The sequence below is a fragment of the Schistocerca gregaria genome, chromosome 5 (genome assembly GCF_023897955.1).
Source record: "Schistocerca gregaria isolate iqSchGreg1 chromosome 5, iqSchGreg1.2, whole genome shotgun sequence".
Lineage (NCBI taxonomy): Eukaryota > Metazoa > Arthropoda > Insecta > Orthoptera > Acrididae > Schistocerca > Schistocerca gregaria.
The window spans coordinates 217,337,346-217,409,434 of NC_064924.1; the positions used below are offsets into that span (position 1 = coordinate 217,337,346).

Consider the following 72,089-nt stretch of genomic DNA (forward strand, 5'->3'; position numbering starts at 1 on the left):
TGGGGGGGGGGGGCAAAAACATTAAACATAATAGTAGAGTGCTTGATGTTTAGTGTAACTCATGAGTTAACACTAAGGTCTCACAATGAGAATGAGGAGTTAGAAAACCCTGGCAATTTCTTAGATTTTTTATTTGTTCTGGGAAATCTTGACATCATGTTACATGACCACTTAAGCAGTTCTATTACTTCCATGTGTAAATAAACATTATACAGGATACAAAATGAACTTTTAGGCTGTATGTATCAAGTTTATACTGAAAAACTGATTAAAGATACTAATGCTGCCACTTTCGTTTCTGTGCAGGCAAATGAAACAACAGACATTATGTGCAACAGTCAATTTATCATTATACTGCAGTATAATAAGAGGAAGAAAGCTGTTGAAATAATCCTTTCCTTTGATAATGTTAATGATAGGATAGCATGTGAGCTTAGTGAGATTCTAAAAAGAAGTCTGGAACCTTTCGGTTGTCAAGGAAAATTCATTGCTCAGATATATGGTGGCGCCCCAATAGCGAGTGGCAGTTATGGTGGTCTACAGACTTTGCTGCAGAGTACTTTCTCATATGCCACGTATTTCCACTGTTATGTGCATCAAACTAATTTGGTCATTCAGTCTGCTTGTAGTAAAAACATAAAGTGTGTTAGGTTGTTCTTCGCAAATATTTCTCGATTTACATTTTTCTTTCCATTGCCTAAGTGAAGTGATTTGTTACAGACATCTGCAACAAGAGAATTCCTTCAGCCTCTTCAACTAGATGGAACTTCCAGTTTCATGTAGTAACTAATTTCCAAGAAAACATATTACACTTATTGGAATATTTTGATAATACTGAGGAAGAAGAGTCTTATGACTCTATTACAGAAAGATAAGCGCTTACTATCTTTTTATCTGGGTCCATCCAAGGAAAGTGAACATGAGCTGCCACTGTTGCTTCCTCCTTTGTGTTTAAAAGTGAAATTCCCATTGCACTCTTAATGTTAATGGCCTTGACTTTAATTTTACTGAAGGATGTTTTGACTTTTCTACATGGTGAATCAGTTCCTTCAGTGATTATTTCTTTTTCGTTTCGTGCATATGTTTCCTCCAGCCATTATGCCTCAGCTTCCCTGTAACTACTACTTATTTCTTTCTTAAGTGACTTATATCGTTGAATTCCTTTATAAAATTATCATATGACTCGAAAAGTAACCTTGAAAATCTTTCCATCATTATGAGTTTTTTAGTAGTTTTTCCCATTTGTGTTCTCTTTCAGGAAGATCACACAGTGGCTATCGTTGATTTGTAATGGGTGGTTGTAATTATAGTGTATCTACTCACTGAGGTTCAGTGTGGGGTGTTATTATAGTATGTCAGCGAAACTTGGTAGATATTCTAATGCATTAATGTGGAACCAATTCACACTGGAAAAAATTCAAATATTGGCCTCCAGGCTCAAATCTGGCTCTGTGATTGCAAGAAGGAGTGTAGAAATGTTTCTATGTGTGATGGATTAGGAACGGGATGTGGGCAGGAAAGGTAAAACAACTGAGAAGAACACAATGTTGATTTTATTATTAGTAGCCAATTACACACTTTGTCCAAAATGAGCACTGTAGACTTCAATGAGATTCTGTAAGTGGTGTATTTGCAGCTGGTGGCCAAATTTGAAACTAATTTTTCCCATTGTAAATCTGTTCCACATTATCACGTTAGCAATCCACTAAGTGTCATATGATAACTACAGCCCACAACGCAGCTCTGTGAGTAGTAGCACTTAAATTAGGACTATCGAGTATTTGTAACAGCTGATTTCGTATTCTTTGTGCCTCAGATGACTAAATGAGTACGTTTACATTAATCATTTTTCACAGCTACTGCGTCCTTGATACTGGCACATAAAAGTGCACACAAAATAACCAGGCCTGTACCTGCACCGATAGTGTAGAGGGGAGGGGACAACAGTGGTGGTAGGACTTCCACTGCAGGCAGCCACCACATGTGCGGCTCAACATCTGCAGGTCAGTAATAAGAAGAACTTGTAAGCTACAGCTATTGTGTCTGTAAATGACGGTATTAGTGCATTACACCAGTACGACCAGTAATCTGAGAAGTCAACCTCTTATTATTAAAATCACAATGGATTACAGGATTAATCTGAAGCTGCAACAGAAGTAGCAATTTATTTTCCTCTGAGTTATAAACCTGCTTCCTTTCTCTTGTTACTGTGTTAAAATTAGCTTGTTCTGCCAAAATGCAACAGGTTTGTACAATTTAACCTCACCATCATGTTAGTGCAGTTCCAGTTGTGAGAGAATCCTGACGAAAATATGTTATCAAACAAGCAATCAAGGACATGCCAGATCAATAAGTCAAAACATTAAAGATGTAAATTTTTCACTTACGTTACAGTACCAATTCTCATTTTACCAGCTATCGAGAGCTCTTAAAAAAATTACATTATTTCGTTGAAAAATCTATAGCTACTCGTATATTGTGGTTGATAAGGAAGTTTCTCATGTTAACCATCTGCCAAAATATTCTCCGCTTTTTGTGCCATCATTTGCCAAAAACTCGTTTCGATATCTCTATCTGTTTATGAGCTATGAGGGATGTTATGAATATTTGACTTTCATTCTATTGTTTGTGCATGTGAGTGGGAATGAGTGCACTACAGACAATACATTTTCTCGAGATTGGAGATAGATATAGATATCGTCTCAAGTTTGAAGAAAAACTGAATATATTAGTTATATGCATTCAAGGATGACTCACAGTGACTCCTATTTTCCATTGCAAACTATTCGTATTTCTTGCAGTTGATTAATTAATGCCAAACTACCACAGTAATGATAACCATTAACGAAACATAGGCAGTTCATCATGGAACTGACTAATGAGTCTATGTAGCACAAGAGAATCAAATTTTTTACCGAAGCGTTTCCTTAAAAGCCTTTGAACAAGATTGCAGAGCAGCTGTCATGCATACACCTCGTTCATGCTCTGTAATGAATGGGTAAACGGCACATCGAAACAGGCTGAGAATGTTTCATTCATAACGAAGGGGTCCCACAACTTATTTTGAATACATCACAGCTAACTGAAGCTGCCACCCCTTCAGAACAGACCCCTCCCCCCCCCCCCCCACCAGCAGCAGTGAGAATGAGGATGAGTTTCTGCATGAGGGCCAAGTTATCTTGCGCAAGGTCTAACAGGATCATGTGTATCATGAATGGCATTTTCAATTCAACTTTTATTATCACATAACATGCCTTATACAATCAAAAATTGTGATGTAGGTGACTTGTCAGTTTTACACTATATATAATAATACTAAAAATAGACAATAAACTAATAATATATATGGTGTAACATCTTCAAAGAGGTATTTTAATTACAATTATTATGCATTTTTGCCATTCATGAAATCTTCTACACTATAGTAACATTTATCTTTCAGATATTTTTCCAGGTCTCTTTTAGTACCTTTTTCATTCGGGTCATCCATATCTTTCCATATTTTATTTACAAATTTAGTGCCCATATAGTATGGGGTTTTTTCATATGATTTTAAAAGATGGGTAGGTAACATGTAGCTCATTCTATATATAGTATCATATCGATGCAAGAAAAAATTGCCCTCAAAAAGTTGTGGGTTTCTTTTCGTGAAAGTGAGAGTTTCATAGATGTATATGCTTGGAATGCTCATTAGATCTAGTTTTACTAATAAAGGTTTACAATGTTGCTTTGGTTTTGCCCCCACCATTGCTCAGATGATTCTTTTTTGTAGTCTAAGGGCTCTAAGTAAATTTGTTTTTTCAGAACCCCCAGAAAATTATACTATACCTAATGACTGAAACAAAATATGCATTATCTACAGTTTTTCTTACAGCTAAATTAGTAATACTATACAAGATATTTATAATATATACAAGGCTATTCAGTCGACCCAGTATGTTATCCACATGGTGACTCCATAACAGGTTTTTATTGACTAATACGCCAAGGAATTTGACACAGTCTACAGTCTCTGATTATTTGTCCATATACCTTATTTCGCTTATAGACTGTGCAGATTGTTTTGTGGTGAAATGAACAATTTCTGTTTTCCTAAAATTTAATGTCAAGTTATTTTTTTTGACCCCTGCCTCCACTTCCCCAAGTGTTTGTTCAATATGACGAATTACGTCTACCTAATTTTCACAACAGACTACAGCTGTTGAGTCATCTGCATAGAGGATAGTATCAGACTGGACCTGACATGGCATATCATTAATACACTCCTGGAAATGGAAAAAAGAACACATTGACACCGGTGTGTCAGACCCACCATACTTGCTCCGGACACTGCGAGAGGGCTGTACAAGCAATGATCACACGCACGGCACAGCGGACACACCAGGAACCGCGGTGTTGGCCGTCGAATGGCGCTTTCTGCGCAGCATTTGTGCACCGCCACCGTCAGTGTCAGCCAGTTTGCCGTGGCATACGGAGCTCCATCGCAGTCTTTAACACTGGTAGCATGCCGCGACAGCGTGGACGTGAACCGTATGTGCAGTTGACGGACTTTGAGCGAGGGCGTATAGTGGGCATGCGGGAGGCCGCGTGGATGTACCGCCGAATTGCTCAACACATGGGGCGTGAGGTCTCCACAGTACATCGATGTTGTCGCCAGTGGTCGGCGGAAGGTGCACGTGCCCGTCGACCTGGGACCGGACCGCAGCGACGAACGGATGCACGCCAAGACCGTAGGATCCTACGCAGTGCCATAGGGGACCGCACCGCCACTTCCCAGCAAATTAGGGACACTGTTGCTCCTGGGGTATCAGCGAGGACCATACGCAACCGTCTCCATGAAGCTTGGCTACGGTCCCGCACACCGTTAGGCAGTCTTCCGCTCACGCCCCAACATCGTGTAGCCCGCCGCCAGTGGTGTCGCGACAGGCGTGAATGGAGGGATGAATGGAGACGTGTCGTCTTCAGCGATGAGAGTCGCTTCTGCCTTGGTGCGAATGATGGTCGTATGCGTGTTTGGCGCCGTGCAGGTGAGCGCCACAATCAGGACTGCATACGACCGAGGCATACAGGGCCAACACCTGGCATCATGGTGTGGGGAGCGATCTCCTACACTGGCCGTACACCTCTGGTGATCGTCGAGGGGACACTGAATAGTGCACGGTACATCCAAACCGTCATCGAACCCATTGTTCTACCATTCCTAGACCGGCAAGGGAACTTGCTGTGCCAACAGGACAATGCACGTCCGCATGTATCCCGTGCCACCCAACGTGCTCTAGAAGGTGTAAGGCAACTAACCTGGCCAACAAGATCTCCGGATCTGTCCCCCATTGAGCATGTTTGGGACTGGATGAAGCGTCGTCTCACGCGGTCTGCACGTCCAGCACGAACGCTGGTCCAACTGAGGCGCCAGGTGGAAATGGCATGACAAGCCGTTCCACAGGACTACATCCAGCATCTCTACGATCGTCTCCATGGGAGAATAGCAGCCTGCATTGCTGTGAAAGGTGGATATACACTTTACTAGTGCCGACATTGTGCATGCTCTGTTGCCTATGTCTATGTGCCTGTGGCTCTGTCAGTGTGATCATGTGATGTATCTGACCCCAGGAATGTGTCAATAAAGTTTCCCCTTCCTGGGACAATGAATTCACGGTGTTCTTATTTCAATTTCCAGGAGTGTATAATACAGAAAAAGCAGTGGCCCTAATATTGAACCTTGTGGAACACCTAATTGAGTGTGTTTCCAGTCAGAGAGAAATTTCTTGTCGTTGATGTTAGTAAGTACCCTTTGTTTTCTGTTTGCCAAGTATGATGACATCCAGTTAAGAGATTTGCCTTGAAAACCATAGCGTGCCAATTTTTGGAGAAGCAGGTCATGATTTACTGTGTCACAAAAGATGCCTGACACACACATTCTATCATCAAGGCATCTGCTGACTTTTGTGACTAATTCATTCGTGTGGCTCAGAAATAATACGCGCACACAGCCGAAATAACGTAATGTACGTTCGTCTTCTGTTATGGTCCCTATTTCTGTCAAAGGTAACAATTTATTTTCACATAAGAGAAAAGCAGTCAGAACAGCTATATGTTTTTAATTTATGGGATTAAAATATTCGAAAACATTCAAGAAGTTCTAAGAGTGACACCTGTCTTGTTGTTTGAGGTCTGCTTTTAGTAAGGCAGATATAAATTTCTCCCCATAAATACTTCGAGAAGGTATAATCATCGTCTAACAACATTTATTTCTCGATACCCGCCGAATCTTACGACTTTCTGGATCCCCGGATAGCCACAAACATTTGATGCATTCCTCTCCCTCTTACAGCTATTGGTAGTAAGGGCAGAAATTGAATCACCTGTCTTTAACTAGGCAGTTACAAAACAATAGTCCGCCGTCATTGACTCAATATGCAACTCAGGGGTAGCGAAAAAGCAGAAAATATCTTAACAATTTTTGAAGTATTAACGATTTACAAGATTATCATTTGGATATTAACATAGCGTATACTTATGACAGAAATAATCGTGACTTTGGCCTAAGGAGATTTTCATTATGCTCTTCGTCTTGACTCAGGAAAGTTTGAGGTGAAGCAGTTCTTTGCACTATTGCGCATGTTAAACGAATTTGGATATTTTTATTAATCATGACTTAAAAAGCACTGAATTTTATTGATACATAATAACTACGTAAAGAGGCATTTAATACCACTGGAAAGTCGTCGCTAGTGTCCACACCATAGATAATTTATGGCGAGTTACAAGCAGATGACGGTGATGTCGCTGTAGTGGCGTTGTCGCAGGAGTTGGGAGATAGTAGTATTCTGTCAGTTACTAGTTATTAGGAAGAATGGCGGAAGAAAGGGAACCACCCCCACTTTTTGATACTGTAGACATAACGAAGAAAGAGGAAGACAATGATGACTTATTCACTTCCGCTATTGAAGTAAACTATAATTTTTATTCCAGAACTGGACTTTGACGTGTATTTGTTTGTTTGACATGTATCTTGTTTGTGTTGAAGTGTGTTATGCTAACTGAATCTATTTAGTTTGATTGTTAGTTTTATTGAATTCAATAAAAAAAAATCTGTTTTCATTTTATCCCAGGATGTAAGTCTCGAAGATGAGAAGCGTGTGCCTTTTAGGGACGTCGATGCACCAACGTTACAGTTATCAGAGGTGTGTGCTGTTAAATTTATCCGATAAGCAGGCGTTCAATGTATGTTGTTAGTATTTAATGGAAATTAGTAATATTATTTGCAATACAGATTAAGCAGAGAATAGTATTACGATGATTCATTTTTCTTCTGATATTGAAATGTTTTTTCTACATGGAAATGTAATGTGGTCTCGTTATTAATGTGGCTTAAATCAGAACAGGTCAGCATGTTTGCCCAGTCTACATAGAGTTAATTGTCAGGTGTTCAGTGTGAGTTCGTATTAAAACACGCGAATTCATGCATTGATGTCATATTGTATTCGTTGTTTATTGACAATAAAACCCATGGGGCAGCAGCGTTATCAGAACGTAATTAGGCTTGCTGTTTTACACGCCCCATGAAGGCTTTAACAGTTTCTGTTACGAGCAGGCCGTAATGCATGCCTGCAGTGCTAATATTTTGTATAATCTCGTGCAAAATCATTAACTAGAGACAACATAATTGTCTTTTTAAACCTTTTATGAAAAAATGCGCATTACTCAGGAAAAAAATCCAAGAAAATGTAAAATTAACATAAGAAATCCTGAAAAAATAAGAGCACAATAAATTTGGGAAGCCATCATTTAGGAGCCTAATTGTGGTAGCAAAAAAACAAGAACTAATTAAATTATATTCTGCACTAGTGTAAGTTTGTAAAAACATAATTAAAATGTTGATTTTATTTGAAGGATAATCCCACCTATGAGGCTCCACCAGTTGAGAGACCATCTGTGCTGAAGTCAAACTCCCTAGAAGAGGTAAGACAGTGGATATTGTTTGTTGTTCATTTGTCGTTATAAATATAATGGTAAAAAATGTTTTGTTACAGGTGGAGAAGGAAAATGACCAATTTCTTGAAGTGTCTGTAACTGATCCTCAGAAAGTGGGTGACGGAATGGGAGCATATGTAGCTTACAAAGTTGTAACGAGGACAAATATACGGCTATTCAAGAAGACTCATTTTGATGTAATGAGACGTTTCAGTGATTTCCTGGGCCTGCATGACAAACTAGTAGAAAAGTATCTCAGATTAGGCCGCATCATACCACCAGCTCCAGAGAAGAGTGTTATAGGTTTGTTATGGAAATATTTTACAGTTAGTATAAATTCCTAGGTTGCTGGATTTGTCTTTGTTTTTAAACAGCAATTGCTACTTTTGTTGAACAAAAATTTTAATGCAGAATGTTAATATCAGTAGAATGAGTGCTATTAAATACATCAAAATTAGCATGTTTCTAAGACTTCTAAATTGAACAATGTTTGCTAGGCAGTTAGACTAACATTTTTATTCCAGTAAACAGTAAATGTGTGGCTCAGTAGTTTACCAGCTGTCAGATTACATATTCAAAAGTCCAGTGTACAGTTTGGGCTGAGATTTTTTGTCATGCAGCTTTGAGAGATAATTATTCATTGATTTGAAATGCCAGTTTGAAATATGGTTCATGTTAAACCATAGGTTCCATAAAACTGGATAAATGAGTTTGAAAATTGGAAGAAGGCAAGGGCATGCCACTGCAGATTTGATCATGCTTAGTAAAGCCTTATTGGTGTTCATACCAACCTTTGGGTTGATGATAACTTCACCTTTTATAGATAAGTTGCAGATGTTTGTTTTGTCTAAGCAACTCGGGGTCCAGTTGCAGCAGGCTGTTAAAAATATAGGATAACAAATGGGCAATACTATATTCTTACTGGGTTTGCTTTCAGAATACAATAAGATAAAAAAAGAGTTCCTTCTGTCATATTTGTTCTGCGCGTTTCATAACCAATTATTTTATTTGAAATTGTCAAATTTGTCATGTAGTTAGAGTGGCGATTTCAAAGTTCTATTTGTGAGTCAATGAAATTCATGCAGTCAGGAGTTAAATCATCTGTATTTTCAGTTACTCCTAAACTCTTGCATTAAATCCAGTTGTTATATGAAGATACTTTTGCCGCAGGATTGTAAATAATATTAAATGTTGATACACGTACATGTACATAATTAGCAAAGTTTCTTTTCTTCCCGAAAGCTGGTAGTGTGCTTGTTGCAAGTGTTCTTATATTTATTGTTAATGTTTATGGAAATAGGGCTCTGCTCTTGTGATATTGATTAGTTGTACATGGAAGTTCACACAAACAGAAGCATCAGATTCCACCCGTTGCTTTGACCCATGGCGGAAATGACCATTCACTACAACTGCAATGTGGCGCCTACGTCATTACATAAACATGACAGCAAAGACAAAAATAGATCGAAAGACCAACACATGCATCTTCCTCCAAAAATAGAATCAAACTAATGGGACAAGCATAGAAAATTGGGGGTTTTTGGGTGGGGACAAACTAAACATAAACACACACCACTACACACGACACAAAATGACGAAATAAATTGACAACACAAAATGATGAAGTAAATTGACAACACAAAATGACGAAGTAAATTGACAACACAAAATTCCCAAATTCCACTGCACACAGTATCCTCTGTAATCGGTCACTTCCCTTTACCTATATAGCTCAACCACAATTATAGATACTACATTATAAAGCTCCAAAAATTACACCACCACTACAACTATGGGTACCATACAACCAACACCTTGACAAACAAAATTGTAATCGAACACTTACCTTAACCTATATAGCACAACAGCAGTTCACAATACAAAAACACCCATAGCTACAACCACACATTGGAACTGGACATTTCGCTTCACCTCTGTAAGTCAACAAAAACTCAAGATACCGATACCACCAACCAAACACAGAAGTACCCCTTCAACCACCAAACATGCAAAAAATACACTGAAAAGAATGACTACTTACCACAAAAAAGTTCTGGTGCTGCACTTAGGTCAGCCACCACAATATCCCCCCCCCCCTCTCTCTCTCTCTCTCTCTCTCTCTCTCTCTCTCTCTCTCTCTCTCTCTCTCTCTCTCCCCCCCCTCCCCCCCCCCCCCAATAACTGACCAGCAAAATCCCTCTATCATATTTGTACATGCCCCAGTCTCATAATTTTTGAATTCCAAACTATGGTTAACTACTAAATGATGATACCCCCTCTTACCCAACCCCCTATAAGATGAAAAAGCATTGGAAACTGTTGTGCTGCCCTCTTCAATAAACTCCTCAATTAATCCCACCCATTCCCTTTTTGTCCGCCCCTATGAAGCCCTCAACACACTCTGAAAAACCATCCCCAGATACAATGCCCCCTCTCCCCCACCCATAAGCCAATCAGAGACTTACCCCTTCCATACTACTTCTTCCCAAACTGCAACTCGTCAACCTCCACCACCACGCCAGGCCTACCCAACTTACCCCTGTACACTTCCCTACAAAACGAAAACCAGTCTAGAACAGTCATCTCACTCACACCAGCCTCATGCGCACAAAAATTGCGAGACGATCTATAACAAAATTAATACGTCATCAACACAATCTCTCGCATGCCCGACCTAGACCTCTCGAGCCAGGTACAGTACCTTATGGAGCGCCATAGGTTGTCCCTATGGCACTGCCAGATGTAGCTGACCCTGGTCTGAAATGCTGTAACTTGCCAACTGCAATTCCTGCCAACACACACTGCACCTAACCACTTATACCAGCAGCCCATACAGTTGCAAAAATTTTATAAGGGACAACACATTGACCCCATTTCCACACGCAAATGAGCGCTGTTAAATTTATCCATCATATCCATACCTAACAAAAGCAGCCACAAATTCACACACGACATACAGCAGACAGCACTATAGTGACTTGGACACAACAAAAACTAAATTGTTAACTCACTGAAACCAATTCCTGTCACAGCACAGTCGAAACCAATACTTTGCAGGACAAGCAGCAACACCACAATGAACCCAATACACCACTTAATATGCAAACCATAAACACACCACCTGAGGGCACCACCGACCGCAACAAAACGACATCTATAAACACAACACACTCGTAAACTAAACACCGTGCCATTGTGACGTCACACACACCACCATTACATATTGGGTCAAAGCCGACAGGTGGGATTGGACGCCTCTGTTGACCCCAAATTTATTATGTATGATATCCCTAAAATTTATTTACATTAATATGCAGTAACTTAATTTCTGAAACATTTGGTGTTTTCAATGTGGAGAAATTGTTATAAGTAATGCATTGGATTTGTGTTGCTGTACCATTGTGAGAGTGCCTTAATAACTTTCAGAACTGTCATCTGACAAAAAATCTTATTTGTGATATTTCCCCAGCTTGACTTATGCACTGTAACCATCCCATTCTCTTCTAGGTATGACAAAAATAAAGATGTCAAATCAAGCAGAACAGGGCTCTTCTGCAGAGTTCATCGAGAAACGAAGAGCTTCTCTGGAAAGATACTTGAACCGTACAGCAGCTCATCCAGTTCTGTGTGTTGATCCTGACTTCAGAGAATTCTTGGAAGCAGGTATAAACTGTGCAAATAGTGTAATGGCATTTTAAAGTAAGAGTAAGATTTTTATAAATAGTGCTTGTACAAGGGAAATGTTGTAAAATAATACATTGACAATAGTTCTTTGTGCGCAAGTACGTGATAAATTTTGAAAAGCTCAGTGCTGAGTTATACCACAATTGCTGCTCGTTTGTGAAAAGTGACCGCTGAAGATATCTTCGTAACATTGCAGTTGTGCTAAAGTGCCTTGCATGTTTTTCAGTGAAATGTACCTTTCTTTTGGTTTAGGTGTCTACCCTCTTTCGTATTATCAAATTCTATTGACCACCTCAGTGACAGGATGTTAAACTCTGAGTTCCCTCCTTCAGTATTTCACCAGTGCCCTAAACGTTATGCAGAGTTTGCTTGGAAGTAAAGTTGTGGAGGAGGGTACAATTGAATTATATATTTGTGGCATACAATATGTATCATATGAGTCAAAATTAAATTGTATCGGAAGGAAAATTCACTTGAAGAAACTTTAAAATTCTGTGACAGAGTTGCTGGCAAGTACTTACCAACACAACCAGCCTTTCAGACTATTATTTCCTTCCTTACGCATGATGGAGTAGGTTGTGGAATGTTAGAGAGAGGTTAATCAGACCTTCAGATGAGGGAGCCTCCTAAATTATTTCCTTTTCCTCCCCTTACTGTACCATGGAGATGCACCAAGCAATGATAAATTACCTAAGAAAGTCCTCTAGAATGGACCTGCTGCCAATAAGAATCCCAGAAGCTGACATGGCTACATCTTGATACAGCATCCCATGAATTTAGGAGAAAGTGGATGACCATCAGACCCAGCACTCTGAATAAGTGTGTACCAATATATAGGAATGTCACTTCTCCCCTCTTCAAGAGAAGGTATAATACTTAACTCGCACACACATACTTGATACAGCAAGATAACCCGCTGCAGAGTGACCCTAACAGACCACAACATCTTTCCTGAAGTACGTCAAGACTCGTGTGACCTAAAACATAGGTTGTCATGATAGATTGTTGCCACAGATTTTAGCTGATGATGCAACAAAAGCAGCTTGCATTTCAACCTTACTACTATTTTCCACATCATGTATCATTACTGTCTGTTAGTCATTTCTTGGGATAGCATCACAGTTCTTAACCCAACTCCACCCCTATTATTCAAAAAGCTATTCTCTTGGCTTATTGATCATGAAGATAAGGGGACTAACTTTGACACTGTGGAGCCCATCTGAAATACACCCTCTCTTTCCTCCTCAAGGAAGACGCTAATAGTAAAAAAGCTACAAAAGTTTCATGTAAATCTATGTATATTGGCAGAACTAAACATTTCATCTACTGAAAGCAAATATTGCCCAGAAATTATGTCTCATAATCATATAGAAACTCGTAACTATATTGAATGAATGCAGGAATGCTTTCTTTATAGAGACAAGACTCTAGAAGATTTTCTGCATCTCCTAATTAATTCGATGCTTTAGTCAAACTTTTGGAGGACTTTTCTGTCATTGTCCTTACCTACCAGTTGAATTGTTTGATCTTTAAACAACATAATTTAGTTTGGACATAAATTTACACATTTGAAATTTTTATGAGAATAGTACCTCTGACTGTAGTAGTTTGACGAAAAGACAGCATTGGTTATTTTAAATGCATTATTGAATACCACTGCTTAACAGAAAATTGACTGTTAAACAATGTAAGTAATAAAATTTAACTGTCAGTGTTGTAAAATGTATGCATATTTGATACCTGTTTTTTTTTATTATTTCAGATATGGACCTACCAAAAGCTACAAACACTTCAGCACTCAGTGGTGCTGGAGTAATGCGGTTGTTTAACAAAGTTGGTGAAACAGTCAATAAAATCACCTACAAAATGGATGAAAATGACCCTGTAAGAGTTCACTGAATTACGTAATTTTTCATTCTGTTGTATACTTTGTGTTACAATAGAGGGAATGTTGGCTGTATAGATTTTGTCGTCGCCCCCCCCCCCCCCCCCCCCATTAACCACGGGCTTTGAAGTTGGTGGGGAGGCTTGCGTGCCTCATTGATGCAGGTAGCGATACCATAGGTGCAACCACAAGAGAGGGGTATCTGTTCAAAGGCCAGACAAATGTGTAGTTCCTGGAAGGGGCAGCAGCCATTTCAGTAGTTGCAGGGGCAGCAGTCTGGATGATGGACTGATATGGCCTTGTAACACTAACCAAAATGGCCTTGCTGTGCAGGTACTGCGAACAGCTGAAAGCAAGGCAAAACTACAACCATAATTTTCCTGATGGCATGCAGTTTTACTGTGTGGTTAAATGATGATGGAGTCCTCATGGGTAAAATATTGTGGAGTTAAAATAGTCCCCCATTCGGATCTCTCGGTGGGGAGTACTCAGGAAGACGTCGTTACCAAGAGAAAGAAAACTGGTGTTCTGTGCATCGGAGCGGGGAATGTCAGATCCCTTAATCGGGCAGGTAGGTTAGGAAACTTAAAAAGGGAATTGGATAGGTTAAAGTTGGAGATAGTAGGAATTAGTGAAGTTTGGTGGCAAGAGGAACAAGAATTTTGGTCAGATGAATACAGGATTATAAATACAAAATCAAATAGGGGTAACACAGGAGCAGGCCTAATAATTAAGAGAAAAAAATAGGAGTGCAGGTAAGCTACTACAAACAGCATCCTGAACACATTATTGTGGCCAAGATACACGAAGCCAATGCCTACCACAGTAGTAAAAGTTTAAATGCCAACTAGCTCCACAGATAACGAAGAGATTGATGACATGTTTATGAGATAAATAAAATAATTCAGGTAGTGAAGGGAGGCGAAAATTTAATAGTGTTGGGTGACTGGAATTTGATAGTAGGGAAAGGAAGAGAAGGAATACTACATAAATATGGAATGGGGGTAAGGAGTGAAAGAGGAAGCCGCCTAGTAGAATTTTGCTCAGAGCATAACTAAATCATAGCTAACACATGGCCCGAGAATCATGAAAAAAGTTTGTATACGTGGAATAGGCCTGGAGATAATGGAAGGTTTGATAGATTATATAATGGTAAGACAGAGATTTAGGAACCAGCTTTTAAATCGTAAGACATCTCCAGGGGCAGACGTGGACTCGGACCACTATCTCTTGGTTATGAATTTTAGATTAAAACTGAACAAACTGCAAAAAGGTACGAATTTAAGGAGACGGGACCTGGATAACCTGACAGAACCAGAGCTTGTAAGGTGTTCCAGAGAGAGCATAAGGGAACAATTGACAGGTATGGGGGAAAGAAATGCAGTAGAAGAAGAATGGGTAGCTTTGAGGGATGAAATCGTGAAGGCAGCAGAGGATCAAGTAGGTAAAAAGAGGGCTAGTAGAAATCCTTGGGTAATAGAAGAGATATTGAATATACTTGATGAAAGGAGAAAATATAAAAATGCAGTAAATGAAGCAGGCAAAAAGGAATACTGATGTCTCAAAACTGAGAACGACAGTGCAAAATAGCTAAGCAGGGATGGCTAGAGGACAAATGTAAGGATGTAGAGCCATATCTCACTAGGGGTAAGGTATATACTGGCTACAGGAAAATTAGAGACCTTTGGGGAAAAGAGAACCACTTGTATAAATATCAAGAGCTCAGCTGGAAACTGTTATAAGAAAAGAAGGGAAAGCAGAAAGGTGGCAGGAGTATGTAGAGGGTCTATACAAGGGCGATGTACTTGAGGACGGTATTATGGAAATGGAAGAGGGTGTAGATGAAGATGAAATGGAAGATATGATACTGCATGAAGAGTTTGACAGCACTGAAAGACCTAAGTCGAAATAAGGCCCCTGGGGTAGACAACATTACATTAGAAGTTCTGACAGCCTTGGGAGAGCCAGCCCTGACAAAACTCTACCACCTGGTGACCAAGATGAATGAGACAGACAAAATACTCAGACCTCAAGAAGAATATAATAATTCCAATCCCAAAGAAAGCAGGTGTTGACAGGTGTGAAAATTACCTAACAATCAGTTTAATAAGCCACAGCTGCAAAATACTAACACATATTCTTTACAGACGAATGGAAAAACTAGTAGAAGCCGACCTCGGGGAAGATAAGTTTGGATTCCGTAGAAATACTGGAACACGTGAGGCAATACTGACCTTACAACTTATCTTAGAAGAAAGATTAAGGAAAGGCAAATCTACGTTTCTAGCATTTGTAGACTTAGAGAAAGCTTTTGACAATGTTGACTGGAATACTCTCTTTCAAATTCTAAAGGTAGCAGGGGTAAAATACAGGGAGCGAAAGGCTGTTTACAGTTTTTACAGAAACCAGATGGCAGTTATAAGAGTCGAGGGACATGAAAGGGAAGCAGTGGTTGGGAAGGGAGTAAGACAGGGTTGCAGCCTCTCCCTGATGTTATTCAATCTGTATATTGAGCAAGCAGTAAAGGAAACAAAAGAAATTCGGAGTAGTTGTTAAAATCCATGGAGAAGAAATAAAAACTTTGAGGTTCGCCGATGACGTTGTAATTCTGTCAGAGACAGCAAAGGACTTGGAAGAGCAGTTGAACGGAATGGACAGTGTCTTGAAAGGAGGATATAAGATTAACATCAACAAAAACAAAATTAAGATAATGGAATGTAGTCTAATTAAATCAGATGAAGCTGAGGGAATTAGATTAGGAAATGAGACACTGAAAGTAGATGAGTTTAACTATTTGGGGAGCAAAATATCTGAGAGGATATAAAATGTACACTGGCAGTGGCAAGAAAAGCGTTTCTGAAGAAGAGAAACTTGTTAACATTGATTGTAGATTTCAGTGTCAGGAAGCATTTTGTAAAAGTATTTGTATGGAGTGTAGCCATGTATGGAAGTGAAACATGGACGATAAATAGTTTGGACAAGAAGAGAATAGAAGCTTTCGAAATGTGGTGCTACAGAAGAATGCTAAAGATTACATAATGAGAAGGTATTGAATAGAATTGAGGAGAAGAGAATTTTGTGTCACAGCTTTACTAGAAGAAGGGGTAGATTGGTAGGACATGTTCTGAGGCATCAAGAGATCACCAATTTAGTATTGGAGGGCAGTGTGGAGGGTAAAAATCGTAGAGGGAGACAAAGAGATGAATACACTAAGCAGATTCGGAAGGATGTCGGTTGCAGTAGGTACTGGGAGATGAAGCAGCTTGCACAGGATAGAATAGCATGGAAAGCTGCATCAAACCAGTTTCTGGACTGAAGACAATAATAATAACAACAGATTTTCTGAGTGTCTGTCGTTTAAAAGCCCTAAAACTGTAAAAGAGTTGTTTAAGTGGATTGGAGTTTTGTGGAGACTGGTTTACCTGCTCCTCTAAACTGTTAGATGGCTGCAGAAGGGATATATGCAGGTGTTGGTCATTGTAACGTTAGTTACATCCTGCTCTTTCACTACTAGCAGATGTAAAGTTCCTGTGTTTCCTGAGTTGACTTCATTTTCTGGGAATACAGCACCCCGGTATATTCAATCATTGTAGCTGAAGTGAGAAAATAGATCTAGCCCACGATGATGATCATCGTATGGCATTGTGGTAAACATAAACAACCTGAAGCTGTTGATTCTCATAAACCTGTTTATAGTGTGAACTGTCTTGTTTGTCTAAGACATATCCTACGGATGGAATTTATTTTGTCATTATAATCAGTTGCCATCCATTAATCAAATGGAAATAGATTCAGGGTGAGTGGAGAAGTACTGATCAGTGGTGAATGCTGCTATAGATTAAAACTCTTCAGTGCTTTTGTACAGGGTGATCCACAAAGATATGCTAACATATTAATATATGTTATTCTACAAGTAAAACTAAAAGATAAATTGATATAATCATAGGTCCTCAAATGTTTAGTTATGGAGTTACGGCTAATAAAAGATTTTGCCCGAAGTTCGGCAACTTTGCTAATATGAAACCATCACAAAACTGTAAGAGGTTAAAATAAAGCACAATTTCCATTTATTTTGTTATTGCTTTGGTGAATGTAATAAAAGGTGTTACAGGTGTGTATCTGCAATAGTTTTCCAGAACATCCAGAGCAGCAAAGAAGCAATTTTTTAAAGTTTTTAACTTGTTAACTACTTGCTCCAATTTGTTTTTAAAGTTCCAGACAACTGCACAAAGTTTTCAACAGAAGTTGTAGAGAATTTAATTTCGGAAAAATGATGTTGTTGTTGTTCTTGTCTTCAGTCCTGAGACTGGTTTGATGCAGCTCTCCATGCTACTCTATCCTGTGCAAGCTGCTTCATCTCCCAGTACCTACTGCAACCTACATCCTTCTGAATCTGCTTAGTGTACTCATCTCTCGGTCTCCCTCTACGATTTTTACCCTCCACGCTGCCCTCCAATGCTAAATTTGTGATCCCTTGATGCCTCAAAACATGTCCTACTAACCGATCCCTTCTTCTAGTCAAGTTGTGCCACAAACTTCTCTTCTCCCCAATCCTATTCAATACCTCCTCATTAGTTACGTGCTCTATCCACCTTATCTTCAGTATTCTTCTGTAGCACCACATTTCGAAAGCTTCTATTCTCTTCTTGTCCAAACTAGTTATCGTCCATGTTTCACTTCCATACATGGCTACACTCCAAACAAATACTTTCAGAAACGACTTCCTGATACGTAAATCTATATTGGATGTTAACAAATTTCTCTTCTTCAGAAACGCTTTCCTTGCCATTGCCAGTCTACATTTTATATCCTCTCTACTTAGACCATCATCAGTTATTTTACTTCCTAAATAGCAAAACTCCTTTACTACTTTAAGTGTCTCATTTCCTAATCTAATTCCCTCAGTACCAACCGACTTAATTCGACTACATTCCATTATTCTCGTTTTGCTTTTGTTGAAGTTCATCTTATATCCTCCTTTCAAGACACTGTCCATTCCGTTCAACTGCTCTTCCAAGTCCTTTGCCATCTCTGACAGAATTACAGTGTCATCGGCGAACCTCAGTTTTTACTTCGTCTCCATGAATTTTAATACCTACTCCGAATGTTTCTTTTGTTTCCTGTACTGCTTGCTCAATATACAGGTTGAATAACATCGGGGAGAGGCTACAACCCTGTCTCACTCCTTTCCCAACCACTGCTTCCCTTTCATGCCCCTCGACTCTTATGACTGCCATCTGGTTTCTGTACAAATTATAAATAGCCTTTCGCTCCCTGTATTTTACCGCTGCCACCTTTAGAATTTGAAAAAGAGTATTCCAGTCAACATTGTCAAAAGCTTTCTCTAAGTCTACAAATGCTAGAAACGTAGGTTTGCCTTTTCTTAATCTTTCTTCTAAGATATGTCGTAAGGTCAGTATTGCCTCACGTGTTCAAACATTTCGACGGAATCCAAACTGATCCTCCCCGAGGTCTGCATCTACCAGTTTTTCCATTCGTCTGTAAAGAATTCGCGTTAGTATTTTGCAGCCGTGGCTTATTAAACTGATAGTTCGGTAATTTTCACATCTGTCAGCACCTGCTTTCTTTGGGATTGGAATTATTATATTCTTCTTGAAGTCTGAGGGTATTTCGCCTGTCTCATACATCTTGCTCACCAGCTGGTAGAGTTTTGTTGGGACTGGTTGTCCCAAGGCCGTCAGTAGTTCTAATGGAATGTTGTTTACTCCGGGGGCCTTGTTTCGACTCAGGTCTTTCAGTGCTCTGTCAAACTCTTCACGCAGTATCATATCTCCCATTTCATCTTCATCTACATCCTCTTCCATTTCCATAATATTGTCCTCAAGCACATCACCCTTGTATAAACCTTCTATATACTCCTTCCACCTTTCTGCCTTCCCTTCTTTGCTTAGAACTGGGCTGCCATCTGAGCTCTTGATATTCATACACGTGGTTCTCTTCTCTCCAAAGGTCTCTTTAATTTTCCTGTAGGCAGTATCTATCTTACCTCTAGTGAGATAAGCCTCTACATCCTTACATTTGTCCTCTAGCCATCCCTGTTTAGCCATTTTGCACTTCCTGTTGATCTCATTTTTGAGACGTTTGTATTCCTTTTTGCCTGCTTCATTTACTGCATTTTTATATTTTCTCCTTTCATCAATTAAATTCAATATTTCTTCTGTTACCCAAGGATTTCTAGCAGCCCTCGTCTTTTTACCTACTTTATACTCTGCTGCCTTCACTACTACATCCCTCAGAGCTACCCATTCTTCTTCTACTGTATTTTTTCCCCTATTCCTGTCAATTGTTCCCTTATGCTCTCCCTGAAACTCTGTACAACCTCTGGTTCTTTCAGTTTATCCAGGTCCCATCTCCTTAATTTCCCACATTTTTGCAGTTTCTTCAGTTTTAATCTACAGGTCATAACCAATAGGTTGTGGTCAGAGTCCACATCTGCCCCTGGAAATGTCTTACAACTTAAAACCTGGTTCCTAAATCTGTCTTACCATTATATAATCTATCTGATACCTTTTAGTATCTCCAGGGTTCTTCCACGTATACAACCTTCTTTCATGATTCTTAAACCAAGTGTTAGCTATGATTAAGTTGTGCTCTGTGCAAAATTCTACTAGGCGGCTTCCTCTTTCATTTCTTAGCCCCAATCCATATTCACCTACTATGTTTCCTTCTCTCCCTTTTCCTACACTCGAATTCCAGTCACCCATTACTATTAAATTTTCGTCTCCCTTCACTATCTGAATAATTTCTTTTATTTCATCGTACTTTTCTTCAACTTCTTCATCATCTGCAGAGCTAGTTGGCATATAAACTTGTACTACTGTAGTAGGTGTGGGCTTCGTATCTATCTTGGCCACAATAATGCGTTCACTATGTTGTTTGTAGTAGCTTACCCGCATTCCTATTTTCCTATTCATTATTAAACCTACTCCTGCATTACCCCTACTTGATTTTGTGTTTATAACCCTGTAGTCACCTGACCAGAAGTCTTGTTCCTCCTGCCACCGAACTTCACTAATTCCCACTATATCTAACTTTAACCTATCCATTTCCCTTTTTAAATTTTCTAACCTACCTGCCCGATTAAGGGATCTGACATTCCACGCCAGTTTTCTTTCTCCTGATAACGACATCCTCCTGAGTAGTCCCCGCCCGGAGATCCGAATGGGGGACTATTTTACCTGCGGAATATTTTACCCAAGAGGATGCCATCATCATTTAATCATACAGTAAAGCTGCATGTCCTCGGGAAAAATTACGGCTGTAGTTTCCCCTTGCTTTCAGCCGTTCGCAGTACCAGCACAGCAAGGCCCTTTTGGTTAATGTTGCAAGGCCAGATCAGTCAATCATCCAGACTGTTGCCCCTGCAACTACTGAAAAGGCTGCTGCCCCTCTTCAGGAACCACAAGTTGGAAAAATGATGGTAGTAACATTAACTGAAACTGCATGTATTTGTCAGATAATAGCTTTCATTAATACCATAGCACACATGAACTCATGTTAAAACAGAAAATATGGTTTCAGTTAAATACATTATGTTTCTTACTGAACAATACAGAAAACTAACTCATTTCAAGGTTAGGAAATGTCTGAAACAACTCTAATGCTTGCCAACAATGACATAAACGTTACTACATTCTTAATGGAAAGTAAACAGACTTACTTGTATAATAATCTTTGCTTCTCTGGGTGTTTTGGAAAACTACTGCAGATACACGTCTGGGACATGTTTTATTAGATTCACCAGACCAATAGCAACAAAATAAATGTAAATAGTGCTTTACATTAATCTCGCACAGCTGTGTGATGGCTTCATATTATGAAAGTTGCTAGATTTCAGCCAAATCTTTTATTAGCCATTGCTCAGTAACTAAACATTTGTGGACCTTTGATTATATCAACTTTTTTCTTTAGTTTTACTTGTAGAATAACATATTAAAATATTTGCATAACTTCATGAATCACTCTGTAGACTACAGAAACACTTACAGACTAGGCATGCAAAGCTGAAGAGCAGCGGCAGACTGTATGTAGAACTCAACTTGGCAGCTGCTCTAAGAAATAAGACATGAATGCTCAGGTTGTGTCCAGTAGGTTTTTGTCTTGTTGCTGCTTTATTGGTTTGCTTGTCATGAAGACACACTGCTGTTATGTTGTAATGATTGAAAGATTGAGATCTAGACCAAATGGCCTGCCTTTCAATTTGTAAATGGTTAGTGTTATAGTATTCACAAAGAAAGTGGGGAACAGAAAGATATTAGAAAATTATTTATGGCTTTGAATGCATTATGATTGTATTTTAAAGGTGGAAAGCTTATTTCAATAAGAATTTGCATGATGGGTATCTTTGCTGTCGAACTGCTCGATTCTGTACATTACTAGGTTGTTGAACAGTTCGTTGATGCCTACACAAATGTAGAGACAGTTGACAAAAGGTTATTTGTTTCTCTTCCTTGATTGTTACACAATAAGAACTTAGGCAAAATATGCAAAGAACATAAGTAGTTCCATCTGCATTGCATTTCTTATGAAAAACTACAATTGCTGCTGTTATGGACCATTGTTCATTAAGCAATAGAATATATTGTTAAAATAAAGGTGCAATATCATTATTCCCCTTGTCATGTCCGGTTTGACATTTTTTATGTATACCAGGCCAAAAAATTAATTAGTTTAGTTTATAATGTAGCAATGCATATGGATTTTGGAAGCTATTTTATCTATTGCAGTGGTTTGAAGAGAAAACACAGCAAGTGGAGAATCTGGATCTACAATTACGCAAGCTGCATACAAGTGTAGAGCTGCTCGTCTTGCACCGCAAAGATCTTGCGACCCTCACATCGTCATTTGCAAAGAGTGCAGCTATGCTTGGCAACTGTGAGGAACACACCTCCCTGTCAAGAGCACTTGCACAACTTGCAGATGTCGAAGAAAAGGTATAAAGCTTACCCTATCTTCTTGTGTGGTTGTAATCTTCATTTATAACAATTTATTGTGGAAATCTAATTGACTTTAGTTCATACAGTGGAAATTCCGGGTTGGAATGTCAAGTGTATGGAAAAGATAGATTGCTACTTACTACAAAGACAGGTTGTAGATGTTCACAAGTAAAAGATTAGCTTTCAACCACAGCCTTAGTCAGCAAGAGAACACTCACACTCACACTCACACTCACACTCACACTCACACTCACACTCACACTCACACTCACACTCACACTCACACTCACACTCACACTCACACTCACACTCACACTCACACTCACACTCACACTCACACTCACACTCACACTCACTCTCTCTCTCTCTCTCTCTCTCTCTCTCTCTCTCTCTCTCTCTCTCTCTCTCTCTCTCTCTCTCTCTTGTTCAAGCACACACACCTGACTGCCACATCCGTCAGATTGGGCCGGAATTCAGCTGTTGGGTAGAATGAAAGCAGCAGTCTAGAGGGGATTGGGGAAAATGAAGGGATAATAGTATATGGTTAAGTGGGGGAGGGGGGGGGGTTCGGGGGAGAAAAGTGCTTTCTGGTAGAGTGGGCAGGGGCTGGACTGCCAACAGGTGCAGTGTCGGGAGGCTCACCAGACTGCAGGATTTTACAGTGAGAAAGGAAAGTCATGGAATACAACACCCTGGACCGACTGACCTACACGGGGGCCAAGAGGAAATTTGAGCACCTACAGTCTGTGGCTATGACCTACTTTTATGCCACCATCATGAGAACAGTTGTAGCCCCATCAGTTCCGTGACTTCCAGTCTGCTCTGAGCTGGAAGGCTACACCTGCCCTCTTGATGGTTGGGGGCACTTCCCTCCAGCACCACCTACCTCGGGAGTACCGTCTCCCCAACCATTGGGATCACCAGTCCCCACTTATCAGCTAGAGATGCGTAAGTCTTACTCAGCTCCTCTCACTAGGAAGGGGTCCCTTGGGTCACTCCCTTCCCAGGTTTCTGCTAGTGGGGAAGTGCCCAAAAGCAGCTGGTCGTAGTGCTTCATGACCATCCTCAGTCCCGGATACTGAAGCAGAGAAGCCCTCCCAGCCAGAGAAACCCAAGGATCAGTTAGAGAAATCCAGAAAGAAGACCCCCCCCAAGACCAAGCAAATTGCAGTGACACCCACACCACTCTTGCCTAAAAGCTCTGTGTCTGAGGATGAGGTGAAGATTCTGGCGTCTGCTGAGTACCTAGATCTCGCCAGACCCTCAGACACAATTGATATAGCCTGTTCAGGAAATAAGCAGGTGACCCGGAGGTGTAGACTACCTTATTGAGTGTTCCATGCCTTCCCAGTCTCACGATCACATCATCCTCCAGCGAAACTGCGGTGATTTGTTTCCACCACTTGGCTGAGCTATGGCAAATGTTAAGCTTTACACCTGCTTTCTGCATTGCCCCCCAGGAAACCTGGTTCCCAGCAATGCGCACCCCTGCCCTTCACGACTACAATGATATTAAAAGAACCGTAGTGAATATAAGTGTCAGGTTGAGTTTGCGTTTGTCCTGAACTCAGTATGTAGTGGACCTGTGCCCGTTCAAACTCCTCTTGAAGCTGTGGCTGTCAGGATACGGACGACACGGGAAATAACTGTCTGCAACGTATATCTCCCTCCAGCTGGTGCGGTATCCCTGAATGTATTGGCTGCACTGATTGATCGACTCCCTAAACCTTGCTTACTTTTGGGAGATTTTAATGCCCATAACCCCTTGTTGGGTAGCACCATGCTTAGTGGCCATGGCAGAGGTGTCGAAAGTTTACTGCCTCAACTCGACCGCTGCCACTTGAGTACTAGGGTCGCCACACATTTCAGTGTGGCTCATGGTAGTTACTCTGCCATTGATGTATCAATTTGCAGCCTAGGACAACTCCTATTTATCCACAGGATAGTACATGATGGCCTGTGTGGTACTGACCACTTTCCCGTCTTTGTCACTCCCCCGGTGTCATGCCCACAGACACCTACGGGCTTTAAACAAGGCAGACTGGGTAGCCTTCACCTTTCCTGTCACCAATGAATCTCCCCCATGTGGTGTCATCGATGTTGTGATTGAGCAGGTCACTAAGAGGATAATTTTTGCAATGGAAAATGTGATCCCTCGTTCTCTAGGGTGTGCCCGTCGAAAGACAGTCCAGTGGTAGTTGCCGGAAGTCGCTGTGGCAATTAAAGAGTGTCGGCGAGCTCTACAGTGACATAAGGGGCTCTCTTCCCTAGAGCACCTAATAGCCTTTAAGCCGCTTCGTGCCTGCGTTTGCCTGCTTGTAAAACAGTGGAAACAGGAGTGTTGGGAGAGGTACATGTTGACCATTGGGTGCCATATGTTACCTTCCCAAGTCTGGATGAATATCAGACGTCTTTTTCGGTACCAGACCCCAACAGGTGTACTTGGCATTAACATCAATGGCATGCTCTCTGACACACTATTGCCAAGCGCACTCTGCCCAGGCGCCTGCATCGGAGAACTACCCCCGAGCCTTTTGCACCTTCAAACGGCGGATGGAAAGAAAAGTCCTTTCGTTCACTGCACGCCCCAGTGAACCCTACAATGCCCCATTTATAGAGTGGGAGCTCCTCAGCACCTTTGCACATTGCCCCAATGCAGCTCCTGGGCTGGATTGGATCCACAGTCAAATGAGTAACCATCTCTCGTCTGACTAAAAGCTATCTGTTTGTCATCTTCAACCGGACCTGGTGCGATGGTATCTTTTCATAGCAATGGCGGGAGAGCACCTTCATTCCGGTGCTTGATGTGGATAGCTATCAGCCTCACCAACATTCTCTGTAAGCTGCTGGAATGTATGGTGTGTCAGCAGTTTGTCCTGGAGTCACGTGGCCTACTGGCTCCATGTAAGGGCAGCTTCCGCCAAGGTCACTCTACCACTGATAACCTTGTCCCTCGAGTGTGTCATCTGAACAGCCTTTCCCAGATGCAAACACCTGGTTGCCGTCTTTTTTTTTATTTACATAAAGCTTACAACATGACCTGGCGATATCGCATCCTTGTCACATTGTATGAGTGGGGTCTCTGGGTTCCACTACTGATTTTTATCCAAAACTTCATGATGCTCTGTACTTTCCATGTCCAAGTTGGTGCCTCCTATAGTTCCCCCCGTATTTAGGAGAATGGTGTTCTGCAGGGTTCTGTATTGAGTGTATATGTATTTTTGGTGGCCATCAATAGCCTAGCAGCAGCTATAGTGGCGTTGGTTTCCCCTTCTTTGCATGCAGATGACTTTGGCATTTCGTATTGCTCCTTTAGTACTGGTGTTGCTGAGCAGCACCTACAGGGTGTCATGGGCTCTAGCCCAGGGCTTCCAGTTTTCAGTCGTAAAGTCGTGTGTCGTGCACTTCTGTCAGTGTTGTACTGTTAATCTGAACCTGAATTTTATGTTAATGACAATACACTCACTGTAGTGGAGGTGTATAGATTCTTGGGACTGGTTTTCGATGCCCGATTGACTTGGCTACCTCACCTTCGTCACCTTAAGTGGGAGTGCTGGCAACACCACAGTGCTCTCCTTTGCCTGAGCAACACCAACTGTGATGCAGATCACTCTATGCTGCTGCAGCTCTACAGAGCTCGTGTTCAATCCCACCTTGACTATGGAAGTCTGGTTTACAGTTGGGTGGCACCCTCAGCGTTTGGTTTCTTCGGCCCAGAGCACCATTGTGGCATTCGCCTAGCGACAGGAGCTTTAACGAGTCTGATGACCAGTGTCCCATTGGAAGCCGGAGTCCCTCCATTGCAGATCCGACGTGCACAACTGCTCACAAGTTATGTTGCACACATTTGTAGTTCTCCTGAGCATCCGACTTACTGTCTCCTTTTCCCACTCGTGGCAGTTCATCTCCTGCATCGGTGGCCCAGGTCAGGGCTCAAGATTGTGGTTCGTGTGCGATCCCTTCTATCCGAACTGGAGTCCTTCCCTTTACCACTTCTACTTGAGGTCCATTCACATACACCGCCATGGTGTACACCTTAGCCAAAGCTTCGTCTGGACCTTTTGCATGGTACTAAGGACTCTGTTAAATCCGCTGCTCTCCGCTGTCACTTCCTCTTGATTCTTGACGTGTTATGTGGCTCTGAACTTGTTTACAATGATGGCTCAATGGCTGATGGTAGTGTTGGCTTCACCTTTGTCCACAGAGGCCATATTGAACAGCACTCCTTGGCCACTAGTTGGTGTATTCACTGCAGAGCTTGTAGCCATATCTTGTGCACTTCAGTACATCTGTTCCTGTTGTGGTGAGTCGTTTCTTCTCTGTTCTGACTCCCAGAGCAGCTTCCAAGCTTTCGGCCAGTGCTACCCTCGCAATCTTTTGGTAGCGAACATCGAGGAGTCCATCTCTGCCCTGGAACGGTCCAGTTGTTCAGTGGTATTTGTGTGGACCCCAGGACACGTCGGAATCCCAGGCAACTAACTTGCTGACACGCTGGCTAAATGGGCTACACTGAAACCACTCTTGGAGATGGGCATCTCTGAAACTGACCTGCATTCTGTCTCACGCCACAAGATTTTTTGGCTTTGGGAGACAGATTGGCATAACGGTATGCACAACAAACTGCGTGTCATTAAGGAGACTGCGAAAGTGTGTAAGTCTTCCCTGTGGGCTTTTCGTAGGAAATCGATTGTCCTTTATTGACTCTGGATTGACCATAAGTGGCTCATACGTGGTTACCTTTTTCATTGTGAGGACCCACCTCAGTGTCGCTGTGGCTCCCAAATGACAGTCGTTCACCTCTTGCTGGACTGCCCACTTTTAGCTGCTCTGCGGCGGACTTTCAACTTTCCCAACACCTTACCTTCAGTGATGGGCGTCAATGCCTCAACAGCAGCTTTAGTTTCACGTTTTATTCGTGAGGATGGGTTCATCATTTGATCTGAGTTTTAGCACATGTCCTTTGTCACTCTGTGTCCTCCACCCTAGGGATTTTAGGATGGAGGTTTTAATGTGTTGCAGTATGGCTGGCTTTTATTCTTATGGTCAGCCAGCCATGGCAATCTGCTTTCTTGTTTTCAATCTCCTGTCCCTGTTTCTTGCATCTCTCTGTGGGTTTCCTGTCCTGTTTTGTTTATTGTAGTGTTTGGTGTCCTCCTTCATTTCTCCTGTTATTGTGCCGTACTTCGTCTTTTTCTTCTTTCCTGTGGGTAATTGTTCTACTGGGAACATGAGACTGATGACCTCGCAGTTTGGTCCCTTTCCCCCATCCAACCACCCCCTCCATCCACTCTCTCAATGTTCTGATTTGTCGACCTGGCTATCTGCATGGTTCCATGTGTTCCCTGCAGTTTTGTTCCTCTTACCTATTCTTCAATCTTTTCCCCTCTTGCATCTTGATCTCCCCTTCTAAATTCTGTCTTGAGTGTGAGAAGTTTGGGGAAGAACTCTCTCCCTAGCATCTACAGCAGGAATTCCTCTTCCCCCTTCCTCCCCTCCGTCCTGCTAGAAATGTCCGTCTTGAGTGATGGTGGGTTATTGAATGCTGTTTCGTATGACCCTGCAGCCTTGCCTCCCCTGGCTACACCCAGGGAAGAGGGCCAGGCTCGTTTTCTTGGGATGAAGCAATTGCCCCTCTACCTGGTCTGTACTAGGATGGACAGGAACACGATTGCCACCACAAAGCCTCTGTTTTTTGTGGAGAATATTGCAGAAAGTTTGGCGAAGTGGAGTCTCTCAGTAAAATGCAGTTGGGCTCCCTGTTGATAAAGCTTCTTCTGCAGCCCTTCATGCTTGTTTCGACTGCCTTGGTGACATTCTGGTCTCTGTTACCTCTCACTAGTCTCTTAATATGGTCCAGGGAGTGATTTTCCCCAAGGACCTCCTCCTGCAAACTGAAGAAGAAATCCAGGCTAATCCGGAGTGATGCGACATTAATTTTGTTTGTGTGCAGAAGGTTAGTAAATAAAACCGCACCGATACAGGTGCCTTTATTCCAGATTTCAAGGAGATGGTCAAGGTTGTGTTACCAATGCCATGTGAAGCCTTACGTCCCACCACCCATCAGGTGCTTTTGGTGTTTGTGTTTTGGGCATATGTCTTCCCACTGTACGATGGACCCTCTGTGTGGTGACTGTGGCCCCACCCACTGCACGAGGAAAATCCCTGCGTTCTGCCATCTGCATCACCTGATCTTTTGGTTCCAGATCTTGCAGGAGGAGGTCATCCCAGGACAAGCCACCCTGGTGCCCCCAGAGGTGCTATTCTCCCCTTTTGCAACCTGAATCTGACATTTATGATTGTCACCGCATCCTTATTGGTGATGACCACTGACCCTGTGACATGACCTTCCCTTTGCTTCTTTATATCTAATCTGGAGTCTCCCAACATAATAATCCAGTGGAGTTTCAACGGATGTTACCATCACCTTCTAGATATACAACAACTTTTTTCCTCTTACTGTGCATTGTGTGTTGCTCTTCAAGAAATGCACTTTCATGATGACCAGTCTCTAATCTTGTGTGTTTATCAGGTAGTCTTTCAGTACTGGGCCCAGCCTGGGATAGCGTCTGGAGGGGCCTGTACTTCGGTTTGCGGTGACTGGATTTCCCTTTGTACCAATCTGGAAGCAATAGCAGTAAGAGTGCGAATGACCCAAGGAATCACCATATGCAGTGTCTATCTCCCTCCAGGTAGACCACTTCCTTATGTTGACTCTACCGCCCCCCTTAGCTCATTCTTGGGGACTTTAATGCATGCCATACACTGTGGGAGAGTGCCACATCAACAAGTAGTGGTCTTATAATTGACCAACTAACTGCAGACTTCGATTTGTCTCCTCAGAGACAGTTTCCATACCCATTTCAGTGCCACTAATGGCACATTTTCTGCTGTAGTTCTCATGATCTCCTCCCTTGCTACCTCAGGAAGATCGTTGCGACAGTGACCACTTCCCAATGACTCTATCATTCCTCTGCTGTTGCCAAGCAGACACGCCCCCACGTTGTGCATTCCGCAGAGCCAGTTGGCATTTATATGCATCTGCTGCGCACTTAAACACCTGTCTCTCTCGGATTGCATGTGTCCGGCCATCCACAGTTAGGTTTCCCGTGATTTCCCTAGATCACTTCAGGCAAATGCCGGGATGGTTCCTTCGAAAGGGCACAGCTGATTTCCTGCCCCATCCTTCATTATCCGAGCTTGTGCTCAGTCTCTAATGACCTCATTGTCGACGGGACATTAAACACTAATCTCCTCCTCCTCCTCCTCCTCCTCCTCCTCCTCCTCCTCCTCCTTGGACTGCATTGATGCGCTCATGCAAGAAGTCTCTGCCACTGTTAAAGCTGCTGGCACTGCTCTCCCTCTATCCAAAGGTCCTCCTCGTCGACCAGTCCCATGGTGGACCAAGAATGTAACAGTCACTATCCAGGACTGCTGACAGGCACTGCAGCGATTAAAGGACACCCTTCCCAGACCAACCTTATCAGTTTTAAGCATTTCTGTGCTATGGCTCACTACCTTATGAAGCAGAGTAAAAAGGAATGCTGAGGGTGACTTTTTCCTCCCTGAGGATATATGCCTCTTCAGTGCACGTTTGGTACAAGCTCCGTAGCCTTCTGGGCCACCAGTGGCAATAAATTGTCCAGGGTCTTATCCTACAGGGTGCTCTCTTCAATGCTCCATCAGTCCTTGCAGGCCACTTTGTGACAGCATCAGCAAACTCTTCGTATCCTGCTACCTTTCTCCAGCAGAAACGTCAAGTTGAGCCTCCCTCTGTTTCAACCCCAATCAAGCTGAATCCTTCACTGAATGGGAATTCTTGCAGGATCCTATCTTTTCACATGACATGACCCCAGGCCCGGATTCCTAATCCAGAGGCAACATCTACTCAGGGTCTTCAAACGCATTTGGTTCACAAGTGCATTCCCCTCGCAGTGGTGAGACAGCATAGTTATACCCGTCCTTAAGCCTGGAAAGAACCAAATGTCTCTAGACCACTATCGCCCGATTAGCCTGAACAACATACTTTGTAAATTGCTCAAGGGGATGGTTAACTTCAGATTATAGTGGGTACTCGAATCTCTGGACATTTTGTCACCGTATCAGTGTGGATTCCGGTAAGTACGATCTCCAACTGACCATTTACTCAGATTGGAAACAGCAATCCTTTCACTAACTGCTGGCGCCATTACATGTTCTTCTTTGACCTACATAATGCATTTAACTTGGGTTGGCGATGTCACATTTAGCTTTCACAGCCCCCCCCCCCCCACCCCCTTCAGGTTTTTATCCATAAGTTTTTATCTCACTGGCTCTTCCGGATTTGAGCTGTTACTTCTCACCACTCCTCAGATTCAGAAGGACGGGGTTCTGTGTTAAGTGTACCCCTATTGTTCATTGCCATCAGTGGGGTTGTATCCTCTGTTGGCCCTCTGGTTACCCCAGCATTGCATGTTCACAATTTTTTTATCTGGTGCAGCTTCCACTCGGTAGCACCTGCTTTAAAGCAGCTCAGACACCATCTGACGAGTCTCTTCATGTGCTGTATCAAGGCTTCCAGTTTTCTCCCTCCAAAACACAAGTTACGCATTTTTGTCGTCAACCCACAATACACCCCAATCCAGAACTTCATTTAGGTGACTGATGCCTAGATGTTGTAGCACAGTCCCATTTCTTGGGCCTTATTTTTGATAAAAAGCTGTCCCATATTCGCCACCTGAAGACTATCTGTATGCGGAAGCTTAATGCTCTGCACCTCCTGCCCCACAGTCTTGGGGGTGCTGCTCTTCATCTTCACCTCATTCTGGTTTTGTCCAGACTAGATAATGGTTGTCAGATTGATGGCTCGGTAGCTCCTTCCACATCTTTGCTCAATATGTTTTGTGTGTTCAATATTTACCCTGGTATTATTGATTTTGATTTGCCATGTACACATTATGGGGTGTGACTAAAATCACTGCCTTTCACACTAGCTGTGTTGACAATCTCTTCACAGACGTGGGGATTCCCCTGCTTTCTTACCCAATTGCTGTTTGACGATTCTCTGACCATCCCATGCAGCCTGTCCTCTTTGAATGTCTCTCCTCTGATATCTGCCATTGGGTGGGATTGCTGGTTAGAATGTATCTGTTTTACTTTTACGCTGATGGTTCTAAAATAGTAGGTATGTATCGACTCAATGAGCAGCTTGGAGGCTATTGATCCATGCTACTCTAGTCACCATTTGTTCACTGCTGTCCATGACCTTCTCTCTACCATTGACCGTTCCGCCTGCTCTGTTGACTTTGTGGACCTCCCAGGGAATGAACTGGCTGTCTGGCTAGAGGAGCAGATACATACCCCCCGTTCTCTTTCATGATTCCAGGTGGAGATATGCGGATCCAAATCTCTTTGGCCCAAACTTGATATAAGAACCAGAAAAATATGCCCCCAGAAGCAACTTTCAATGCTTGTGCAGGCCACCTCACACCTCACCTCACCTCACCTTACCAAATACAGGACAATTTGTCAGTGCAGTGTCTTAATTAGGTTGTATTACAAAATGTTGTTAATGAGGTTAAGAATGTGATAACATTTCTGCCTATCATAAAGATAGTGGTACTAATTTAATGAATCTGTTGTATGGCGTCCTACTCCAGTCAGTGTTAACTGGTTGTAGTGCTTGTTTCAAATAATGTCTGTATTCGATGTTTTTAATTGATTATATTTTACACCGTAATAGAACAGAAAAAATTTGTCTGCCCTCATTTTAGCTTATGATGTTACGATGACTGTTATGCTTAATTTTATGTAATTGATGCTTTGTTAAGGTGGCTAAATCATGAGTTGTCAGCAATTGGCTGTCCAGAGTGCACTGAAGTGTTGTTTTAACAGTTGTTTTCTGTAAAATGCTGAGATTATTTAGTGTTAAGAATAATTTTCTAGTTACTTGATTACATAATTTTGAATTCCTCAGTCATTCTGATCCGTATCACGGTCTTTAGTTTAGCCTATTTTCATGGTATCTTTGCTCAATATGTTTTGTGTGTTCGATATTTACCCTGGTATTATTGATTTTGGTTTGCCATTTCCACATTAAATTTACACATTATACTCAAACAAGATTTTTCTTCAATTTTTTTCCTATTGCTATTCCTCCCAGAAATTTCTATTTCATTTCAATTCTTGCTGGGTGATACTGTGTTTCTGAATTACATTTGTTATTGGTCATATATCTTAGAACTACATAGACTGTCACTCTGTGTTGCAGGTGGAAGCCCTCTACAACGAACAAGCTAATTCTGACTTCTCTATATTTTGTGAGCTTTTGAAGGACTATGTCGCATTGTTTGGTGCAATAAAGGTAAATTGCTCAGTCTCATGTTTGTTGGCACTTACCTAATGGAAGAAAAATATGCTGTAGTCTGACAAGTTGTAAAGGTAATGAGTGGCTAACTTGTGTATGCATGCTCTTAACACTCGAAATAAATCTCCTATAATTGTCACTGCGTTACCAAAAAGATCTCACTTTTAAATATATGGTTTTGTGTGGTGTTATTAATGAAATGGGTGTTCCATGGTAAGATTTTTCGAGCTGTTATGCACAATACTCCGTAAAATAGTGCTCCACAGCTGCAATAGATTTCTTGAAAGACCTGTTCATATAGTTACACCAACAGCTGCTGTCAAAATCTTAAGTGTATATTATGAATTTTTTGGCCAGTGTCAGGAAATATAGACTGAAACTGGTAGGTGCTTAATAGTTTTTGACAGCAGCTGATGGTATAGGTGTATAAGAATGTCTTTCATGAAATATAAAGTCTTTGTTAGAGGGCAGACTTTTCACTTAAATGTTTGATGTTTTAATTGCCAGTTTCAGAAAAATTGTTGAAAAGTCAGTCTCTCCTGACTTGGTCCTTAATAAAGAATTAGCTGAAGTAAAGTATAGGCACTACATGAAAGTTTATAAATACTTCAGGAAATGGGACAAACAGTAATTTTAATTCTTCATATTTCTGGAGACTAAATACTATTGAATATGTAGATTTGGGTGAAATATTGATTTAACCATAGCTTTTAAAGTACAATATACAATACAATAAGTATTGTTCACTATGTGGAAATAGTTGCACCGTACACTCCCAGTTCAGGAGATGTGGTGATTCAGATTATTCACTTCTAATTTTCATTATTTTATTTGCTGCTCTACACAATTACATTTAACGCTTTTACTTATACTGGTTATCACTGCACCTGAAAATTTCTAGAATCTTTCTTTGGTAACTTACCTATATCTAACTTCCTACTGTGTTTATCTTCCTTCTTTCTCTCTGTTGTTAAATACCTGAGTTCAAAACAGGATCTAAGGACATGCCAGTCAATTGATTCCTGAATCTTCTGTAAACATGTTTGTGGCTGCTTTTGTTTAGTGTGTCTTGTGCTTCCCCAATTACTTATTTGTTTTGGAAGAGGTTGTGAACTAAATGCAGTTTAAATCCATCTCAGACCTCTCTTCAATGATATTAAAAATTCTGTTTCCATGCATTTTAGGAATTTTGAAACTTCCATGTTCTGTTATCTCATTACCTGGTGACATGATCATACCAATACTGTAGATTGTAAATGGATAAATAAGAAATCTCCTCATGAAGTGGCAGCAGTGGAACACACACACACACACACACACACAGATTGTTTGCCTTTAATGTTAGCAGATGATTCACAGGTGGTTAAACTGGTACTTAGTTTCCTACGTAAAAGTGGTTTTTATTTTCAGACATAAGGTTTTGCTTTACTGCTGGAGCAAGCTTTCAGAACCAGTGGCCCGGAGGGGAAGGAAAAGGACTGGAAAGATTTAGGGAAAGGGATACAGTTCAGAAAAGCCACAAAGAACGCTGGGTCAGGGGGAGAATTGCCGAATGGGATGAGAACCTAACCTCTCCAGTCCTTTCTGTACAGCCCTCTTTCTTCCCCTTCAACTTTTCTGCCAGTAGAAGGAACCACTGGCTCCAAAAGAGCATAAAACGAGTTCTTATTTTACCATTTTACCAATGCTGTTGGCAACATAGAGGCTCCTCACACTGTAAGCCTTCAGTCAACATTTTAGTCTAATCCTAGCTTTTAGGCTTTGATACACAATTAATGGATATTTATTTGATATAGTGAAGCAATGTTTTATGGCAGCAGTTTGTTTGCATAAAAACAAAAATTACCGTGTAGTACAAGGTGCTGTGTTCATCATGCACTGATTGGTTCAAAGACAGATTTCCCATTGTAAATGTCAGTTTTTTGCATTTTTCTGTTAATGTGCATGTAATTAATCAGTATCATTACAGAAACTTATTACATTAACATTATACCAAAATATGTGTGTGACAGTTATATAATTTTTCAGGAAGTGTTCCATGAGAGGGTCAAGGTGTATCAAAATTGGCAGCACTCGCAGCAGATGTTAAATAAAAAGAGGGAACAGAAAGCAAAATTGGAGCTGTCAGGGAAGTCAGATAAAGGAGTGCAAGCTGGGATGGAAGTTGTGGAAGTAAGGAGTAATATTTTCGATATCTAATAGTGTCTTGTTTCTGTTCACACTTTTTGCAGTATCCAACAAAATTTTATTTAAATTCAGTAGCTTTTGCTGTACAAGGAAACGTAAATTTTGAACTTCTGAAGAAATTTTCGCAAATAGGTAAGCTGTGAGTATTGCAGGATAGTTGCTGTTCCAAATCCTTAAAATATTCAATGTGAATGTGCTAATGGTAATGCAAGACAGTGTTGAACTGCTCTCCACCAGTATTTTCGAACACCAGTGGCACATAAAGTACAGAAATATAGAAACCTTAGTGTGGTAGACACAATGTTGAGAATGGGCATACATGTACTCCAGCCTATGTTTCTAATTACTTGGTTAGTTGTTACGGACTTCATGGAAATAAAAATGGATGTTTGTAGCGGGCTCCAAACACAGCAGTGCAGAGAAGTGAGCACTGAATACTGAGAGAGTACAGAGCAGTATGTTCTGTATCACATTTTATGGGAAAATGATTCTCAGGGTAATGGAGCATTGATAAAGTTGATAAGCACTTCGCTCATTAGTGCATTATTATTATTGTTGTTGTTGCTGTGCTGTTGTTGTGGTCTTCAGTAATGAGACTGGTTTGATGCAGCTCTCCATGCTACTCTATCCTGTACAAGCCTCTTCATCTCCCAGTACCCACTGCAACCTACATCCTTCTGAATCTGCGTAGTGTAGTCATCTCTTGGTCTCCCTCTACGCTTGTTACCCTCCACGCTGCCCTCCAATACTAAATTGGTGATCCCTTGATGCCTCAAAACATGTCCTACTAACCGATCCCTTCTTCTAGTCAAGTTGTGCCACAAACTTCTCTTCTCCCCAATCCTATTCAATACCTCTTCATTAGTTATGTGATCTACCCATCTAATCTTCAGCATTCTTCTGTAGCACCACATTTCGAAAGCTTCTATTCTCTTCTTGTCCAAACTATTTATTGTCCATGTTTCACTTCCATACATGGCTACACTCCATACAAATACTTTCAGAAATGTCTTCCTGACACTTAAATCTATACTCGATGTTAACAAATTTCTCTTTTACAGAAACGCTTTCCTTGCTATTCCCAATCTACATTTTATATCCTCTCTACTTTGACCATCATCAGTTATTTTGCTCCGCAAACAGCAAAACTCCTTTACTACTTCAAGTGTCTCATTTCCTAATCTAATACCCTCAGCATCACCCGACTTAATTTGACTGCATTCCATTATCCTCGTTTTGCTTTTGTTGATGTTCATCTTATATCCTCCTTTCAAGACACTATCCATTCCGTTCAACTGCTCTTCCAAGTCCTTTGCTGTGTCTGACAGAATTACGATATCATCGGCGAACCTCAACATTTTTATTTCTTCTCCATGGATTTTAATACCTACTCCGAATGTTTCTTTTGTTTCCTGTACTGCTTGCTCAATATACAGGTTGAATAACATCAGGGATAGGCTACAATCCTGTCTCACTCCCTTCCCAACCACTGCTTCCCTTTCATGTCCCACTACTCTGCCATCTGGTTTCTGTACAAATTGTAAATAGCCTTTCGCTCCCTGTATTTTACCCCTGCCACCTTTACAATTTGAAAGAGTATTCCAGTCAACATTGTCAAAAGCTTTCTCTAAGTCTACAAATGCTAGAAACATAGGTTTGCCCTTCCTTAATCTAGCTTCTAAGATAAGTCGTAGGGTCAGTATTGCCTCACGTGTTCCAACATTTCTACGGAATCCAAACTGATCTTTCCGGAGGTCGGATTCTACTAGTTTTTCCATTCGTCTGTAAAGAATTTGCGTTAGTATTTTGCAGCTGTGACTTATTAAACTGATAGTTCTGTAATTTTCATATCTGTCAACACCTTCATTCTTTGGGATTGCAATTATTATATTCTTCTTGACGTCTGAGGGTATTTCGCCTGTCTCATACATCTTGCTCACCAGATGGTAGTTTTGTCAGGACTGGCTCTCCCGAGGCCGTCAGTAGCTCCAAGGGTATGTTGTCTACTCCGGGGGCCTTGTTTCGACTCAGGTCTTTCAATGCTCTGTCAAACTCTTCACACAGTATCGCATCTCCCATCTCAACCTCATCCACATCCTCTTCCATTTCCGTAATATTGTCCTCAAGTACATTGCCCTTGTATAGACCCTCTATACACTCCTTCCACCTTTCTGCTTTCCCTTCTTTGCTTAGAACTGGGTTTCCATCTCAGCTCTTGATGTTCTTTTCTCCAAAGGTCTCTTTAATTTTCTTGTAGGCAGTATCTATCTTACCCCTAGTGAGATAAGCCTCTACATCCTTAAATTTGTCCTCTAGCCATCCCTGCATAGCCATTTTGCACTTCCTGTTGATCTCATTTTTGAGACGTTTGTATTCCTTTTTGCCTGCTTAATTTACTGCATTTTTATATTTTCTCCTTTCATCAAGTATATTCAATATCTCTTCTATCACACAAGGATTTCTACTAGCCCTTGTGTTTTTACCTACTTGATCCTCTGCTGCCTTCACTACTTCATCCCTCAAAGCAACCCATTCTTCTTCTACTGTATTTCTTTCCTCCATTCCTGTCAATTGTTTCCTTATGCTCTCTCTGGAACACTTTACAACCTCTGGTTCTTTTAGTTTATCCATGTCCCATCTCCTTAAATTCCCACCTTTTTGCAGTTTTTTCAGTTTTAATCTACAGGTCATAACCAATAGATTGTGGTCAGTCCACATCTGCCCCTGGAAATGTCTTACAATTTAAAACCTTGTTCCTAAATCTGTCTTACCATAATCTATCTGAAACCTGTCAGTATCTCCAGGCTTCTTCCATGTGTACAACCTTCTTTTATGATTCTTGAACCAAGTGTTAGCTATGATTAAGTTGTGCTCTAGGCAAAATTCTACAAGGTGGCTTCCTCTTTAATTTCGTACTCTCAATCCATATTAACCTACTACATTTCTTTCTCTCCTTCTTCCTACTACCGAATTAGTCACCCATGACTATTAAATTTTCGTCTCCCTTCACTATCTGAATAATTTCTTTTATTTCATCATACATTTCTTCAATTTCTTCTTCATCTGTAGAGCTAGTTGGCATATAAACTTGTACTACTGTAGTAGATGTGGGCTTCGTATCTATCTTGGCCACAATAATGCGTTCACTATGCTGTTGGTAGTAGCTTACCCGGAATCCTATTTCTTTATTCATTATTAAACCTACTCCTGCATTACTCCTACTTGATTTTGTATTTATAACCCTGTATTCACCTGACCAAAAGTCTTGTTCCTCCTGCCACTGAACTTCACTTATTCCCACTATATCCAACTTTAACCTATCCATTTCCCTTTTTAAATTTTCTAACCTACCTGCCTGATTAAGGATCTGACATTCCATGCTCAGATCCGTAGAACGCCAGTTTTCTTTCTCCTGATAACGACGTCCTCTTGTGTACACCTCGCCCAGGGATCGGAATGGGGGACTTTTTCCCTCCGGAATATTTTACCCAAGAGGACGCCATCATCATTTAATCATACAGTAAAGCTGCATGCCCTCGGGGAAAAATTGCGGCCATAGTTTCCCCTTGCTTTCAGCCGTTCGCAGTACCAGCACAGCAACGCCGTTTTGGTTAATGTTGCAAGGCCAGATCAGTCAATCATCCAGACTGTTGCCCCTGCAACTACTGAAAAGGCTGCTGCCCCTCTTCTGGAACCACCACTGGCCTCTCAACAGATACTTCTCCGTTGTGGTTGAACCTACGGTACGGCTATCTGTATCGCTGAGGCACGCAAGCCTCCCCACCAACGGCAAGGTCCGTGGTTCATGGGGGGCGGTGCATTATTATATTGAAAGGAAAAGCCATTGCTAAAATGTATAGTGTAGGGCTGGACAATAGGTTGGTGGAGCTTGTCCTGATGGCTTTGATACTAGTGAGAGGTGTCAGACATCGGTACATGGTGTTGTTCCAAACTGTCGAATCCGCTTCCATGATAAACCCATGGAAATGCATTGAATTGTCAAACAGCTGCATACAGTCTTGGTCAACACTGTTCTCGTGGTTGCCTCCAAAAGGGCAGCGCACATTTGCGTTGCATCCTCCATGGGATACTTACGAACAATAATTTGTAGTCACCAGCTGGCATTGGCAGTGAGCAGCAATCTGGAAGGGAAGGGAAGGGAAAGGGATAATAGTGTACAGACAGAGATGAATGCCGTATGGTGGAGAGTGCAGGGACTAGACTGCAAACAAGTGCAGCGTCATGAGGTTGTGGAGCAGGGAGGTGCAGAAAAAGTGGAGAGAAGTGGGGAAGGTGAGTGGATGCATTGCCAGAGGGCTGCAAATAAACAGGGTGGGAGATGAGAATGGGGAGCAGATGGTAGGACAGGGGGGTGAAACTGTTGGATGGAAGTTGTGGGAACAGTATGTTACCATAGATTCTGCTGGGATAATTAAGAGTGGAGAATGTGTTATAAGGATAACTCCTATCTGCACAGTTCAGGAAAGCTGATGGCAGAGGAAAGGAGCCAGGTGGTGCAGGTAGTGAAATAGCCTTTGAGATAAAATGTTGTGTTTAGGTGTATACTGTGCCACAGGATAGCCTACTTTGCCCTTGGCCACATTTTGGCAGTGGCCGTTCATGCTGGTGGACAGCTGGTCGGTAGTTTTACCAGTGTGAAAGGCTGTGCAATGATTGCAACAGAGCTGGTAAATTACATGGCTGTTTTCAGAGGTGGCCTGGCCCAAGATGGGGTAGGATAAACCTGTGACAGGACTGAAATAGGAAGTGTGTGGTGGGTGGGTTGGGCAAGTTTTGAACCTGAGCCTTCCACAAGGGTATGATCTTTGTTGCAAAGGATTGGGAGTGGTATAGGGATGGACTAGGATGTTGTGGAGGTTGGGTGGGCAACAGATCACCACTTCAGGAGGTGTGGGAAGTACGTCGGGTAGGATGTCCCTTATTTCAGGGCACTAGGACACTTAATGAAAGCCCTGGTGTAGAATGTGGTTAATTTGTTCCAGTCTGTGGAGGAACTAGACAGTGAGAAAGACTCTCGTTTGTGGCTGCTTCTTAGCAGTGGTGGGAGGATTGGGGATGTGAGGGGAAATGACACAGATCTGCTGTGGACTATATCTGGGATATAGTGCCTGTCTGTGAAGACCTTGGTGCGCCCTTAGAATACCTAGCAAGGGAGTTTTTGTCACTGCAGATAGACTATCCCCAGGTAGCCAGGTTATGTGGGAGAAATGTTTTTGGTTTGAAAGAGATGACAGCTGTCTAAATGCAGGTACTGTTGATTGATTTAATGTGACAGAGGTGCAGATGGAGCTACCAGAGAGGTGGTGATGAACATCTAGGCACTATGGATTGAGGAGGATAATGTGAAGTAGATGGGAGAGAAAGTGTTGAGGTTGTCAAGGAACAAAGATAAGATGTTTTGGCCCTGAGTCCAAATCGTGGAGATATCTTCAGTGAACATGAACCAGATTCGGGGTTTGGTGTTTTGGGAGGCTATGAAGGTCTCTTTTAGATGGCTCGACAAAAAAAGGTCGGTGTAAGAGGTTGCCATGCAGGGGCCCATAGCTGTACCACAGATTTTTTTATGTACCTTCCCTTCAAATGAGAGTTCTGGGTTAGGATAAAGGTAATAACGAGTGTGAGGTAGTGGTTTTGGAGTCTGAGAAATGTCATTAAAGCTAGTTTTCAAAAGCAGTAAGACCATGGGTTTTGGGGATGTTTGTGTGTAAGGAAGTGGAGTCAACAGTGATGAGTAGAGATTCAGTAGGTAAAAAGGGTGGGTATGGTAGAGAGTGAGTGAGGAAGTGGTTAGTATCTTTGACATGGGAGGCTATATTATGGGCAATTGGTTGGAGGGGTTGGTCAATGAGGGCTGAAGAGGGCTGAAATTCTTCCAGTGGGGGCTCAATAACCAACCACAATTTTGGGAACATGTGGAAGGTGTGTGTGTGTGTGTGTGTGTGTGTGTGTGTGTGTGTGTGTGTGTGTGTGAGTGTGTGTGTGAGCCCAACATTGAACCCTGCCACTTCCAGTTTATACTGCTATCAACTCTGTGCCTTCTCTCCCCCCCCCCCCCCCCCCCCTTCCCTTTATCGCTCGGCGACCTTCTGGTCATGTTCCAGGAATTGTTTACCATCAACTTAGTCCTCGCCATCCTTCCCCAGGTCCTTTCCTCAGAACACAACCTTTCCTCAGAAGAAAGAACAGCTATACACAACCTCAGAACGAATCCTGACCTAATTGTCCTAGTTGCAGGCGAAGGCTCCACCAATGTTGTTATGAATCACATTGACTACCTGGCAGAAGGCCTCAATTATCTGACTCCTCCACTTATAAACTCTGCCAGACGGATCCCATCCCACAAGTCCAACACAAACTCCAATCCCTGCTTAAACTCTTAGGCCATTCCCAGGACATCTTCTCTGAATCTTTCTCTCCACTACGGCACCCTGCACGCTCATCTCCTATGTGCTCCCCAAAGTCCACAAACCCAACAGTCCTGGATTCACCATTGTGGCTGGTTATCGTGGCCCCACTGGAAGAATATCGTCTCTCATTGACCAACACCCCCAACCAATTTTTTTGTAATTTAGCCTCCCACATAAAAGGCACCAACCACTCCCTTCAGACTCTCCACCATCCCCCACCCCTTTGCCTCCCGGATCACTGTTGATGCCACCTCCCTATATGTACAAATCCCTCATGCCCCTGGTCTTACTGCTATTGACCACCACCTTTCCTAACATCCTTCAGACTCCAGACCCACTACCTCATTCCTCATACACCTTACTAACTTTATCTTAACCCATAACTACTTCTCATTTGAAGGGAAGGTATACAAACAAATCTGTGGCACAGCTATGGGCATCTGAAAAGTACCCTCCTTAGACAACCTTTCTATGGGCCATCTAGAGGAGAACTTCCTAGTCTCCTAGAACATCAAACCCCTAGTCAGGTTCAGGTTCATTTACGATATCTTCCTAATCTGAACTTAGGGCCAAGACACCTTACCTTTGTTCCTTCACAACCTCAACACCTCTCCCATCCACTTCACATGGTCCTCCTCAACCCAATGTGCCTCCCTCCTAGATGTTGACCGCTTTCTTTCTCATGGCTCCACCTGCGCTTCCGTCCACAGTAAACCAACCAACCAACCAACCAACCACTAACAGCACCTGCATTTAGACAGCTGTCATCACTTTCATACCAAAAAACGTTTCCCAAATATCCTGGCCATCCAAGGATGGCGTATCTGTAGTGACAAAAACTCCCTCGATCAGTGTGCTGAGATCCTCACCATGGTCTTTACAGACTGGCACTATCCCCCAGATCTAGCCTGCAAACAGATGTCTCATGCCATTTCCCCTCACATTCCCAATCCTCCAACCACCCTTGAGAACCAGCCACAAAGGAGTGTCTTTTTCATTATCTAGTACCACCTCATTCTGGAACAACTGAACCACATTCTTTGTCATGACTTTCATTACATGTCATCGTGCCCTGAAATAAGGAACGTCATACCTGATATACTTCCCACCCCTCCTAAAGTGGTGATCCATCGCGCACTCAACCTCCAGAACATCCTAGTCCATCTGTACACCACTCCCAATCTCAAGCTCTTGCCACAAGGATCATATCCCTGTGGAACATAGATGTGCAAAACCTGCCCAAACCACCCACGCAGTGATTCCTATTCCAGTCCTGTCACTGGTTTATCCTACCCCATCATGGGCCAAGTTGCTTGTGGAAACAGCCATGTCATTTACCAGCTCTGCTGTAATCTGTGTGTTTTACATTGGTATGACTACCAACCGGCTGTCAACATGCAGCTGAATGTAACACACTTGATTTCAATGGCTGCTTCACTACCCGAGCCATCTGGATCCTTTCCTTCACCATCAGCTTTTCTGAATGGTACATTCTCTGCTCCTGTAATTATCCCAGCCACAACCTATGGTAACGTACTGTGCCCACACCCTCCACCTGACAATTTCACCCCTTCTGTCCTATCGTCTGCTCCCCATTCTCATCTTCCGCCCTGTTTATTTGCAATCCTCTGCCAATGCATCCACACACCTTCCCCACTCTTCTCTATTTCTGCTCCTTTTTTTCTGAACCTCCCTGCTCTGCAACCTCATGACGCTGCACTTCTTGGCAGTCTAGTCCTTGCACTCTTCACCAGACAGCATTCATCTCTCTCCCCATCTGTACACTATTATCCCTTACCCAACCCCTCCAGATAGCTGGTTGCATTCCACATGTTAGATTCCAGCCAGAGATGCAGAAGTTGGCAGTCATGTGTGTATAAGGTAGTGTGTGTGTGTGTGTGTGTGTGTGTGTGTGTTTGTGTGTTTTACTGACAAAGGCTGTTGCCGAAAGCTATGTGTTTTTATTGTGCTTGTCTGAGAGTTGACATTTCTTCTTTATGGTATGTAGCAATCTCTTCCTTTATTGTTGATATTCCTACCTGGGTTTTCCATTGCTTGAAATTATTTCTTGAGCCATGTTGACTGACTGAACAGTGTGCACAGGTCACATTGTCCTGTTCACAATTGGAACCTTGGCTCTTCACTGAATTGCACACATTATGCAAATTACAGTTAGCTCCATTACACTGGGGCATGTACGTAGATTGCTTGTGGTCAGTGGTATTGAAAAAACAGGAGTTCTGGTTTAGAAAAGTAAAAGTACAAAAAGTACTCGGTAGAATCTATCACATCATAAAAGTTGTACAAAACTTTTTGCTCATTTTAATTTTGCTATTTTGTTTCTTAATGAGTAAAACTGGGATTATTCACTTGTATTTGTTAGGTGGTTTCTTCATAATTTTGAGTGCTTCGAAAAGCAAATAAATTTTTCCTCTTTTGTTTTTCTTGCTGCTTCTTATAGGGTAAAATGCCTTCTGGAACTAAAGTGATCGTCTTTGTTTAGAAACTTCACATTATATTAGTGTATTTATTTGATTGTATTTTGACCCTGTATGGTTCTCCCTTCCTCACCATTTTGAAGGGGCTTCAGATTTTTTATTCCTAGCAAATCCTGACTAACCAAAGTCGCAGTTTTACTGAATGAACTGCCAAGAAAGTTAACACTTATGCACTGTGAACATATGCTTTTTGACTAATTGTTCATATTTTAATAGAAGAAAAACAAGGAACAGAAAGAAATGGTTTACATGCAGTTTTTGCTCACATCTGTTTTGCTGATTGGGGCAATAGCTGTGATACTGCTTTTTTAAAAATTCATTACAAATGCAGATATGATAGTTTGTACACCAACTGCCATTTCTTTCTTCCTGACACTCCCATATTATGTTACCTCATGTTCCATACAAGGCATTAGATACACACCACTTTTTCAATCCTTTGGTTATGGTTTCACTTGAGATTCACCTGCAGGTAGTAATGATCCATTCACTAAGCTTGGGTATTGAGGGCTCTTTTGACTTCCCCCTGGAGTGAACGTATGGTGTCCTTTTGGGAGGAACTCACTATAAAGCTGTTTCAGGTGAGCTCTGATATATCTGTTCACAGTAACCGCCATCATTTAAAGGTCTAATATATGTTGTCAGGAATTATTGTTAGGTCTGCTTTGTTCTTAATTATCAGCTCTTTAGTGTAGTGAAGTGTCTTGTGAAAGAATTCAGCGCCAACATTCCCCCCCCCCCCCCCTCCCCCCAAGAAAATAGCTGAGCATTATGTTCCAAATGCTTTTCAATCAACAAGCCTGCACTTTTATTGACATGTTAAGTCATACAATCACTTTCTTTTGGTGAAGTTTTGCTGTGCAGCTTATGGGGGCACCTTCCTGCTGTGAGCTAGGACACTCAGAACTGTTAGTTTGGCCTTTCCATTCTTCTAATATTACTTACAATGCCCTGGAGTCTTAACATTTGACAACATATCAAAATAAATGGGATTAGTAAATAGCTATGCTTCCTTAGAATGATTATGTTCTGCTGATAAGCAATGTTTCTCATAATGACAATCTTGCTATCAGGTAAGTAAGGAAATTGCTTGTATTTGACATGTCTTCAAATGGATGGACATTATGACCACATCTTTGGAGTGCATTTACTCACTTATGAAGTTTCTTCCAGCAGGCACAATTTGAAAACAGTAACCCTCATAAATGTAAGGAGAAAAAAATGCAAAAATTGTGGGCCACGTACCCATTGATGTGAATATTCTGATAGACAATATAATTTTCAAATGCAACCTGACATAATGTCTGACTGGGCACTCCTACTGGGTTGAAAGATTCACTGGACCATAAATTCAAAGATTTGTTTGATGCCACTCTGTGCTATAGTGTAGTCGGTGACAGATGATCCCTGCAAAGCACAAAGGCTGCAGATGGAAAAATTGGTCATCTATAAAGCTGTGATAACAGTGAGGTGTTCACTTAGAAACTTTGATTGTTGAGCTTGACGGGTGAAGCAGCTGCACCAAGCCCACTGTAACTGTCATGGATCATAACTCACAGACTACTAGGGGCTGTCATTTACAAGCCTTTCATCTGTATGTATCTTCTGAAATCACCATCTAAAATTTCCCCCCTTCAATTATCCCAGTTACCAAACTATTAATCCTCAATGCCTCAGGATGCTGATTCTGTCAACCTAATCTAACCACAGCAGAGAGGTATATGTTGAGAGACCAGACATGTTGTTCCTGAAGAGGGGAGCAGCCTTTTCAGTAGTTGCAGGGGCAACAGTCTGGATGATTGACTGATCTGGCCTTGTAACACTAACCAAAACAGCCTTTCCATGCTGGTACTGTGAACAGCTGAAACCAAGGGGAAACTGCAGCTGTAATTTTTCCCGAGGGCATGCACTTTTACTGTATTGTTAAATGATGGTGTCCTTGTGGGTAAAGTATCCTGGAGGTAAAATAGTCCCCCATACGGATGTCCAGGCGGGGACTACTCAGGACGGTGTCATTACCAGGAGAAAGAAAACTGGCATTCTAAGGATCGGAGTGTGGAATGTCGCAACCCCTTAATTGAGCAGATAGGTTAGAAAACTTAAAAATGGAAATGGATAGGTTTAAGTTGGAGATAGTGGGAATTAGTGAAGTTCGGTGGCAGGAGTAACAAGACTTCTGCTCAGGTGAATACAAGGTTATAAATACAAAATCAAACAGGGCTAATGCAGGAGGTGGTTTACTAATGAATAAAATAAAAGGATCAGCTATTACGAACAGCATAGGGAAGGCATAATAAGTTTATATGCCAACTAGCTCCACAGATGATGAAGAGATAGAAGAAATGTATGATGAGGTAAAAGGAATTATTCAGATAGTGAAGGGATATGAGAACTTAATAGGTATGGGGGACTTGAATTTCATAGTATGAAAAGGAAGAGAAGGAAAAGTGAACATGGAAGCAAAGGAGGGAAAGCAGGAAGGCAGGAGTATATAGAGGGTCTATACTATGGCGATATACTTGAGGGCAATAGCAAGGAAATGGAAGAGGATGTAGATGAAGATGAAATGGTAGATAAGATACTATGTGAAGGGTTTGACAGAGCACTGGAAGACCTAAGCCAAAACAAGGCACCGGGAGTAGACAACATTCAATTAGAACTACTAATAGCCTAAAACTCTACCATCTGGTGAACAAGATGTATGAGACAGAAAAATACCCTCAGACTTCAAGAAGAATATAGTAATTCTAATCCCAGAGAAAGCAGGTGTTGACATATCAAAATTGCCGAACTATCAGTTTAATAAGCCACGGCTGCAAAATACTAACGCGAATTCTTTACAGACGAATGGAAAAACTGGTAGAAGCCGACCTTGAAGATCAGTTCGGATTCCGTAGAATAGTTGGAACACGTGAGACAATACTGACCCTATGACTTATCTTAGAGAAAATAGAAGTCTTTTGACAATGTTGACTGGAATATCTCTTTAAAATTCTGAAGGTGGCAGGGGTCAAATACGGGGAGCAAAAGGCTATTTTCAATTTGTACAGAAACCAGATGGCAGTTATAGGAGTCAAGGGGCATGGAAGGGAACCGGTGGTTGGGAATGGAGTGAGACAGGGTTTTAGCCTATCCCTGATGTTATTCAATCTGTATATTGAGCAAGCAGTACAGGAAACAAAAATTCGGAGTACGAATTAAAATCCTTAGAGAAAAAATAAAAACTTTGAGGTTTGCCGATGACATCGTAATTCTGTCAGAAACAGCAAAGGACCTGGAAGAGCAGTTGAACGGAATGGACAGTGTCTTGAAAGGAGGATATAAGATTAACATCAACAAAAACAAAATTAAGATAATGGAATGTAGTCTAATTAAATCAGATGCAGCTGAGGGAATTAGATTAGGAAATGAGACACTGAAAGTAGATGAGTTTAACTATTTGGAGAGCAAAATAACTGAGAGGATATAAAATGTACACTGGCAGTAGCAAGAAAAGCATATCTGAAGGAGAAACTTGTTAACATTGATTATAGATTTCAGTGTCAGGAAGCATTTTGTAAAAGTATTTGTATGGAGTGTAGCCATGTATGGATGTGGAACATGAATGATTAATAGTCTAAACAAGAGGAGAATAGAAGCTTTCAAAATATGGTGCTACAGAAGAATGCTGAAGATCAGATGGGTAAATCACTTAACTAATGAGGAGGTACTGAATAGAATTGGTGAGAAGAGGAATTTGTGACACAACTTGACCACAAGAAGGGATTGGTTGCTAAGACATCTTCTGAGGTGTCAAGGGATCACCAATTTAGTATTGGAGGGCAGTGTGAAGGGTTAAAATCATAGAGGGAGACAGAGATGAATACACTAAGCTGATTCAGAAGGATATAGGTTGCAGTTTGTACTGGGAGGTGAAGCTTGCACGGGATAGAGTAGCATGGAGAGCTGCATCAAGCCACTCTATGGACTGAAGGCAGCAGCAGCAGTCAGTCAAGTTTTGCGATAAATTTCATGTTTTCTGCAATTGTATTTAGTGTTTCCTCATTCGTTAGCTATTCTGCACATCCATCTTCTGCAGTATATTGCAGCACCACTTTTCAGAATCTTTTATTCTCTTCTTGTTTGAACTATTTATATTCATTCTTCGATTCTGCAGAGAACTACACTCCAAATACCTTTGGAAAAGACTTTTATTCTATATTAGGAAATAGCTCTTCTGTTGGCTTGTATATGCAAGAACTATTTGGCCAGTAGTATAAGTATGTAATATATTTCCCTGTGTATGAAAGCAACTGTTACTAATATGGATGAATAGCAATCTTATTTTAATGTGATGCCTGATTTCTAGTGTACGATAAGCCAACTCTATTCATCTAGATAGTCAAGATGAACTTAATTGTTCCCCCCCCCCCCCCCTCCCTCCCCCCGCCAAATCCCCTGCTGTACTTTGACTTAGTAGTTTCGTAATAAGTAACAGGCAATGATAGTAAGAGTTTAGAGGATATTTCTTGGAGATTCTACCTTATTTGTGACAGATTAAAGGCAAATATGGCACAGAAAGACATTAGTCTTAATTTCACTGTAAAATAGTACATATCGTGACTTACTACTCAGACCTGACCAGGTTTTGTGTGGTGCAAACTTCTAGTTTTTATGGTGCAAAATTCTAGTTTTTACTAGTTCCTGAATCATAATTTGAACTCCTGTTTTCTTTCAGTGGGAGTCTAAAGTTGAACGCGGTCAAGAAGAATTTGATAATATTTCAAAGATGATTAAAAAAGAATTGGAAAGATTTGAGATCAATCGTGTGAAAGATTTCAAGGCAATCATCATTCAGTATCTGGAAAATCTGATGAACAATCAACTACAGGTATCTAATTAGTGCTATTCATCAAAATTTTTGCACTTAAGCATTACAGTGTGCTTGAATGATGGACCTGCTAAACTTAATAATTAGTCTAGATATTTTAATATTATGATCTTGGCAGAGATCAGAATGAAAGTCTTTGGTTGAATGTAAATAATAGAAGAAGAAGAAGCAACATCGTGCTGTAGAGTTCAGATATTGAGTGCTTAATATGCACCTATGTTTCCTATACCTACATCTGAAGACGATCGTAAGAAAGCTTTACAATGTTTTCAGTCATACTCGTGTGCCTCTTTCTTACTCATGTGTCTTCTTAACACCTCAGCTGAGAAGAGCCTTCCCTCCTTCATTTATTTTTAGTCCATGTAAGTAACAGATGTCTGCTACTGCTACCAGTGTTGTATTTCCATGTCTACCATAGCCATTTTAGGCAAATTAATACCAACCTCCATACTTTATTAACTGACCAAAAACATGCCTTAATGAAGCATTTTAGATGAGTATCATAAATGTAACCGATTTCTTGTTTGATTCTTGATAGGACCAAGGAGAAGGCAGTGCAAGCGCACAATCATTGTTTAATGAAGATTATAGTAGTGATAATGTGCAAATGTGCTATACTGAATTTGAAATTACAAAATCAGTGAGAATACGTAGGACTTCATTTAATATTTGATCACAGATTATAGACACAACCACTCCCCCCTCCCTCCCAGTGGGCTCGCCACTCTTTGGTGGGTTCATGCTTGGCTACCATGGGGCCTCAGCCTTCACAGCACCTTTTCCCTTCCATGTTGCATATCTATCCTCCCACTATTCTTTTTACCATCCCTTGGGGAACATGTTGGGATGTTCGTGGAAATGTGTCCTGCATTTTCAGTAGCCTGACATCAGAACAGTCTCTCCACTGCTTTTTGCTCATCTTTTCTTTCTTTGTTCCCCTTCTCCTGTCCTTCCTCCGCTTCGGTGTTAGAGGTTCCTCTTCTTCTTCCTCCTGGTGCACTCCTGAATGCCGGGCCACACATCTGATAACAGGTGGCTGGATAAGGTGTAATTCCCAGCCATGGCTTGATAGGTAGGGTTCGCACGTACCCCCTGGTACAGGCAGACCCAAGGAGGGGTGATCGCCTGAGCTGTTAAAGTCACCAATTGCCAATTGGTCCCTCTGTTAGGTGTTGGGATGTAACCTGAGGTGTGAACTACCATCTAAGGCGGGTAGGACCCCCATGAGGGTCAGAGGCAGGAGGGGGGGGGGGTCGGCTGGACGGAGCACACCATTGGACACGTTGGCAGTTGTGGGGATTTTCTCTCAGTGAGTCACTCCTCTCCTTCAGTCTACATCTACTAAACAGAAACAAAATGAGGCAATTGATTCAAAGACCCTCCCAGCAGCACTAGAGTTCCTCGTGGTTTCACGTACTGAAGACGGTCAGTCCTTTGCAACGGTAAATCCCTTCATTATCCAAAAATGTGTTGGAGTTGCCAGCCCTGTGAAATCCCGCTCTCATTTAAGCAATGGCACTTTGCCTTTGGAGACTGTTTCTGATTCTCAAGCCCAGCAACTGCTTGCTGCTTTGCTCCTCATGGCTATCCTGTTCGTGTCAAGGCGCATCGCGCGCTGAATTCTTTGTGTGGTGTTATTTACATTAGGCTGCTGAATAGTCTGACTGAGGCAGAAATCCAAACATACCTCTGTGATCAGGGCATCATTGCAGGCCATTGGGTGATAAAAAGGTAGATGTGCCCTCAGTGCCCACATGCATTCTTTTTCTGATGTAGAGAGAGTAGTGCTTCCCTCAGACATCAAAACAGACTGAGTTATCACAGCCCGACCGTATATCCCAAACCCAATGTGCTGCTAGCAGTGTCATCATTACAACCACACTCGCATGTCCTGTCAATGCTCAGCCAAATGTGTAACCCGTGGTAAGAATGCTAACAAAGGCAATTGTCTGCCTGCTATTACCCACTGCATCAATTGCAATGGCGATCATGCATCCTCATCCCAAGATTGTCCCGTGTATCTTGATGAGCAGACAATCCAGGAGATCTGGGTGAAGGAAACAGTGACTTAACCTGTTACTCCCAAGTTGCTAGTTAGTCAGAAACACTGTTTTACTTTTCAGCACACAGTATGTTCTTGCTACATCTCACTCTATGAAGGACATGGTCACACAGACCGTGTCATTGTAGCATCCTCTCTCCTTCTCCAGCTGCACAACAAGCCATAAATCTGCTTTATGGGGCAACCACCTGCTACACAACCGCCAGGCTGGAAAGGGCAGAAGGAATACTCACACGAAGACTTCTTATGCCCTCAAGCCAACAAACATCTGAATCTTCATTTGCCACCCGCAAAGGCTCCAGGCAGTCAGAGGCAAATGGTCTTCTTCGCCAACTTGCTGATCCTCTTGAATGGTGTCACCACATAACATCCTCATCTGGCTGACCGCCGTGTTGCCGGTGCACTCTGCCAACCATTTTTCTACCCTGGACCCGACAGACAGACAAGAATGCTGATGTCTCTTTGGATCTCTTCGAGCAGGATCCTATGGCCTTCCATCTCACATGGGGGAGTCATACTGCTCATCTGGTGTCACCAGGGCTGACTTCCTCCATCTTATTGGGCAACTCCCTCACCCCTTTCTGCTGCTCAGTGACTTTAATGGGCACCATCTTGTTTGTGGTTGTCCCAAACCTGTCACAGAGGTGCCCTCTTGGCTGATTTTCTCAACCAACTTGCCCTCATGTGTCTTAACACAGGAGCACCCAAGTTCCTTTCAGACTAGGTGCATACCTATTCCCATTTGGACCTCTCCTTCTGCACTGCCGGCTTGTCCATCGTCTAGAGTGGTCCATTCTCTGACACACACTAAAGCAACCATTTCTCATGTGCTAACAGTTTGCTGACTTCTACCCCACCTATGTGCACACCTAAATGGTAGCTTTCTAAGGGTGACTAGAGGCTTTTACTCCTCCTCCCTGGTGAACTTCATTGAACAACATTTCCCCAGTTGTGATGACCAGGTAGAATACCTTACCAACATTATCCTTATCGCTGCATAACTTTCCATTCCTCGCACTTCATCTTTACCATGCCATGTCCTTGGTGGAATGAGGTGTGCCGCAGCACATTTAGCGTGCTGAGATGTACTCTTTGTGTTTTCAATTGTCTTCCTACACTAGCAATCTGCTTTCGTTGTAAACAGTTGTGTGTGCAGTGTTGTCGCGTTCTTTGGGATAGCAAAAAAGAAACCTAGCTCAATTTCATGTACTAGTTCTTCAAACAGTTCCACTCCCTCTTCCATCGTGTGGGCTGAGCTCTGACCTCTGGGACCAAGGTCCTTTCCCCAATTTCAATTTATGGCCTGACCATAGCAGAGGATGTCATAGTGAACCTTCAACACCTTAGACCGCTATTTTGCAGAGATTTTGAGCTCCACCCACTATCGCCCTTTCTTCCTCCATTGGAAACAAGTGAGAGATGCCTGGGCAATATCCTTCTCTTCTCAGAATTGAGTGCTACAATACCACCTTTACTATGAGGAATCTAGGTGATGCTCTCAATTCATCCTGATCCTCTGTCCCAGGGCCAGATGATGTTAACATTCAGATGTTGCAGACCGTTTCTCTTGCAGACAGGCACTTTCTCCTTCTCACCTACAATCTCATCTGGGCAGAGGGCACATTTCCCAGATACTGCCATGAAGCCACTGTCATACCGAAACTCATGCTCAGTAAGGACAAACACTTTTCTTCTAGCTACAGCTGTGTTTACAATGTGATGGAATGTATGATTCATGCCCAGCTGGTACGATGGCTCAAGTCGTGCAATTTGGCTTTAAAGTGCATTGTTCGGCAGGTGACCACCTTGTCACTTTGTCAACCCATGTCAAGATTGGTGTCCTGTGAAGATACTGGAATGTTGCAGTGTTCTTCGATTTGGAGAAAGCCTATGATACCTGCTGGACTATTGGTGTCCTCAGAATTATCTATACGCAGGGCTTCCGAGGCTGCATGCCTAGTTTTCTTCAGGAATTTTTAAAAGATGGAGTCTCTGAGGTATGTGTAGGTTCTGCCTTGTCGAACACCTATATCCAGGATAATCGTGTGCTTCAGGGTTTTGTCCAGAGCATTGTCCTCTTTGCTATCACCATTAACCATATTAAGGCCTGTCTCCCGCCAGGCATCTCTGGTTCCCTTTTCGTTGATGATTTTTGCCATCTATTGCAGTCCTCCCTGGACTTCTTTCCTTGAGCGATGTCTTCAGCATTGTCTTGATCATCTTTACTCATGTAGCATCGACAATAGCTTTTGCTTTTCCACTGACAAAACTGTTTCTTTTGGCACAATTGGTTTCTTTCAATGTCTTTAGATCTTAAGCCTGTTGCTCTTTTGTTGAAACTACGAAATTTGTGGGGCCCATGCTCAAAGGAAACATTCTTGGTCGTGCCACGTGTCTTACCCGGTCAGTCGCTGTAAATGGTTTCTCTGTGTCCTGTGTGTCCTCAGTGGTACTTCCTGGTGAGCAGATCGAACCACCCTCCTCAGTGTGTACCAGTTGTTGTCCGTTCGAAACTAGACTATGGGTGTTTCATTTATGCAACTGCACGTCCTTCCATCATACACTGTCTCAATACACTCCACCATCGTGGCATCCATTTGGCCTCTGGCACCTTTTACCCTAACCCAGCTGAGTGTCTGTATGCAGAAGCTGCTGAACTACTGCTGTCATACCACCATGATTTCCTCCTCAGCAGATATGCATGCCGTTCGTCTGCCACACCTGGCCACCCAGCCTTTCCTGCCTCCTTTGATGACTTCTATCTCCAGTATGGGGCGCATCCGTCTTCTCTACTACCTCGTGGAATTAGCTTTCAGCTATTACTTCAGTAGCTTAACTCAACACTGTTTGCCATTTTCCCAGTGGATGTAAACCCTTCACCACCTTCGCTTAGTGTGACAGCCCATGTTCACCTTGGACTTCATTCCCTTCCTAAGGTCACTTCTCCAGTCTGTCTGTTGCTGTTTCTTTACCTTCACATGGAACTTCGTGATAGTACCTTTGTGTTCACTGATGGCTCTGACTGTGTTGTCGAGTGTGCCTTCATCATTGGTACCAACAAGGTTTTGATATCGCCTTCCTGAACACTACTCTGTATTTACAGCGGAGCTCTTCACCCTGTATCAGGCAATGCAGTACATCCAGTGACATAGGCTTTTTAATTGTCATCCACTCCAACTCTGTGCCCTTCAGAGCCTGTGTGTGTGCTGTACACTATCGACACTTTAGTGCAACACGCCCAGGAAAACTCTCTCTTGCCCAGTCTTGAGGGAACCACTGTGATGTTCATGTGGGTCTGTGGTCATGTTGGTCTGATGGAAAATGCAGCCACCAATGCGGCTGCCAAGACTGCAGTCCTCGTACCTCAACCTGCTACTTCTTCTGTTTCCTTTGATGATTTTTGTGTTGCTGTCTGTTGGCAGGTGGTGTCGCTTTGGCATCTTCACTGGTCTTCCCTTTATGGGAACAAGCTCTTTGAAATTAAACCTTTCCCAGCAACTTGGACAATCTCCTCTCGGCCTTCTCACCGTGAGATCATTTTTAACCAGTTGTGTATTGGGCATTGTCTTTTTAGCCATCGTCATTTAAGTGGTGATCCCTCATCACTTTGTGCACATTGCCGTCAACCTTTGACGGTTGGCCATATGCTCTAATTTGTGTTTGCTGTCTGAGTTATCAGCCATTTTAGAGAATGGCTCCCAGGCTGTCAAGTGTGTTTAACTTTTTACCCCTCATAGCAATATGGCGAAAGACATTTAATCTTTAGTGCAGGATCTCCATTGTCTCTGACATACTTTATGGACCTTTCTCCAAGTCCCTGTATTTTAGCTGTCTTTCTGTCAATTGGGCTTAATGTGTTGTAGTTTTCAACTCCACTTTTTGTCTTAGTGTTCTATGGCACTGAAGTGCAGTTGTTTTTGCATTTTAAAAACAAAACAAAACAAAAATGGACATGGCAATGTAAATGATTGTGATTACAGAATCAGGTAATCTCGGAAATAATTTCCATGCATCACAAAGTAGTTTCACACCATTTACGATTTGTGACTTGGTTGTCATCTGTTGAAGCTGATTGTTCCTTAGCAGAAATCGGTATTAGTGTAAAACATATTATGATAGTCTGCGAATAAATATTAGTGAAAACACATCAGTCATGACGACCTGCATTGACGCTGTTCTATTGCTTCTGATCTCGCTGAGACTTTGACACGGATTGAGCATTACAGGGGCTACATTTAGCTGCAATGAATTGTTGTATGTACTTTGGAGAGTTTGGTTAGATTCCTGGGAATCTTCTTAAACTTGAGTTTACTTCAAAAAAAGCACCAGAAATATTTCCTGGGGGACCTTAATATTACTGCTGACGGTGTTCAGATGTGTTCAGTGGAAAACTGTTAATATGCAGCCCAAGGAAGACAACGTTATAATTTTTCAAAGAAGGCTTTAATTTTACCTGTGCTATTTTGCTGCGATGACATGGCGTATGGAGTGATTTAAAGGGTATTGCCCTGGCCTCTGCAACGTGCTGGTGTAGCTGCTGTCACATTGCAGTCACAACAGTAGCATCTAACTCTAGTGCAGCTATCACTGACAGATTGAAATGATTACTGTTCAGGAACACTACACTTTCGACTAAGCATATTAGTGTCAGAGGTTTACATACCACTTGTAGCTGGCATGTGTGTAGCATATGATGTCAAATCTTTAATGCAGTGAGCTGAAATATCATAGTATGACAAATTGATTTTCCAGAGGTAAATAATTTGCCCTGTTCTTTATTACCCATCTGATACAGCACTCCTTGTCCAGATCAAATGACAACTGTGATCTTGTTTCCTCACTTCGGAAGGCTCTTCACCAACTGATTGCATCATAACATCAATCAATCTTCTAACACACAAACAGGAAATACAGGTGCAGCTTGTAAATATCTGTGCAATCTCAATACCTTTTGCTGGTAACCTTTTCCATACATCCCCAGAACTTAGATCTGTGTGGACAATTCTTTCTGAATGTTGCAGTTTAATTAAAAGTGGTGTTGGAAAAGCTAACCATGTGTAGGAGGATCATATAAATCCTTTTGAACAGTAGACAAATGTAAAGAAGTTAGTGACTGCATTTTTGACTAAGTTGTGAAAGGAAGTTTGGTTGTGAAAATTCAGTGATGTTTGATTCAAAGAATGTTTAAATTTATTAGCAGACGGATATTTTTAAAAGTACGCTAATGTCATGTCATTTTACATTTTCAGCTTATTAAATATTGGGAAGCATTTATGCCTGAAGCTAAGGCCATAGCATGAACAAATTGGATCAGTGTTCAACCAAAAAACATTCCATATTTCCATTCCTACTGTTTTTTTGGTATGCTATGTATGCTGCATAGCAGTCAAAATGTATCAAGTGAAGATCAAACCAAACTGTTTGTGTAAATTCTGTGACCATAAATTGACAAAGGAAATCAAACCAATATTTGTATTGAATGTTTGCTGGATGGCAGTTTTGTATGTACAGCATTGCTACAGGCATATTCCTGTAGCAGGCTGATTCCAGCAGTAATTGTTAAAATGCCTCTGTTCCTTGAGTCTGGCAAATATTTACTCATGGAACAGGAATAATAGTTGTTGTTAATTATATATACTTCAAAAGTTTATGTTAAAGAAAACTTATTTTTGTTTCAGAAATGTGAAACTGTCTGTAACCTATTTGACAAATGAAATGCAAAGTATATGTATAGGATGTCTTGCATGGTTAGTTTCAACTGTTAATTTGTTTAATTGCATTGCTGTATATTTATATAGTTCCTATTGTTTAACTCTGTGTAATCTCATGCTTTTACTTGGATTGTATTTTTGTTGAATAGTAAATCCATGTGATGCAACTGAAGATATTTCTTAAGTCTCAAATGTATTTCTCTAGTCCTTAGGGGCACTGCTTCAGAGGTCTGTTCTCTATGTGCTGTGAATGTTGGAAAAGATCTTAGTGTCATGTGTAAGAATAATATTTTTGTTCATAAATTATGTGTAACAGCATTACAAGAATGCTTTGAAGTACTTCGAAAATGAATCTTTTTTGAAATGGAATGTTAAGATTCAGAGAACTGCAAATAAATTTTTCAACATTTTTTCAAATGTCTGTGTTATGAATGACTGAATACAAAAAAACCTTAAGATTGAAAGAGCATAATTATGTTGTTAAATGTGCATATAAAATTCTCAGAGAAGTACGTAAAGAATAACAACAAAAGACAAACTGGCTATTAACACAATTCTAATTACACTGATCCTCGTATTGCACCCAGAAGGATCCAGTCAACCCACTGCAGACTGGATGGATAGGTTGCACACAGTAAGCTATGTTCGATGATTACTTTTTCATGGTCAGCTGCACACAGTGAGTGTGGGAGAGACCATGAAGTAATGCCTATCGGTTCATATAAAGAGGTCATAAGTGACCACATTAGCCAGTACAGCAGGTGTAATGTCACTATGTAATGTTCTGAATGTGAATGTGCACAATGCCGACGTGATTGTTAGACAGCAGATTGCCCATCTAGGTGAGACCACTGCTCATTGGCGATGGCAGTGATTCCAAGAAGACACGCCTGAATGACATGCAGGATGGTAGACATCACTCACTATAAGGAAGGAGGACCAGTGGATCGTCCACCGAGCACTGACAGATGAAATGACAATGTTGGGGCAGGTCAGTGGGCTGACCTGTCTTCTCTGCAACATCCTGTAAGTGCAGGTATCATTTTCAGGTGGTTGAATGATGCAGGGTTAGGTGCATATGGACCATTATGAAGCTCGGCACTCTTGCCCTCACCCCCCTTCCCCACAGCTTTATGCCTGACTCCCCTGGTGTTGGGAATGATGGATGTGGGAGGATCCTGCAAATTGGCAATGTGTCATCTTCAGTGACGAGTCCTGTTTCTGCATTGGAGGTGTTGACCACAGGTTGGAGAGCATGAAGAGCCATTGCGTGGTCTTCCATACCACATCCCATCAGTTTGGTGTAGATAGTGGTATATTATGGTGCCCATTCATGGCTAGTGTCCCTAATGGGCTCTGTGACAGCCATGTGATACATGAAGTAAGTCCTCCAACAAATGCCTCTGCCATTCGTAAATGACCACACCTATGCCCTATTTCAACAGGACAATGCTTGTCCTCGTACTGCTACCATCTCTTGAGCATGCTGGCAGCTGTGGAGACTCTATGGCCAGCTGCATCACCTGATCTCTCCCTGATTGAGAATTAGGAGGTGTACCATGGAGTGTGTAGTCAGGATTTCAATTACTTCACCCACCTATCTGTGGTAACTGTGCACTCGGATGCAAGCAGCATGGGTTGGAGTGTCACAGGACTTACATTCAATACCTGTACAATTACATGCTGTAGCAACTGGATGCTCATATTTACAACCATGGAGGTGTGACGACATAGTAACACTTATATTTTGTGGGTGTGTAGTGCAACAAAGTTTGATTCTTCAAAGTTAATTGTTCTCATTTTTCATGTGTGGTACCATCTACCTGCCTGCCAGCAATGATCGCAGTCCGCCTTGTCCGTTTAGGTGCAGCTGTTTGTATGCCAAACAGTGTGTAGCCATTGTCAACTGGCGACAGTAGAACCATACTGATCCATGTGGCATTCTTGTCATTTTGAGAAGACTAATGTTAGTTTTAAGGAAATTGGTCTTTTTTTTATGGTTTAATGTTTGCTAAAATGTTGACTAATACATTCCAATAGAGAAGTTTTATTGGAATCTTCTTATTGAAAGACACAAAATATTTTGGTTTCTGCATTAAACAAATCACTTTGATACAAACAAATAATGAAATTACTGTTGCATCACATCGAAACAATGAAGATCGGAGGAGGTAATCTAAGTTGATCATCTCCACATCTGGAGGATAACGCATTTTCATCATCCTAGGCCTCATCTTCTCATGAGTAAATGGTAACTGATTGGTAGGACAGATGATGAAATGGTGAAACAGATTTATGAATTTGTCTTGCATCTTTTTGTGTGGTATTGGCTTTGCTGTCCTAGTCTGTGCAGGTATGTAATTTGAGAGGCTTGCAGAAATGCCTGCAAGTCTGTTTCACTAGGTTTGAAGTCAATCGCTTTATGCTTTTCTCTATAGCCATAACTGTAATGCATAAGGTTTGAGCCCTTGAATACTTGTTTCTCACATTTGTGATATCTTTGCGCCCTCTCTGAAAACAGTTGGTAGTCTGTGTGGTAATCTGATAGGCTTTCAAAACTCAGAAACTTGGCAGTCATGCCAGGAATTATTGAAAGGTTTAGGATTCAGACAGCCACACAGGAAGTGCACCCACTCCTGAGGTGTGAAGATGTCTTTTTTCCTTTTGCTCTTGACTTAAAAAAGAAAAATCCATGTAATTTGGTAAGCATGTATGGCTGCTCGCAAGGTAGTGCATAACAATGTTTTTGAGGTGGGACTATTTGTTGACCAGAAACACTGTGAAATGCAACATGATACAATTTGTATTCTGTCCAGAGCAGCACTCACTTAAAAGGCACAGGGTTTTGATAGTATTGGGTGTAGAATCTTCTGTGTAATGCTGGAGTGAGGTTATCACTTCCTGAGAACCCCATCAGGCCACATGTTCATAATTATTTTTTCTCCATCTTTTAGGTAGGAATGTGTTCCAAAATTGACCATCTGAAATTGCCTTAGATAATAGACCACCTCGTATTTAAATACTGAATGGGGTGTGGGCGCTCAAAGTTAAACAGTGTAGCTGTTAAAGATTTATCATCTTTAACTTATGCTTTAGTTGTTCAAAATAGCTTGCACTTTAGTTGCCAGTTTGATATGATCATCTTTGTAGCTTCTTAAAACTAAGCACATTTCTATGTCTTACTCTGCTTTTAGTGCTACTTGAGACTTACCGCAAGTTTTGCATGTATTTGTTTTAGGCACATGAAAGTACAAATTGAATGTTGTGAATACTTTTTGTTGATGTGCTTTTTTAGAATGGGTGTTTCTTGACTCGCATTACCTTTTAGTAGTTTATACATATTATTATTGTACCAATCTAGAGTATTGAATGGTAGAAGAGTATTGACATGAAGCCTTCCTTTCCCCACAGTTGCACCTGTATTTAGGAAAGCTCTCTGATCCCTGTCAATTTCTCCTTGGGGAACTTGTTTGAAGATGGTTGCCATCCAGTTTTGTCATTTTCAGGAATTCCAGAGACTTCTCTTTTTTTAATTCATAGTGCTAATCAGTGTTATAGGTTGCTTGGATCACGCCCACACAGAAATGTTTACAAACTTTTGTCTCGTATGAACTGTCCCATCACAATTTTGTGGCTAGGTGCCTGATTAGAATGTTTCTTCTTATGTTGTTTGGGTCTTGCAGTTTTTACATTATTACATAACCAAGTCATTTGTGCATCCCATGAAAATAACTGGTAATACGTGTTAAGTATTTTCCTGCATTTAAAGGAGCAATTACATTCAGTGGGCACGAATACATTTCCTGGTGCAGTGTTGGTGTATTCCTGACAGTCTGTTCTTTCACATTTTCATACATTCCTCTTCCATGAATGCGTATTTATTAGCTGTTTCCTTCCTGTAATGTGTTAATCAATGTCCACATCTCCTAAATGACCTGTCACATAAAAGGAACAGTGGCCAATCTCTTAAAGTATGCATATGTAATAAAATCTGATAAAAGCCAAACCACAGAGACCTCCAGTGCTGGAAGTCAAAATGCAAGCTAGTTAATCAGTCAGTCAGATCTCGAGCAGAGTTTTTCTAGACGAGATATCACTCGGAATTCCATTGTCTGATGATTCTTCATATACGCTTACCTCCATATGTTTCCCGAGAGATTCATGTGCCTCTTTGGGGGGTGTAGGATGAATGAGCCCTGGAAGCTTCTGTATTACTTTCAGAATCACTCAGTGGACTTGATAATGCTAATGTATTTTCTGCTCTGGAGTGTGTCTGTCTGTTGTGTATTTTGTGGACAGGCTGTTCAAACACAGGAAATCCACACAAAAACGATGTTGTTACACTTGTGAGCAGCTAAGAGAATACAGTGCACTGGAAGAACTGTCGAAACCAAAGATTATGAACACTGCTGAATCTGGAAAAATAGTAGACATGAGATGGTTGAATTTGAAATAAACAATTTCTTTTGCTACCAGTTGAAAAATTACTCTGTAGTCAGTTATATGAAGTATGTATACGATTATTGTTACACATAAAAAAGCAGCTGTTTTGACTTCAATCTACCAAGTTACATGAACTCCAAACTGTCAAAAGCATAATATTATTTTGCACTTGAATCACTTCAACTTTATTAGAGTCATAACTTTGAGCGATAATGATAAAAGTCAGGTTTCTCACTTGGATCGGTATGTCGGGCTGTATTTTTCAAAACAAGATCAGTTCTAAAGTGGGAGACTGAGACATTCGTACAGAATTTATGCACTTGGATCAATGTGGCACGAAAATTCATATTTTCTCCCACGCATGCACGCAAAAGTTTCTAATAAAGAAAAAAAAAAAAAAATACATCTTGTGAATAAGTATGAGTTTAATGTCTCCAATTTGTCACTGAAATCATCTAGCTGCTATATTAACACTTTCGCTATGGCTGATGCTTATAAGCATCGCAAGCCATGAGCCAGTGCGGCCGACGCTGGTAAGCGTCCGCTCTCACTGTCGGATTACTCATTTTAGTTGCAGCGTCTAAACTAGCATCAAAGCGTGTAAACTTTTGTTTTGTGTTGTCAGTAATTGAACGTTTGTTTGTGATGGCGGCTAATGAACCAACACCTGGATCTTCCAATGTGAAAAGGAGCAGGAGAAGTGTTAAACTGACAGAGGAACAGTGACTTAGTGTACTAGACAACAGTGATTTTCTGTGTAGTGAGGATGAGGAATACCATGGAGATTGTCATTTAGAGGCTGCAGAAGAAGTGCAGTGTGATAATAGCGTGGATGCATAGCTTTCAAATCTGTTTCATGACAGTTCTGAATCTGACAATAAGGATCGCGACGATTGTGTGGAAATAGACGATGAAAAAGAGCCCGACCTTAAACCCGGAGATAATCCAGAAAGAACCACATAATATGCAATATCACCCATTTATGAAGAAAGAAGTTTTGCAAATTCATCCTGCTGGCAATTCTCCTATGGATTTCTTCAGATTATTGATAACAGACGAATTGTTGCAACTTGTAGTTTACGAAACGAACAATAATGTAGTAAACATATTGCTGAGCAAAAATACAAAAGAGGGATCTAAGGTCTGTAGATGGAAACCTCTAAGTATAGGCGAATTACTAATTTTCCTGAGTGTTTCGTTACATATGGGTAACGTTAAATATCTGTAATTAAAAGACTACTGGAAGAAAGAACCGCTGTTTGAGAATAGAGGAATAGCGATGAATATAAGAAGAGACCGGTATTTGATCTTGTTACGCCGTCTGCATTTTGCAAAAAAAGTCCACTTCCAGGAAACCTGAAACCAGACAATCGTTTATATATGACAAGACATATTTTGGATTATTTTAACAGGAGCATTACTGGCCTGCAATTACACGTTGCCGGGCCACACGGGAGATTTGCGCACCTGCACTGATGCCGCAGCGAAAGTGTTAATTGTATTGCTGAGTTGTACTGATAACTTACTTTCCACAAATTTTGTGCTACAAAATTATACCTGCACTTGGCAAACTGTTGTGGAAGAAAACAGAAAATATGAGGTTGTAAAAACTGATTTCCTAAAACATGAAACTGCTGTTGTAAGGCCAAAAATTAAAAAATTTAAAATAGTCTGTGATGTCCAAAATTATGTTGAAATGAGGATTTAAGGGGAACAGGCAAATCAATTAGGAAATGTGAGGATTAAATTATTAAGGAAAGCAACTAGATAATTTACACTAGTAGTAATCAACCTGGTCTCTAACACTGACTTATGGGTGTTTCAACTTTCATGGTAGACATTAGTGGTATTAAAAACCTTCTTCATTGGGTTTTCATAAAATTTTGACATAAAGAATATCGTAATTATTATTACATGCTTTAACTTGCTGTAACTCTGCTTTATAAATTTTGTAGAGTTACTCCTCTCCATTATAAATCACCATTACTGTGGAATGAGTGGGTGGTTAGAAAATTGTACTACTAACCAAGATACAAAGGTAGGTAGTAGGTAGAAAAATGTTGACTACCTCTGATTTACACCAGTCAGTTAGGAAAGAGTGACGTGCAACAGTTCAAGGGGGTAAAGCAAAAGAATGCATGCAAGGAGCAATCCCAAATACAAACCAAATCACAACTATCCCATGCTCTGCCCAGAAATTGAGAAAATAATGATCCCTCTCAAAAGCAAAAACTTGTGATTAATATCTCAATTACTAAAGTCCTGTTCTTCACATCTATCTGATGTATCTTATGACAAGTGCAATACATCACGGCGTATGAACAATACAAGGAGAAGGATAGATTGTTGCTTTTCGTACAAATAACATGTAGACTTCCAGACAGCCACAATGAAAAGATGATTACACATTTAGCTCTCCGTGAATGCCTTCTTCAGAAAAGAAAAAAAAACTCTCTCTCTCTCTCTCTCTCTCTCTCTCTCTCTCTCTCTCTCTCTCTCTCTCTGATTAACAGGTAAGCACACTTCATGCACATATGAGCTCCATCTCTGGCAGCTTGGACAGAATGCAGCTGTCACGTGGAACGAAAGCAGCAGGTGGAAGTGGGGAAAGGAAAGGGATAGCAGGGTATGGGTGGGGGGTAAGAAAACTGCAGGGACTAGGCATGACAAGATTCCCACCAGGTATAGCATCTGGAGGCTGTGAGCAGTGCATCAGGGGGTGAGGGTGAGGGAGAGGGAATGGGAATGGGGAACTGAGAAAGAGAGGAGCAGGTAATGGGAAAGATGGGCAGGTGCATTGACAGAGAGCAGCAGACAATACAAGTGAGGAAACATGCGTAGGGAGGAGGTGACAGGACAGAGGGGCAGAAACTGTGGGGTGAAGGGTGTGGGGGACAGTAGGTTACCGTAGGTTGTTGCTGGATAATTTCAGGAGCGGAGACTGTGTTGTAAGGCTAACTACCATCAGCACAGCTCAGAAAAGCTGACGATGGAGGGTAAGATTCAGATGGCCCAGGTTGTGAATGAATCATTGAATTCACACACATTACATCGAGCTGTATGTTGTATCACAGGATGATCTACGCTGCTGTTGGTCACAGTTTGGCAGTGGCCTTTCCACCCAGGTGGACAGCTGGTTTGTAGTCATACAAATATAAAAAGCTGTGCAATGATTGCAGCAGGCCTGATGTGACATAGCTGCTTTCAAAGGCTGCCCAGCCTCTGATGGGATAATATAAGTCTGTGACAGGGCTGGAATAGGAAGTGCAGGGTGGATGGATTGGACAGATCTTGCACCTGGGTCTTCCACAGGGATATTGTCGGTGTGGGGTTGCGATTGGGAATGGCATAGGGATGGACTATGATGATGTAGAAATTGGTTAGGCAATGGAACACCACTGTAGGAGAGGTGGGAAGGATCTTTGGTAGGATGTCCCTCATTTCAGGGCAGGATGATAGATAATCAAAGCCCTGTCGAAGGGTGTGGTTCAGTTGTTAGTCTTTGGTGGTATTGGGTGATGAAGGGAGCACTCCTTTTGTAGCTGGTTCTTGGGGGGTGGTGGGAGGATTGGGAGTTTGAGGGGAAATGCCACTGACTACTGCAAATGATGTAGCTGATAGCTGCACAATTGTGTTTCACAGTTCTTTACTTTCCTGTTCACAACCCCTCCCCCCTCCCTCCCCTCTCACTATTACACAATTATATAACCTGTTTACTATTGGTAAATCGTGATAAGCCTCATTAATAGGTTGCAGGCAACATCAGCATACTGCTACAGTAGTTTGCTGTTGAAAATCTATGAGCAGTATAAACCTAACCACACAGTTATTACAGAATAATACAGTACCTGTGACACTATTTTTCAAATAAATTAAACAGACATTGTCATTAATTGTTTTAACACACGGCCTATTTGTGTTACATTTATTCCACTGTTAAGCTGACGCAATCTAACCAATACGTGTTTCACGTCTGGAAATCGGCCGTGGACTGTACGTTTCGGAACCAAAAATTGGGCTTTTATATATCCTCACAATAATAGCCACTGAAACTATTGTTTTATGTTTTAGGTACAGAAATAGAAATTAAAACGTTACTCATTCAGTTAACTGAATACATCGAAAATTTCCTTTGCCGCTATTGAACACTATCTTTCCCAGTGTCCTTCAGACTCTGAATCCTCTACCTCATTCCCTATATACCTTACTAACTCTAACCTAACTCACAACTACTCTGTCTTTGAAGGGAAGATGTATGAACAAATCCATGACACAGCCATGGGCACCTCCATGACACCCTTCTATGCAAACCTGTTTATGGGACATCTAGAGGAGACGTTCTCCCCAAATGCCAAATCCCTACTATGCTTGAGGTTCATTGACATATGTGCATGATTTGGACTCAAGGCCAAGACACCATATCCTCATTCCTTCAAAACCTTAACACCTTCTCTTCCATCTGCTTCAAATGGTCCTCATCAGTCCAACTTGCCACTCCTTGGACATTTACCACATTCTCTCGGACAGCTCCCTCCACACCCCTGTCCACATTAAACCCACCAACCTCCAACAGAAGTTGCATTTCAATAGGTGTCATCCCTTCTACATCAAAGAATCCCCCCCATACAGCCTGGCCACTGAGAGACAGCATATCTACAGTGACAAGAACTTCTTGCCCAATATGATGAAGATCTCATCAAGGTCTTCAGAGGCACTAACCCTCAGACATAGTCTGCAAACAGATCTCCCATGCACATTTGCCCATATGTCCCAAATCCTCCCACCACTGCCAAGAACCAGCTACAAAGGAGTGCCCCCCTACATCACCCAATACCAGCCTGGGCTGGAACAACTGAACCACATCCTTTGTCAGGGCCACATTAAGCAACAAGGACTTTGCCATTTTCCTGGTGGGAACAAACAACATCACAAGAAACGAAAAACAAGATCTGTTGCTTTCACTAAAAAGGCGACTGTATGAACTAAGATGTACTAACGTCATTGTATTTTCAGTACCACATCATCATGACCTAGCGGAATGCCCCTGCGTTAACAAAGAAGTGGAAAGTGCAAATAGTGAGGTGAAACAGATATGCAGACGATTTGAAAATGTGACTTTCATTGATATAAGCAAACTAGGAAGGAGATTCCATGCTAGACATGGTTTCCACCTAAATAGATTAGGAAACAATTTCATAATTGCAAAAATAATAGAAATAGTAAACACCAAAACGAAAGTAAGTTGTGACACTTCAAACGTAATTCCCCTCAAGGACAAGACCCACAAACTACTTGGGGAATCTGAAAATGAAGCATCACCACTGCAAGACAAGTGTGATGTTCTGACATCACAAGAAAACACCCCAAATGCTAGCAGTTCACAAGGAAGCATATCAATAACAACAGAGCCAACACCTGAAGTTTCGGAAACAGCTACACCACCACCGTCATCATCATCATCATCATCATCATCATCATCGTCAACAACAACAACCACAAAATGTAAATACAAATGTAACCAGTTCTCATCCTCATCACCTGCAGATTCTAAGCTTAAACATTGTGTCTTAGAAATAAATCATTAGAACTTGAGGTTGCTATGAACAGTGCAAATATTGACTGCATGTGCTTTGTGGAGCATTGGCGCAGAAGTTTTGAACTAAGTAGCATTAATATTCATCCGTTTAAGTTGGCAATCCAATACTGTAGAAAAAATACCAAAAATAGAGGTGTATGTATATTTACCAAACCAAGTATCAGCTATAAGAGAAGGTGTGAAGCTGAATCATTGAGTGTTGAAAATCATTTTGAAGCAGCAGCTGTGCAGTTGAATGAAATACAGGGAGAAGTCATAGTCATAGCAATATACAGACCACCTACTGGTGATGCAGACGTATTCTTTAACCAATTAGAAATATTGCTAAACACTCTGTAGTTGTGTGTGGTGACTTCAATATTAATCTTATGAGTGAAAGTAGGCTAAAAGACCAGTTCCTAAATCTGTTATGTAGTTTTAACCTGCTTCCACACATCCACAAGAATAACAAATAATACAATCAGTCTTATTGATAATATATTTTCAAATGTAGGACACACAGAAGTTGAAGCAACAAATACTGATTTGGGATTATCAGACCACAATGCTCTTGTTCTCAAAATTCCTACAAGGCCACTGAAAGAGAATAAACACACTTGATGTATAAAAGAAATTTTTCTACAGAAAACTGTGTAGAATTCATAAATATGCTAACTAATGAGGCTTGGGCAGAAGTACTATCCCTAACAAATACAAATGATGCAGATAACATGTTTTCTTCCATTTTCATGGGATATTTTGAAATGTGTTTTCCAAAAAAGCTGTCAAAAATCAGGTCACATGGTAACACAAAGCCAAGTTCTTGGATCATAGCTGGCATCAAAACTTCCTGTGGAACTCAAAAGAGACTAATTTCTAAAATGAAAACATCCACAGACCCACAATTCACAGAATATGTCAGGAATTACAAGAGGGTATATAGAAAAGTAATTGCTAAAACAAAATTAATGAGTAATGATAGTTTTATAAGACAGTCTGAAAACAAATCAAAAGCCATATGGGGTATTGTGAAGACTGAAATGGGGAAGAGTTGTGAAAACCAAGACATTAACCTCAAAATTTTTAAAAATGTCAATAGTAATAAACAAGATTTGCCAAATTATATTAACAATTATTTCATAAATGCAACAACTTCATTAAGCTTAAAATTTACAAATGAAGAAAAACCTGAATATCCAAAAACAGCTTGTAGGATGAGGGTAAAACCAACAAATGAGGGTAAAGTGTTGAAAGTGATACAAAGCTTGAAACCCAAAATGTCCGTTGGCATAGATGAGGTGCCTGTGTCAATCTTAACAAGGACAGCACCACAAATCACAAAGCCCTTTGCACACATAGCCAATTTATCATTCAGTGAAGGAGCTTTTCCAGAAAGGCTGAAAATTTCAAAAGTGAAGGCATTATTTCAAAACGGCGACAAGTATAAGGTAAAAAACTATCACCCAATATCTCTCCTCCCAGCATTTTCAAAAATATTAGAAAAAACTGATGAAGCACTGAATCAACAAATATCTAAATGACCATAATTTACTAAACAGAAATCAGCACAGCTTCCAAGCACGTAAAAATACCTAAACAGCAGTAGTGTGCTACACTGAACAAATAATCAAAAATCTAGAAAAAGATTATAGTGTAGTAGGAGTAAATTGAGACCTCTCCAAAGCTTTTGACACTGTGAACCAGGACATTCTTTTAGAAAAATTGGAAGCGTTGGGTATACATGGGATAGGAAAAGAATGGTTTGAATCATACCTAAGAAACAGAACACAGGTTGAGGACTGACATCAACTTACTCCAACCACAAAATAAATTCAGTATCAGAGGCAAAAAAATGGAGAAATAGGAGTACCACAAGGTAGCATCCTAGGGCCCATATCGTTTCTTGTCTATATAAATGATTTTCACACCTCAGATGATGCAGCGAAAGCAATAATATTTGCAGATGATACTAGTGTGATAATAAGTGCACCGAAGCAATTGCTACCAACAACTGCTGATAAAGTACTAAATTACACCCACTCTTGGTTCAATGCAAACTGGTTGACATTGAATGTAAATAAAACAAATTATATGCAGTTTGGGAAAAGTGTCAAAATGTAAATCTCGATCTGGTGTGGAGTGACAAAGCCTTAGACAGAGTGACATCCACAAAATTGCTGGGGATTCATGTGGATGGAAACTTAAATTTTAATGACCACATAATAAAACTTGCACAGAAACTTAATTCAGTCTGTTTTGCCCTCAGAATTATTGCAAATGTTTGTACCTAAGAGGGTGCCAGAATGGCATATTTCGGGTATTTTCAGTCTCTTGCCCCATACGGAATAATATTTTGGGGTTCCACAACAGGGCGCCTAAAACAAATTTTCTTGTTGCAGAAGAGGGCCATCCGAATAATAACTCACAGTCATCCACAGACACACTGCAAACCCATATTCAAAAAGCTTAGAATACTTACTATGCCATCAGTATACATATACAAATGTGTATTATATGTCAGGATCCACATTGCAGATTTTCAGACAAATGCTGACTTTCATAATTACAATACCCATAATAGTGCAGCACTCCATGCTCAGTGAACAAAAAGAACGAATACACAAAGCCATGTGAGCCATATCGGTGCAAAACTGTACAACACACTTCCAGTCAACATCAGGCAGTTAGAATATGATAACAAATTTAAAACAGAATTTAAAAAAAAATTCTAGTAGAACAATGTTTTTATTCTGTAAATGACTATGTAGGTCAATAAATTTTTTCTGATTATATTTATAAAGGCAAAATGGAAAATACTGTATGTGTACCTAATCATTCATTACCCAATAATTCATTACATTTACATACTTAAAGGACAGTTGTTGTGTAATGTAAATATATACTTAAGCAGTGTTGTGTATATGAGGACTTGCCGTTTAGGGAGGACAAAACTAAAGCCTTATGAAAAACAGACTATGCATTTAAAATAACAAGCAGGGATGTATATAGGCTATATTTAAAAAAAAAAAGTATGTGGTGTTCTGCAACCCACCCAATCTCCACAACATCCTAGTCTGTCCCTATGCCATTCCCAATTGCAACCCCCTGCCACATGGATTATATCCCAGTGGAAGACCCAGGTGCAAGACTAGCCCAATCCACCCACCCTGCACTTCCTATTCCAGGTCTGTCACAGGATTATCCTACCCCATCAGAGGCTGGGCTACCTCTGAAAGGAGACATGTCATATACCTACTCTGTTGCAGTCATTGCACAGCCTTTTAGGTTGGTATAATTACCAACCAGCTGTCCACCAAGTTGAAAGGTCAACACCAAACTGCGGCCAAAAACAGTGTAGACCACCCTGTGGCGCAACATGCAGGTAAAGGTAACATGCTTGAACTCAGTGGCTGCTTCACAGCCTGGGCCGTACTGGATCAATGATAAGAGCTGTTGAGCTGACCAGTCAGGATATGGTTTATAGGTTGTTTCCTGCAGCAAACTAGGTAAATACTGGGCTACGATCTACTTTCTGCGTTAGACAGACTATGCAAACATTTAGAAAACTATCTCACATTCGAATGTGAGATTTACTCTAGGTGCAGACAAATGGGGTGCACAGATTCTATCCTGGGGAAGGGGAAGGGAGGCGGGTTGCTAACGTTAGAAAAGGCATTCTGCCACCACCTATCACTAATATTTCCAAATAATGTATGTCATCTCCATAGGGAAGTAGGAAAAGAAGAAAATGAAAATGGCCTGTCTCAATGCGGATTTCAAATGTCTCTTCACAGAGTATACCACTTTTGATTCTCAGATAAGATCATACAAAATATTGCCAGTATAACAACTTAAACAATCAATAATTGACAATATAATGTAAATGGACAGATAAAAAATTACTCACCAAGAAGCGGCTGGGGAACGCACCCACAAAAGGGTTTGAATTTTACAAGCTTTCAGAGCCAGTGGCTCTTTCTGGTTGAAGAGCTGAAAGAAAAGGAGGAGGGGTGAAGGAGAAGGACTGGAGAGGTTCAGGAAAAGGGATACAGTTCACAAAAGTCACCCAGAGTGCTGGGTCAGGGGAGACTTAGTGGACGGGATGATAAAGAAAGACTGATTGCTGGGGACTGCACTAGACGAGATTTGAAAATCTGAGAGCTTAAAGGTGGAAGACAGATAATATGCAAGACAGAGCTTACTACTAAAACATGATGCATGAGTTAATAAGAGTGAAAAGCGGGATGGGGAACAGTGAAAAATAGACAGATTGGAAAATAAAAGGTGTAGAAAACTAAAATGGAGTGATGAAAGGAGTAGTTACTGTGAAGAAATGTTGAGTTGGAAGGAATTAACATAAATTATGGCCAAGTGGGTGGCGAGAACAGAGGACATACTGAAATGCTAGTTCCCATCTGCGGAGTTCTGAGAACATGGAATCTGGAGTAAGAATCCAGTGGCACTTGTGGTGAAACAGGCACCGAGGTCATGACTATGCCCATTCATCCTGACTGATAACTGGACGGTAGTTACACCAATGTAAAAGGCCGAACGTTGTTAAATAACAGCTGGTATATGATGTGTAGTTTCACAGGTGGCTCTCCCTTTGATACCGTATGTTATGCCTGTTACAGGCCTGTAATAGGTGGTGGTAGGAGGGTGCTTGGGGCAGGTCTTGCAGCGGGGATGGTCACAGGGGTAGGAGCCACACGGTAGTTAGATGGCTGCAGAAGGAGCATAGGATCTGATGAGGATATTGCAGAGATTGGGAGGGTGACAAAAAGCTATTTTAGGTGTGGGCAAAATCCCAGACAGAATGGATCTCATTTCAGGTCATGATTTTAGGAAGTCATGGCCTTGTTGAAGTAGCCGATTAATACAGACAAGACAGGATAATCATGGGTGACAAATGGTAGGCTCTGAAATTGTTTTTTGGAGTAATCTGCAGTATCAGGTTTGGATGTGATAGCCTGGAAATCTGCTTGTGAACTAGGCTGGTGAGATAATTACGTCCAGTGAAGACTGAAGTGCGTGTGGCCGAGATATTGCCATTGTTGTTTTGAGACTTGTCAAATAGTTTGTGCAGTTCACAGTATTCTCTTAGAGAGCCTTAATAAGGCTGAGTTTTAAGCTGCCAGTAGTCTAGCTTGCAATGGACATTTCTCATGCAGTCTTGGGAAAAACTGCCACATTTCCCTGAGGCACACCTGATGGTACCCTTGTCTCTGATGAATACTCACCATTGAGGGCAACATACTGGGTTCTATTACTTAAAAGGTCTTTAAGCCACTCAGATATCTGGGAATATAATCTGTATGTTTGGATTTCTTTGACAGTCTGTGAGTGGGACACCATGTCAAACACTTTCCAGGAATATAGGAACACTGAAATGTGCCTTCTTGTCAGAGACCGAGTGAGGTGGTGCAGTGGTTAGCACACTGGACTCGCATTCGGGAGGATGATGGTTCAATCC

At 41.3% G+C, this 72,089-nt stretch overlaps 1 protein-coding gene across 1 annotated transcript; it reads left to right on the plus strand.

Moving 5' to 3' along the window:
• Nucleotides 1-6,628: 6,628 nt before the first annotated feature.
• Nucleotides 6,629-57,015, plus strand: LOC126272695 (sorting nexin-2). The gene is made up of 11 exons (XM_049975722.1): nt 6,629-6,949; nt 7,113-7,184; nt 7,894-7,962; nt 8,034-8,277; nt 11,482-11,637; nt 13,421-13,542; nt 22,291-22,497; nt 32,747-32,839; nt 34,871-35,014; nt 48,673-48,825; nt 56,137-57,015. Exons 1-11 carry the CDS (start codon nt 6,854-6,856, stop codon nt 56,185-56,187), a joined length of 1,407 nt encoding a protein of 468 aa, XP_049831679.1. The 5' UTR covers nt 6,629-6,853; the 3' UTR covers nt 56,188-57,015.
• The last annotated feature ends 15,074 nt before the right edge of the window (nt 57,016-72,089 follow it).

What these genes read in the sequence shown, in the direction of transcription:
- LOC126272695 (XM_049975722.1), top strand. Translation starts at nt 6,854, where the DNA reads ATGGCGGAAGAAAGGGAACCACCCCCACTTTTTGATACTGTAGACATA. An exon ending in TATTCACTTCCGCTATTGAA is followed by an intron (nt 6,950 to 7,112) that starts GTAAACTATAAT and finishes ATTTTATCCCAG; the next exon opens with GATGTAAGTCTCGAAGATGA. An exon ending in CAACGTTACAGTTATCAGAG is followed by an intron (nt 7,185 to 7,893) that starts GTGTGTGCTGTT and finishes TTTTATTTGAAG; the next exon opens with GATAATCCCACCTATGAGGC.